We start from the raw sequence: 71,469 nt of genomic DNA on the forward strand, positions 1-71,469 counted from the left end.
GTTTCTGGGACCTCAGTTTGATTATCTTCAAAATGGAGAGAGTGAAGGCTATATCCTTCCTGCCTCAACAGTATTTTATGCCAATCCGTGAGCTCGTTTTAGTAAAATACTTCTTGAAGCTGAGCCTCAAGAAGAAGGCAAAGGATGCAATATTATTTTAAATTATTATTTATTACACTTATATATTTATAAATATTATTTCTAAGATAATTGTAACATTATTATATTTATGGCAATTCTTTGCAATCTCTGAGTATGCCCATGTATCTTCAACAATAATAGACAGTGTTTTCCAGGCTGAGTGAGTTTCAGGTACTAAGGCACTTTGATCCAAGTTGTGCTTTTTCCATTGCTGTGAAGCTCCATATTCTGGTACCTGGGAGTTCTGTAATTACGATAATAAATTTATATTAATTACCTTGTTCGTTTGAACTGATAATTGGCCAAAATCTTTCACTCTTCTGCCTTTGTCATTCTTGTGTCACTTAATTTCACCTGCTCTCAAGTCCTACTAGCTGAAATGGGATGAACCTAACTTTGGCAACCACAGGACAACTGTTATCTCAACTTTCTTTTCTGGAACATAAGCAACGTTTCTTCTAGTTTCTAGAAGTTGTGATCCAATCGTAGTGTTACATTACCATCAACAATGTGAACTGATACATTATTATCAATCATAATTGAATATAATTTAGAAAAAAGTAAATCTAGCACATAATTACATGTTGTCTTAATCATTATTTTACAGCATGGTAATTAGGAACAGGTAATAAAAGTAAATAACTATAAATAGTGTTACAAAACCATACCAAGACTTTATGGTTTTTCTCTCCCCTTTGTTAGCTTGCCAGTATGCATAAAAGGCCTAAGAATGATAATATTCCCAGGTTCATTTAAAGCTCATATTACACACAACACACGTGTTCATATGTCCATACAAACTCACACATTCAGAGCCACATTAAGGACTAATGGATCCTTTTGGAAAGCGTAGATACAAAGTATGTTGAGTTGGAAAAAGTTGAAATCAAGAGAACTTGGAATTAGATGTGGGAAGTAGTGGAGGAGGAGGAGTCCAAGATGACTCCCAGTTTCCTGCTACTGGAGAGTGGGTGAGCGGTGGTGTCTTAATCAGTCATTTTGGTGAAAATATGGAGTTCTAGGATGAAATATAATGAGTACCATTTTAGACACGTAACTTGAGCTACTGGCAGGACACCCAGGTGCAGATGTACAATGGGCAGATGATGATGTGTCTGGAACTCAAGAGAAGTTAGCACTAGATACAGACTTGGAAGACATCAGCAGGTTTTTAGTAGGTAAAATCCTAAAAATGACATCAGAGAGAGAAGAGAAGAATATGATGAACACTGTTAGTTGTCCACCCAATCACCATCTCCCCATCTTCCTTACTGACAGAACCCTGACTTCATTCAGAAGGAAATATGTCTTGAATTGGCTTAGACCAACTGGACTCAAAGAATGAGTCCAATTGGTCTGAACCAATCACGGTCATTCTGTCCTCCCATGACTAAGTTACGTTGAGTGAGTCCTGCCTAATGAGATGTCTGCCGGGGGCAATTTCTGGGAAAGATTTTCTACTCTGATAAAAGAGCCATGTAGAAGAAAGTCTTTTTTTTTCTTCCTTCCTTCCTGCATGAGAAATGTTCTATGAGGATGTAGAGCTTGGAACTGTGCTAACCAACTTGCACTTGGGAAGACACAGTCACACGCTGAGGATGGCAGAATGGAAGGAGAAATAGAATCAGCATCTCTGATGACATTGTTGCACTAAGAATCTACTTACTGCCAGACTTTAAGACCACAAGAAACATTATTGCGATTTTTTTTTTTTTTTGGCTGCGTCGGGTCTTCGTTGCTGCGCGCAGGCTTTCTCTAGTTGTGGCGAGTGGGGGCTACTCTTCATTATGGTGCACGGGCTTCTCATTGCAGTGGCTTCTCTTGTTGCAGAGCACAGGCTCTAGGCAGGCGTGCTTCAGTAGTTGTGGCACACAGGCTTAGTTGCTCCAGGGCATGTGGGATCTTCCCGGACCAGGGTTCGAACCCATGTCCCCTGCACTGGCAGGCGGATTCTAGACCACTGAACCACCAGGGAAGTCCCATTATTGCGGTTTTAAATCAGTTCTATTTGGTTTGCTATTACTTACAGCCAAACTCAGCCTAATTGAGCACCACAGAATACAGACACAGACACAGATAGAGAGCACTGCAGAAAAACAGAGAGAAAAGGAAAAAACCTGTCCTCTTGTTTGTTTCACACTGTTCTGTCTAGTTGCCATTACTTTCCTAGGGTTTCTGTACCCCAAGTCTGGCTAGAGTAAGACTAGGTATCAATATTTTAAGAACTAGAGAAATACAAGACACTGAGCAAGCAATACCAATTCAAGAAATCTTAAAAAGCATCATAGTTGCTCAGTCTTTAATAGTGAATATTGAATCATTCTAGAAGTGGCCTCAAATATTATTCTAACAGGATCAGCTATGCATATCCCCTACTCCCTACTCCCCAGCTGCCTAAGCAGTGAGAAGGTCACCATGATGAGCTTCAACAATCCTAGCACTGAACTTGCTGGAGTCTATGTCTTTAATATGGTCTTATACATCAGTCTCCAAATTGATCAGAGTAGAGCCACATCACCTGTAAGTCCAAGGTATGGAAGGAAAAGGGAAAGGATATTTCCCTAACCCTCCCCCCAATTAAATCATCCCTCTGATGCTTACATATACCTACGCTTGAGCTTTTGGGGGATGATGGAAATAGTTGGGATAACAATAAGTACTGTGTTGGATGTAAAATATGCTTGTGTATCTATACCTATTCCTTGATTGTGTGGTGGTTTCATGACCATATACATTTGTCAAAATTGTCCTCTTGAGTCTTGGCCAATGTTGGCTTGTCAATACCTCTCATAAAACTTGTTACCCAGAAATTAGTATACTATTCAGGATATGGCCAGCCCAGCACAGCTTAGAGTGGGACCTTGTCCTTCCAATTTTAGACACCATGCTGTTTTAAGAAAGTGACATTAGTTTTTTGAAAGCAAGTGACATTGTTGATTCATATAGGGTTTGTAGGCAACAAAGACCTATAGGTTCTCATCCTAAATTCAAAACTTTAAATATATCCCTGTTCAATTTTTTTTTTTGGCCCCAGATCTTTCTAGATTGTTCCAGATTCTGATTTTTTTATACACTGACTCTTCCTCTTAGTTTTGTGACATCTGTAATTTGGTGAGCATGTTTTCATTTTGTACATAGTACATCATAGAGTATAAAAAATACGTTACAAACATTTTTGCAAGAGTGCCTGAACTACAGTGACCAAGGGGAGAGTGGTATGAGCTGAAGCTGTAGAAGTAGGCAAAGGCTAGGCCCTGCAGGAGTTGTAGGACTTTAGCCTCAGAGCAATGGGAAGCCATTCAAGCCACAAGATGGATACTTTGCTAGATGAGTTGAGAATTGTTAAACCTATTTAGCTTTTTTTCCATATTTTGTGTCCTACAAAATAGTTCTTCAAGTATCCAAAGAATTTAGAAAAGGGTGCAGAGTCAGCCCATGTTGCTCCAGAGAACAAGGACCAATGAGCAAGAGGCTTATTTGAGCTCTTTTTTTTTCTTTAATTTTCATAATAATCAGCATTGTCTAAAAACAGGACAAGTAGAGCAGCTCCCTGACCCAAGCAGTATTCCTGCAAAGATGCAATGTACACGTGGGATCTGTAGAATACTCTAGCACTGGGTGGTGGACAAGATGACTTCTCAATCCGCAACCCATTCAATCACTAAGATTCTATAAACACCAAGAGAACTCCTTTCACTTTTCTGAAACTGTACATGAGCCACTTTCTTACTCATTAACCAAAAATATTCTTGCCCAGCTGCTAGATTTAACCATTAGGCAAGGATTCATGGCACTAGACAAAGAGTCCAAGTTTTTCACTTAAGTAATTATCAGTTGTCCTATTTTAAACATATTTGTATACTACTAATGTGTCAAAATATATAAATCCAGAAATCCCAGCATGGCTCCCTCCTGAACACCTTGTTTGGGAACAAAGAGGAGAGCTGCCCCAATGGCTTCATGCCCAGCTGAGCACCCAAATGGTGAAGCAAACCTGGCAAAAATGGGCCCAGACACAGCTCCACCTCTCTATCCACCACCTCTCTGGCACCTAGGGAAGTGGAACCCTAACACACAGAGTGCCAGAAGCATTTCCCAAACCTCTTCATGAAACTGTGGACTAGCCAAAATGGGGAAACTTTTGAAAGAAAACGTTTTAGGACAGAAATAAAAGGAATGAGGTGTGTCTAGGGACTCAGGAGGTCTGGACCTGCCCCCATTGTCCCTTCCTTGGTTACCCAGCTGATAAGGTCTAATCAAAAATATACATCAAAAAGGAGCCATCCCAAAAACAGTACGGCGGTTCCTCAAAAAATTAAAAATAGAGTTACTGTATAATCCAGTAACACCACTTCAAGTTATATACCCAAAGAATTGAAAGCAGAGGCTCAAACAGATAATTGTACACTCATGTTCAAAGCAACATTATTCACCATAGCCAAAATGTAGAAGTAACCCAAATGTCTGTGACAGATGAATGCATGAACAAAATGTAGTATATACATACAATGGAATATTATTCAGCCTTAGAAAGGAAGGAAATTCTGTCATACGCTACAACATGGACGAACCTTGAGGACAATGCTAAGTGAAATAAGTCACTCACCAAAAGACAAATACTGTCTGATTCCTCTTAAATGAGGTTCCAAGAGTAGTCAAAATCATAGACAGAAAGTAGAATGGTGGTTGCCAGGGCCTGGGGGGAGAAGGCAACAGGGAGTTAGTGTTTAATGGGTATAGAGTTTCTGTTTAGGAGGATGAGAAAACTCAGGAGACAGATAATGGTGTTGACCTGAAATAGACTGCCAGATAGTTTCCCAGCAGAGATGGGTTTATTCAGGGTCAGCAGAGAATTGCAATTTGGGATCTGCAACCATGACGAGCCACACTGAAGTCAAGGGAAGGAAAATGCTTTTACAGAGGGGGAGACAGAAGTTGGGAGAGCTGTAATAAACAGAGTCGCTGGCTTTTCATTGGCGAGTCCTTGCCAGGAAGCCGGAGTCTTTCTTCTTATGACTGGGCTCCCTGTGGTCGCAGAATATGAGAACTCCCCCTTCTGATCTCCCTACTCTATTTGAGGTACCTGTTTATTGAGTTTTTACAGTGGTGATGAATGTACAGCTTTGTAAATGTACATAATGACACTGAACTGTACACTTAAAAATGGCTTAAATGGTAAACTTTGTTTTGTATATCTTAGCACAGTGAAAAACATAAAAGGAGCCACACTGCAGTACTAAAAACTAAGATCCTTGGGCTTCCCTGGTGGCGCAGTGGTTGAGAGTCTGCCTGCCGATGCAGGGGACACGGGTTCGTGCCCCGGTCCGGGAGGATCCCACATGCTGCGGAGCGGCTGGGCCTGTGAGCCATGGCCTCTGAGCCTGCGCGTTCGGAGCCTGTGCTCTAAAATGGGAGAAGGCCACAACAGTTAGAGGCCCGCAAAAAAAAAAAAAAAAAAAAAAAACCTAAGATCCTTTAGCTTTAGAGACCCATAACAGGTGGAGATGTACACTCATGTGGAGCCGCCAAATTCATCATTTTGGTTTTATCTTATTTTTATGTGAACCTTAGCATCTAAGGGGGCTGGGGAGGCGTTGTCTGTGGGGCCCGGGTGCTTCCCCATCGCCCATCCCCGCCGCCTTCTGCGTAAATGACAGCACAACAGCCCAGAAACCGCATCCTTAAAAGGGGGGGTTTCTCCTCCCACCCAACCAGCCGCCCTCAGGGCCAACTGCCCGTTCAAGTGTACGTTCTTCCAATCAAAGGGCCCCCTGGGTGATTTGACTGGCAGAGCCAACCACAAAGCGCCTATTTCCTTTTGTCCCGCCCTCCTCCGCTTCCGACTTGTGGGTTTCAAACCCACGGGAGCCAATGAGAGTGGGCGCACGCGCGACGCGCCGGTCTTGACTCCAGGCGCGGCCTTTGAAGAAGAACTGTTGCTGAGGAGTCATGGCGCTGCCGGATCCCTCCGCCGCCGCGGGTGAGTGTGACTTCGAGCCGCTGTGTCTTACGGGCGGGGGCGTCCCTTCGTCCCCGGTGAGAAGTCGGTGCCAGGGGTCGGGGAGGGTGTGCGCGGGGCCATGTGCCTCCCAGGCATCTTCCCAGTGACATCCGCAGCAGCTCTGCAAAAAGCTGTTATTGTTTGGGTAAAGAACCTGAGGCCCCTTGCCCGGGGTGGCTCAGTCAGTAGGAAGCCAGGCGCTCCTGCGGCCCATATTTGGCTGCAGGCGGAGCCCGGGTGTGGCCCTCGAGGCAGCGCCGGCCGCCCGAGTTGTGACAGCTGTCAAGGAGGGTCTCACCCCGACGCGGAGCTCATCTCCTCGCAAGCCCGTGCGCCCTGGTGGAAGCTGATGGGTTAAACGTGCGCGGAGGCTGAGGGTCCCGGGCTCTCTGACCTCTTAGATGTGCCCGGAGCCCTTTGCTGACTTTCAGCATACTCCTGCTCAGGTGCCTGCCACCTGCTCCAAAATGCGTACAGTGTTTTGTTGGTTTCGGTAATAATGCATGTTGACTGTCTCCCGGGACCCGGGCACTGTTCTAGGCACTTTACACAACAGCCCTTCAAGATGGGCATTTCTGCCCCATTTTATAGGCTCAGCAGCAGCAAGGTTTGGTAACTTGGTAGAAGTCACAGAGCTGGGATTCCAGCCCCATCTCTCAGCCTCCAGCAGTCCTCTTGACACAGCTGTCTCCTAGGGATGCATCAGAGCCAGATATGAAAACACAGGTCATAAATACACTACCACGTGGAAAATAGATAGCTTCTGCTCTGTGATGGCCTAGTTGGGTGGGATGGGAGGGCGGTCCAAGAGGGAGGGGATGTGTGTATGCGAATGGCTGATTCACTTGGCTCTGCGGCAGAAGCTAAAACAACATTGTAAGGCAATTATACTCCAAAAACGAAAAACGAAAAACCCCCCAAAACACAGGGCAACTCAGTTTAAATGAGGTTGAGTTGTTTTGCTTTTTTATAGCTTTTTTTTTTTTAAACCATTACTGAATTTTAGCCTTTTCAAACCACCCAGTCCCCTCACCCAGTCTCTGCCTCTGGACTCCCATAGTTCTTTCTTTGACCCTATTTTATGGCACCTAGATTTTGTCTTATATTGTAATTATTACTGTGTTTATTTTATCTCCACTACTAGATTGAAACTTCTTGAAGATGGAAATACTGACTTTTCATTCCCTCACAGATGCCTTGCTTAGAAAGTCACCATATGGATAGATGTTTGCCATGAACCCCCTAATCTGGCCTATTTTGGTCCTTAGTCCCAAAGGAAACCGTGTAAAGGTTTGGGGGCAAAAATCATCATGCCTGTTAGAAGGGATTAATAAAACAAGGCCCGGGCTTGCCAGCTTAGGTGGGCCAGTGACAGAATTCCTTCATGCAAAGCTTGGTGTGTTGGAGCTGAGAACAGTGGCTGTGAGCAAGGGCTTTGAGTTTGGATAAACCTGGTTTCAAATCCTGGCTTAGCCACATGTTATCTGGGTAACTTTGGGCATATCATTTATCCTCTTCAAATTTCGGACTGTAAAATACCTCATAGGATCATAGTGCAGATGAAAGGAAGTAATATAAGTGTGAAGAGCTTTGTATGTGGCATATAAATGATATTGTTGATGTTGATGGTAACTTGGAGGCACATGTGTAGGGCTAGGGACTTTATAGCTTTATGGTCCAAATCCAGAATCATTACAGAAAGGTGTCATCTTTTAGAATATAAATGAACTGGTTAGAATCTCACGCGTTTGTTTGCTCACCTGTTTTGCAGAAGAGCGGCAGAGAAAGCTCCAGGAGTACCTAGCAGCCAAGGGAAAACTGAAGTGCCAAAACACCAAGTGAGTTTCGGTTATGCAAGTTCCGTTGCCCTGGTTGCTAATAGCAACTTCAAGCCTTTTCAACACATAGCACTTTTGTTTGCAGTCTACTCAGACTTGCCTTGGGATCCTATGATTATTCCAAAAGGGCATTTCCAGTCCAGCCGTGACAAAAATGTTGGCAAAGATTTAAGCATTACTACTGTGACAGTCTCCAAAGGCGGGAGAGGAGGGTCTACAATATCACCTGCAATGCTGCAAGCTTTTCCTCTCCCTGCTGCATTTCCTGGGAGAGTGATTCTTGTGAAGGCAGTGTTTGGCCGAGGAGTTGAATGATCCTGGTTCTGGTGCTTCTCTCTAAAGCAGGAGAGCCGGTTCAATCCATCCTCCATAAGCTGCACACCCACATCCTCCAGCCTGACAGTGCTCTTTGGTCTTCCTCTTAGCACTTACTCTTGAGGTAAACAGAATATGACTGCTTCACTTTGATCTTTTGTCAACATCTTGTCATCTAAATGGTGTTATCTCACTTGCCTTAGCATTGATATGTTTTTCTACCCAGCATGTTGCTAAATTTTTATTTGAAAATCAATTTTTACAAAGTTAGCTTTCACCCTTTGTTTTAGTTTCTTTTTACTTTGGGTTTTTACTCGACTCTATTTCCTTGATTAAATAAACCTAATTCATGTAGTCAACATATATTTATTTAATACCTATAATGTATCAGTCACTCTTGCTTCTGAAGGTATGCGGTCCCCGCCTTCCCAGGACTTACATCCAAGATGGGAGAAACAAGCATCAAGTCATGATCAAAGTCCCTGTTAGTCTTGTCAGTTTATGATCTGTGAAGATTGAGTCTAAATTCTCTGCTTTTCTCTTTTTTTGCATTTTATCTCTCACTAACTAGATTTCATATGTGCCTCAGTATTTTTTATTTATATCACTTTCCCCACCTGAAAATTCACTATTTGAAGATACTTAAAAAACAAGCAAGTTTTTTTCTTACTTATAGTTTATTTAATATAAATGAATTTATTTACAAAACAGAAACAGATTCACAGACATAGAAAACAAGCAAGCTTTTTAAAGAAGCATTTAATTATCTTATTTGGCATTGAATCTCTAGTGCCTGGCACATTGCAGTGTTCCCGGAATGATGTTCCAATGAGTAAGACTATGCAGATATGAAGAAAACACGTATTTTATTAATACTGTTAGAATGTTATGTTTATGCATAGGACATCTATGAAAGGATCACAGAAAAAAATGGGCAACAGTGGTTGTGGTCACTGAGGAGTAGAATAATAGGACTAAGGAAGGGATGATAAGGAGACTTTCTATCAATCATAATTTTTGAATTTTTTTACCATATATGGAAATTCTAATGATTTAAAATTCTAACTGTAAAAATTTTTAATCACTGTACTTCCCAAGCCTTGCTGATTCTTCTGTACCAAGAATTAATCTTATTTCATCTTTTATAGGCCTTATCTAAAAGCCAAGAATAATTGCCCGAATCCTCCACCTTCTAAATCTGTAAGTAGAAATTAGTCTTTTAAAAAATATCCGTTTTGGATGATTAGCAATACAAATAACAAACATGTTAACAACCTAAAGAACATCTTTTGCAAAGGTATTTACATAAATATAAGAACAGTTTGGTTTAGTAAGCAATAGTGTCATTTTTTGAAAAGTACAACATACTATAGTTCAGTTTATTAACCAAAACAAATCTTTAAGTGCACTTTGGTCCTCTTAACATTTATTGAATACTTACTATGTGTCTGGCACTTTTCTGACTTGCATTAACTCCTTGAGTCCTTACAACCTTATGAGGTAGGACTATTAGTAGCCCATTTTACAGATGAGGGAACTGAGTCACAGAAGGGTTAAGTTCCCAAGGTCACATGGTTATTAATCTCTTAATAGGTTGATAGGCTGTGAGCCCATGGTCTTAACTACTTTGGTATGCTGCCATGAAGTTAAATAGCTCAGTAGTCATTAAAAGAGAACATCTGTGTTGGATCTTCCAAGGTACGTAACAAGCCTGTGCTTCCCAGTCAGTTCGGTTCAGCTAGACTGTGGATGGAATGATAAAAAGATCCTAACATACTTAAGGTTTAAATGGGAGAAATTATCCTCCTGAAAATGGCCCAAATTCTTCATCTGCAATAAAATAATCAATAAAAACCCCAACTTTAATTTTTAAAACCATAGTTTTATCTAAGTTCAAAAGTGTAATTGAAATAATGTTGCCCAAAGTGTGACATTGGTGCCAGCTTTCATAAATTTTAATGATTCGGTCATTAAATGTACACAGACACACACACATATACATATATACCTATATGCATAGGCATGTATATATCATATGTAGACTATATATGTTATGTATACACATGACATCATTAGACACTGTGGAGGATAGAAAATGCATAGAAAGCAAAAGTGGTGCATGATGATGTGAACAGTTGAGAATTACTGGGCTAGACTTTTTTTTTATATAGATTTATTTATTTATTTTTTTTTTGGCTGTGTTGGGCCTTCATTCCTGCACAGGCTTTCTCTCGTTGCAGAGAATGGGGGTTACTCTTCGTCGTGGTGCGCAGGCTTCTCATCGAGGTGGCTTCTCCTGTTGCAGAGCACGGGCTCTAGGCGCGCAGGCTTCAGTAGTTGTGGCATGTGGGCTCAGTAGTTGTGGCTCACAGGCTTTAGAGCACAGGCTCAGTAGTTGTGGTGCACGGACTTAGTTGCTCTGCAGCATGTGGGATCTTCCCGGACCAGGGAACGAACCCGTGTCCCCTGCATTGGCAGGTGAATTCTTCACCACTGCGCCACCAGGGAAGCCCCTGGGTTAGACTTCTGCTTTAGGAAGATTGAACTGGTATAGCATGCAAGGCTTAAAAACTCTGTTGGAAGGGGCCCTCATTAAGAGCTCCCAGAAGGTTCACTCGAAGCTGAAAATACTGATTTCAGTAAATCATCTCTTAAATGAGGTGATACCTACCCTTTATGGTAGGTATCACAGTAATGAAGATAAAAATGAAGTGGGGAAGGCAATTATGGAACTTGGGAGAAACTCAACGTACTAGGCAAATAACTCATCATTACAATTGTATAAGGCTTCACAATTGATAAAACCATAACCATAGGAGTTAACATTTGAGTACTTATTATTATTATCCAGATACTGGGTGAGACACCTTACATATAATATCTCAATTAATATTCAAAACAACGCTATAAGCAGGGTGGTCATATGATTTAATGTCCAGAGACCTTTGAGAGTAAAAGGAAGTGCTATTAATATGTTGGGCCAACAGGCATAAATCAAAACTATCTTGCAAAAACCAGGACTTTATAGCACCTTTCCTAGATTATAGATATTATTATTATTCCCATTTCACAAATGAGAGGACTGAGGCTCAAGGAGATTGGCCACATTTATACAGCCATAAGGGTCAGACTCAGGACCTGAACGAAGCTTTTCTGGCATACTCTTAGTGTACTGTTACCATGCCTCACTATTTGAAATTAACAGCCTCACCATAACTGTTTCAGGTTTCATTCTGGCACACAAAGGAACACACAAAAGAAGTGTTTCATTTTCTGTTCCTATCAGGAGTTTTAACATATTTGAAAAGATTCCTTGGAGCCATCCTCTTGGATTTATTGAGAAACATAATGTATAATAGTTAAGAAACTGCCTTGGTCCAAATCCTGACTCCTTTGTTTTCTAGCTCAGGGACCTTGGGCAAGTTATTTAACTTCATCTGTGAGATGGGAATAATAGGAGGTTTCTCATAGAGTTGTTTGAAAGGATTGAGTTAATGCAGATTGAAGCACATTTAGAAGTGTCTGCATATTGGGATATATGTTCCTCTGGAGGTGCATAAAGCATCTCCAGCAGGTACACAATTTTTTTCTTTTTTTTTTATTAGTTTCTGCTTTATAACAAAGTGAATCAGTCATACATATACATCTGTTCCCACATCCCTTCCCTCTTGCGTCTCCCTCCCTCCCACTCTCCCTATCCCACCCCTCCAGGCGCTCACAAAGCACCGAGCTGATCTCCCTGTGCTATGTGGTTGCTTCCCACTATCTATCTACCTTACGTTTGGTACTGTATATATGTCCATGCCTCTCTCTCGCTTTGTCACAGCTTACCCTTCCCCCTCCCCATATCCTCAAGTCCATTCTCAAGTAGGTCTGTGTCTTTATTCCTGTTTTACCCCTAGGTTCTTCATGACATTTTTTGTCTTAAATTCCATATATATGTGTTCGCATACAGTATTTGTCTTTCTCTTTCTGACTTACTTCACTCTGTATGACAGACTCTAGGTCTATCCACCTCATTACAAATAGCTCAGTTTTGTGGCACATATATACAATGGAATATTACTCAGCCATAAAAAGAAACGAAACTCAGCAGGTACACATTTTAACAGAACCAACTTCCACATCTTCAACTTCCGTATGTGCTTTTGCCCAAAATTGATTTGCCGTCGAATGTGCTTCAGTCTCTCCTTTCCCACCTCCCTTGACACTCCCTGTCATCCTTCTTCCACTGTTCAGTTCTTTCTCTGCTTGTTTTGCCCTAGGATGGAAATATGTACCTCCACAGTACAAAATCAAGGGACAGTTTGAAATAATGGTGGTGACGTTCAGAAAGCCTTTTGCAGTTCAAGCAGCTTCGAGTTCTTTGCATTCAACATTGTCATGTGGAAGAACATTAAAAATAATTTTTTGCTGAGAGATCACTGTATGACTTTTAGCATATGCCTCTGGATGAGTTCAAAGAATTGACTGTAATTGCTGTAACAAAACATCTTCTATTCCCATCTACTTGATAATGTGAACAAATTTTCTGTGTTTCTATTTAAAAAGCCAAAGGAATAAAACTGATGAAGACCTCTGTCTCATTCTAGCAATAAATAATAGAATGTCTTCCAGTGAATACATGAACTAATTGTGGGGGGAAGCTCCAGCCAACTCACTACGAGATATTTCCATTTCTTTATGAAAATGTATTTTACTTTCTATGTTTAATAATTATTGATCAAAATTGGTAACATTTATCTTCTTTTGCTGAATTATTTATAGTTATGGTAAATACAGAGTAAGGTAAATTTATAGACATATATTTGTTGAGAAGTATGATAGGGTAATGGATTATAAACTTCTAAGCACAAATATCTAGTATAAAAATTTTGTGGTGAACTGGAATGAGAACAGACCAGGAGAAAAAAGAAAGGTATTATATTTTCAGTTGTTAAAGAAGAGTATGTTTCTATAGTTTTTAAATGGGTTATAGTGGGTATCAAATTTCATTTCATCTTGAAATGTCAATATTGACAGTGTGCCTGAAATTACATATTCGTAGCTATTTAAACTAACAATGACAAAATGTTAGCTCTTAACTTTTAAAAGTATAGGAAGGTACTGAGTTTGTCAAAATTATTTTGGGAGTATATGAACAAAAATGCTTGAAAACCACCAATCAGATGAGCTCTACAATCCCTCCCAGCCCTATTACAGCCCTCATGTCTTCGTATCATAATTTTCTGTTAGCACTCCTCAGGGGCATGTGTCATCTTCTCTCATCTGTATCCCCTTGCAGTCTAGCACAGTGCCTAGTACAGATGCAGTAAATCTCTCCTGATTTAAACCCTAGTCATATCCTTTGTGAATTTTCTCCCTTCTCTGGCTCCATATGTACAGAATGAAGTGACCAAATTCAGTTTGTGTCACTTGTTCCTTCTTGTACATTCTGTCTTTGTTTTTTTGTTTCTTTTTTTTTTTAATCAGATCTATCTGATGTGAGTTGTCTGAGGCCAGGAGTCAGAGGCTGAAGTTCTATCCCCAACCCTGCCTCTTAACACCCTGCCTGACCTTGGGCAGCTCACGTTCCCTCTCAGATGAAGGGGCTCAATTTAATGATCTCCAAAATCCCTACCAGCTCGAATGGTGTGTATTTGCCTATTGATTGCAGGCTATTCTGCTAGCCTAATGACTCTTCTAAGCCTAGTTTTTCTCTCAATGAAGTGCTTGAAACTAACTGCACGACCAGTTCTACCACTTACAGTAAGTTAGCAAGGCCAGGCTGATCTAAAATAAAGATATAAAAACTATACAAGAGGGCTTCCCTGGTGGCGCAGTGGTTGAGAGTCTGCCTGCCGATGCAGGGGACGTGGGTTCGTGCCCCGGTCCGGGAAGATCCCACATGCCGCGGAGCGGCTGGGCCCGTGAGCCATGGCCGCTGAGCCTGCGCGTCCAGAGCCTGTGCTTCGCAGCGGGAGAGGCCACAACAGTGAGAGGCCTGCATAACACACACACACACAAAAAAAAAACTGTACAAGAGAGAAAATATTTGCAAATCTTATATATGATAAAGATCTAGTACCCAGGATAAATAAAGCACTCTTACAACTCAACAATAAAAAGACAGCCCAATTTCTAAATGGACAAAGGATCTGAATAGAAATTTCTCCAAAGAAAGTATACAAATGGGAAATAAGGACATGAAAAGATGCTCAACATCAGGGAACTGCAAATAAAAATCACAGTGAGATACCACTTCACACCCACTAGGATGGTTATCATCAAAAAGACAGATAATGTGTGTTGGGGAGCATATGGAGAAATTAGAACCCTTATGCATTACTGGTGGGAATGTAAAATGGTGCAGTACCTTTGGAAAATAGTTTGACAGTTCCTCAGAAGTTAATCATAGAGCTACCATATGACCCAGCAATTCCACTCCTAGATATATACCCAGGAGAGTTGAAAACAGATATACACACACACACACACACACACACAAACACACAAAACTTATAGCAAATATTCATAGCAACATTATTCATAATAGCCAGAAGGTGGAAATGACCCAGATGTCCATCAATTGAATAGATAACCAAAATGTGATATAGCCATAAAATGGAATATTTATTCAGCCATAAAAAGTAGTGACGTGCCTGTGTGGGGACAAGGAATATACGGGAACTCTCTGTACTTCCACTCAAGTTTGCTTTGAACTAAAACTGCTCTAAAAATAAAGTTTATTATTTAAAAAATAGAGTAATGAAGTGCTGATACATGCCACAACACGGTGAATCTCAAAAACATTATGCTAAGTGGAAGAAGCCAGATTCGAAAGGCCACATGTTATATGATTCCATTTATATGAAATGTCCAGAATAGACAAATTTATAGAGACAGAAAATAGATTACTGGTTGCCCAGATCTGTGGGGAGGAGGAAATGGGGAGTGACTTCTAACAAACGTGGGATTTCTTTCTGCAGTGATGAAAATGTTCTGGAATTAATGGCGATGGTTGTACAGTCTCGTGAATATACTAAAACCCACTGAATTGTACGCTTTAAAATGGTGAATGGGGTGCAAATTATATCTCGATTTTTTTTTAATATACAAAAAAGAACAAGTAAGGAATAGCACATAATTGGAAAGTTTATACCAACATCCCTGCCTCTTCAGTAAGCAGTAATGAGCAATAATGGGGAGAGCAGAGGTTAATGTAAATGTTGGGGCTCAAGGAGTAACCCAGCTGTAGCCGCGTGAGCACACCGTCTGTCTCTCTGCCTCCCGCCCCCAGCGCTCCCCTAGAGTACCCATGAGCAACAGTGCACACGCCCAGGCCATCCTAGGGTGGCCATCTCTTCGCCCTTAAGGACAAGTGGCTCTAGTTACAGACGTCCTTTACACGTTCACAAAGCTTACATGGTGATTATTCATCATATTATCAAACCAAAAATAGAGAACGGTAACTCTAGCACTGCCATATCTTTCCCTGGATAGTCTACAAATCTCTGCCAAATTCTCCTTTCTGAGTAACTGCGTTCAATGCAGACGCTCCAGAATCCACAGTGGCCTGTCCCTGTTATTTACCATATTAATTCTAAACACCCCTCCCTAGCTTTAAAAGTTCTCTGCAACCTAGTCCTACCTTTCTTATCCAAAATTAAATCACATGACTGAAATACTTATTTGTTAATAATGTACAATCTAACCTTAAAACCCTTTCCTGACTTCACAAATGTGACTGACTTTCTGCTGAGATGTTAGGTACTTATTCAGAACTGTTCCAGACTATCTCAGGACTCCCAGCATCCACCACATATCCATACCACTGATCTCCAGGATGAGACAAAGTTTCTTGAGTGACACTCTGACCTTTACAAAGGCAGTGTTGTTTTAAGAAAACTAGTGTAGCAACACAAAGTACTAGGAGGAACTTGGGAGGTACCCTAACATAAGTTTATTATGTATGTATCTTTCCAGAGTCCCTAGAAGGACACTTCATTTGGTTATAATGGGCATTCAGCAAGTACTTGTTTGATGGGGCCAAATTTATTTTTTTTAAACAGCAATTTTTATGTGTTCACTGCATCTCTGCTGAATTCTATCAAGCTAAAAGATTCTAATATATTTCTAATAGGAACTCCAGTTATAAAAATCATCTATTAGTGAGTCTTATTTTCTCAGGATTCAGTTTTCTTAAATGAAATTATAAACACAATAACTAGTTTTTAGTGGACTGTTGCTATGAGTTTACTTTTTTTTATATCTTTCTCTGTCTTTTTAGACTATTAGGCCTAAAAAGGATATTACCAGCCATGTTGCTTTGCCTGTCAAAGCTACAAGACCCATCAGCATTAAACATCAGTCCAGACCTGCCAGTATCGCAGGGTCCCAGAGGCCAAAGTTGGAGCCACCAAAACTTCTGGGCAAAAAAAGGCTCACTTCAGAATGTGTTTCTTCTAACCCAAACTGTAAGCCTTCCGGAAGTAGTCAACAACAGCATGAATTTGGATTATCCACTACTGGAGAACTGTCAAGAAAAAACATGGGGTCGCTTAATATACAGGAATTGAAAACTAAAAAGCAGCAGGTAACACAACAAGGAATTGCTAAATGTACAGACTCTGTGGACAATACCCATGTTGAAAATGAATCCTTGGGTAGCTGTCTAAAAGAGATGAATAAAGAGAACTTACCCCAAATCTTACCAGACTCTGAGAGGAAGCCAAATCCTGAATTAGGCACCGTAAGTAAGCCAAAAACTAATCAAACCAAGAGCAGTATGGCTCCTACTAAAGAAGTCTTGGGCAAAAGGTCAGTGAATAGTGCTGTTCTGAAAAAGAGAGTTAATAAACAATTTCTTGAAGAAACACAAATCAGGATTCCACCAGAGAAGTCTCAGCAACTCTCTAGAGGAACAGATCTTGCAAGACCAGGGGGAAAACCCCCAAAAACAGTTTCCTCTCACTTTGTCCAGACACTTAACAGGACTCAGGCATCAAAGAAAACAGTGGTTAAGGACATAAAGAATATAAAGGTTAATAGGGGTAAGTATGAAAGACCAAATGAAACTAAGTTACAGTCATGCACTGTTACTGAACAGAAAGTAAAACATGGCAAACCCAGCACATACCCCAAAGTGCTTCAGAGAGGATGTAACAACAGACATCCAAACACAAAGCAAGATCGTAAACCCACGCAGCCTTGTTGTAGACGTCGGACATCATATGTACTGCAAAAATCAAAAACCATAAGCCAGAGGCCTAATTTGACAGTTGGCAGCTTTAACTCAGTCATTCCAAGCACCCCTAGCATAAGAGCAAATGGAGCCAAAGGGAATAAATGCAACAACAGCTGTCAACAAAATGCACGGACTTTGGACTCCAAGTTGAAAAGGGCTCTTCCCCAGAACTGTTTTCTAAACAAGACAGCTCCCAGAACTCAAGCTGGTGGCACAACCATAAATGGAAGAGGACTCCCAAATGGGGCCCAAACTAATCCAAATAAGAAGACCACAGCAGAGGATCGAAGGTACTTTATTTTAATTCCAAAATTTTGCAAATTAAGATGACTAGGCAAATTGGCAATCAGGAGTGCTAAAGTCAGGAGATGGGTCATAAATAATGGCTCCTGAGTAATTTTTAGCTGTAACTCTGCAAAAAAGACAAAGCAAATATGAAGACTTGCTAGAGCTGGGTGGTACATACATGTGTTCAAATTGTTCTCTGTAATTTTCTGTATGCTTGAAATAATTTATTTTTTTAAAAAGAAATTGAAACAGAATAGTTGAATAAGAAGTAGAGGTTGCAGAGGTAGACCATTCATGCAAGAAGTGCCCTGCAGGGACTGAACAGCAACAGAAGAGGCAGGGTAGGAGGAGCCAGAGTAGTGAACTTACACCGCTAGGAAGTGCGGAAATGGTAGTCCCTTGTCAAGCCAACTAGTGTGAAATCCAAAAAGTTATCAGAGAGGAAGGAGCAGGAAACTTCTCTGAGTCTGAGCAGGCCAAGTTTTGGAAAGTACGCTAAGGCAGAGAGAAGTAATCAGTTCACATACAGAGTTCACGTTAGAAGTCAGGATCTCAGGCTGCTGGGAGTTAACATTAACATGTGTGATGCTTGAAACTGAGCCAAAGGATTTCATACACTTTCTGAACAGGACCAGACATATTCTCATGATGTGGTGAACCTCCCAGGAGAAGCACCTCTGTACACATGATTAGAAACTAAGGAGAATAATAAGGAGAATAAGGAGCAGAAAATAAGGAGATTCCTGGCAAGGGCAAAAGCAACGTGTAAAATTAGATGGTAGCTAAAAGGTATAGCAGAGTGAAGTGAGGGCAGGATTTATTCTCTGAATACAGACCTGAACACCACTGACAAGCTCTCTGTCCTCCTGAAGAGACAGAAAATAAACAACTTAATTCAGGGTGATGCGATTGAGAGAGGGAGGCTGGGATGACTTTAGATAGAAAGGTCAGGGGAGGTACTTTCAGCAGTGACATCTGGACTGGGAAAAGAACAGTGACAGGAAGAAGGAGGAGTCTTCTGAGCAAAAAGAAAACTGAATGCAAAGACCTTGAGCTGGTGAATGAGGAGGCCAGGGTCCCTACCCTGGAGCTTGCAGTGTAGACCAGATAACAGACGATGGATCCTAAGACAGATTACAGTTGGGCCAAGTTTGATGACAAAAAAAAGGAGGAGTCTATGGAGAAGGATAGATCACTCTCTCATTCCTCGAGTGTTCCTTTAGCACCTATACTGGGAGATACAGTGGTGAGCACACAGTCATAGTCTACTATTATGGAACGTTTTTTCTGGTGTATATATGGAAAGTACTAGAATAATAAAGCCAGGTCCTAGGAATACGTTAGCTTTAGAAAAGGCAAGTTCCCTCTTCATTTATGATTAGAAGCAAGGCTAAGGAGATAAGAAGAATGCCGGGAACATAGGGGAAACACGTGCCAGATGACTCAGCTTCTATCATGAAGCCGGTGAACATAAAGGGGAAGTAGTTAGGGCTAATATAAGCACTGTATAGACTGTGCTGAGAAATCAAGGGAGAAACAAGAGAGTTAACAGTTACTGATTTTCTCAGGGGCTTCCCTGGTGGTGCAATGGTTAAGAATCCGCCTGCCAGTGCAGGGGACACGGGTTCAAGTCCTGGTCTGGGAAGATCCCACATGCCGTGGAGCAACTAAGCCCGTGCGCCACAACTACTGAGCCTGCACTCTAGAGCCCGCGAGCCACAACTACTGAGCCCATGTGCCATGACTACTGAAGCCTGCACGCCTAGAGCCCCTGCTCCGCAACAAAAGAAGCCACCGCAATGAGAAGCACGCGCACTGCAATGGAGAGTAGCCCCCGCCCGATGCAACTAGAGAAAGCCCATGTGCAGCAGCGAAGACCCAATGCAGCCAAAAATAAATAATTTTTTAAAAAATAGGTACTGATTTTCTGGAAAAAGCAAAGCTATAAGGACAGCAAAGCGATCAGTGACTGCTGGGCGCTGGCATGGGTGGCAAGGTTGACCACCGAGGAACACAGGGGCATTTTTGAGGGTGTTATATCTCGATTGTAGTCACAGTCACATTATTTCATGCATTTGTCAAAACTCACAGAACTGTGTACCAAAAAGGTGAGTTTTACTGTAATTAAACACTTCTTGCATTCTAGTGGAAAAGATAGAAAATCAACATGTTGATTAAGACAGAATAATTACAGAAAATTACCTCTTCAAGGAGTTATCATTTGAGCAGAGGACTGAAGACAGACAATACAAGACCCTGAGGGAGGAATGAGCTTGGGTCAAGTAACAGAAAAAATGCCAGAGCTCCTGGAAAGCAGTGAGTGGGGGGGAGAGTGGTGTGACATGAGATTGGAGAACTAAGCAGGAACCAACCTGCACTGCACCTCCAGCCACAGAGAACATTTTGAATTTTATTCCAAGAGCCATGGAAAGTTCCTGGCCCTGACTGGTTTACGTTATAAAGATCACTAGCTGCTGTGCACAGGATGAATTTGAAAAGGGTTAGAGTGGAAGGAAGGAGATGAGTTAGGAGGCTGCTGCAGCATTTCAGGCAGAAGGTGACAGTGATCTGGACAAGAATGGCGGTAGTGGAGATAGAATCAATACTGATTATATGATGATGTGTTGGATGTGGGGAAAAGAAAGGACTACTCAAGACAACTCCTCGTCTTAGGCCCTAGCAACTGGGTAGATTGGGGCACTGTTTACCAATGTAGGGAAGGCTGTTTGGGAAAAGATTTGGAGATGAAAATCAAGAGCTTTGTTTTGAACACTATTAAATGTTAAATGCCTGCCAGACATCAAATAAAAGATATCAGTTAGGCACTGGAGTTTACAAAGTTTGGGACTCTAGAGAGTGATCTGGGCTGAAGTGTACGTTTGTGAGTCATAAACATGTAGTTGTAATTTAAAGAAACTGAAGAGCCTACATTCAGACGCTTGGGCCTCCATGTCTTGGTGCCTCCTTCAACAGTAGTCTATGGACTGCCTAGGAGCAGGAGTGGAGAGTGAACAGTGTGGGGAGAGCAAGGATTAGGACTTGGCACCATCAGAGACAAGCTACTTAAGAAAAGAGCCCTGAAATTATTGATCTTGTTGGGGGAAGAGGGGGTCATGTGTGGTAGGAGAGGGCTAAGGACCTGGGCAAAGTGGGTCACTTTGAGTGGCCAAGACCCTACTGAGGGCAGAATACAGGTTTGGTGAGTCTGGTTGAGTGGCAGATACAAAGCTTATGATAAGAGAAATGGAGTGCTGAGTTAATGATCTCAGAGATGGAGGGATGTCTTAGGACAGCAATTGTCAGGAGTAGCATACAGGTAAAAGTTTTCAGAGAAAACTATTGAAGAATAATCAGGAAGTTAAGGAGTTTGAAGACTGAGATGCTAACCACCTGTTGTATCCGACTAATCTGTCTGGCATCTGCCTTCTGAAGGGTGGGGGCAACCAGTGCTTCCAATACCAATTGGTAAATTATTTTTAAAACATTCTCCTGACTTTCTTGTTGAAAGTGTTCATTGATAATCTATGCATGTCATACTTTAGAAGCTTAACCATGTACCAAAAAAGACCCCTAAAACCATCCCCCTCTTTAATTGTATAACAGGAGACAGTTGGAAGAATGGCAGAAATCTAAGGGGAGGATCTATAAACGGCCTCCTATGGAACTTAAAACAAAAAGAAAAATAATAGAGGAAATGAATATTTCATTCTGGAAGAGTATGGAAAAAGAAGAGGAAGAAAAGAAAGCACAACTTGAACTATCCAGTAAAATTAACAACACTCTGACAGAATGTCTGCAGCTCATTGAAGGGGTGAGTGAGAACAATAAGCTCCCAAAGCTTTGCTGAATCATAGAGTTTTTTAAACATTTTTGTTAAATATAGTGTAGGGGAGATAACCTCTGTCTAAGCAGAAATTTAACTCCTCCTTTTAATAGAGAGGAAGGATAGTACTAATAATAAACATGTACTTAAATAATGACTCTTGTATGCCAGGTACTGTTCTAAGCACTTTACTTATATTATTTCATACAATTACATAATGACTATTATGATATTCACTTTACAAATGAAGCTGAGGCACAGAGAAGTTGGGAAATTAACCCAAGTAGTCTGGCTCCAGAGGGATTCAAAAGGAACTCTTGCCTTCTTCATGTATTGAGGTCCAAAGAGTAAACATTTGACATTTAGATATGAAGCTAAAGTCAAAAGGCAAGCCCTCATGTAGAATTAGATTATCCTAAAGTCTCTAGGTAGCTATGAATGGCATCTAAATTGTATCTTGGATTTTGCAGATAAGGATAAAGTAAATGGTAAGCAAAGGGTATGATCCTTAGGATATTCCTTGAAGGAAAAATATATTAATAAAAAATAGCTGGATAGACTTCTATACTAAGGTCCTTGCCTGAAGCAAACTCAGTTCTGTTGTTTGACTGGTAGTATTGTATATCAGCAAAAAAAAGGAAACCTTCAAATTAGGTCTACTCTGGGCAGTTTTTTCATTAGATTCAGTTAAACATTAACTACTTCTCTTTTGTGGAATTAAACTTCAGTTCTTTGTTCTTCCTCTTGTTTTCATTGCATTAAAAACATACCTGAATACATTTTTATTATTAAAAGCATTTCAAATAATACAGGTAAATTACTCCCAGCACTTGCACAGGCACACGCGCACACACACAAGGTACACACCCCAGGCTTCTCCCTGGAGGTGACCACTACTGCCCATTATCCTTCCAGACAATTTTTATGCATTTACTTAACAGTATAAGTATGTAGAGAAATGAAGTATATGGTTTTGTGAGTTGCAATTATTTCAGATTTTTATGTGTGTTCTTTGGTTGTCTTTTCTTGTGTTTTCTTAGTATCAGTATGCTGGCTTTGTCAAATGAGTTGGGTATTTTCCTTTTTTCCTGTGCCCTGAAAATACTTTATTTACAATTGAGATTCATTAGAATTATTTTGTTCTTTGAAGGTTTGATAAGAACTTACCTATAAAATCATCTGGACTTTGGGGGATTTTTTAGAAAACTAGAAATAGAAAAAAATTTTCTATTTTTTCAAATTTTTCCATGGTCATTGGTCTCTTTAGGTTTTGTATTTCTTGAGCCAATTTTAGTAATTCTGTGCCTTTTATTTAAATCAGACTTGCTAAAGATTTCTCTATTCATCTTTTTAAAAGGCCATCTTTGGGGTTTTATTTTTTTCTCTTGCATCAGTGTCTGCATCTATTTTTATGTTTATTTTTCTTTTTCTAGCTTTTTTCGTTGAAAGCTTAGAGCATTTATGTCAGTCTTATTTTATTGAAAATATTTTCAGTGCTATCAGTTTGCCTCTGAATTTAGCTTTGATCACATCCTTCATGTTTGACTCAGTAATGTTTTGTGTCAGTGAGAGTCAAATCAGAAACACAGAAACACAAGGTATCTCAATAGAAAGAATGTAATATGAAGGTTGGTTTCACAGTGTCTTATGTGAGTTTCCTTGAAGCAGACCCTTCAAGGAAGAAAGGGGAACAAAGAGAGGTTGGGGATATCCGAACCTAGCAGCTAGGAGAGACAAACCCTGATGGAAGTGGGACTCCAACTCTAGGGAGGGCATACTACTAGCAATGCTGGTGCCACCGGAGCTGGAGGAGGGGCCCTGCAGGGCTGGGATTCAGACCTTGAGAAAACGATGCTAGCTACCCGGTTGGTGCTTTTGCCTCTGAAGGAGCACAGTGAAGCAGAGTCTGTGAATGCCAGGGAAAAAAGGTAGAGGCTAGAACCAACTGCTGCTGCCAGAGTGAAGGACCATTGCTGGGGTGATGAAAGCAAATGGGAAAGAGGCAGTCCCCTCTCTTCTCCAGCCTTGCAACCTCCCTCTAGTGCCCCATACTGGCCGAGCCCGTCAGAGAACTGCTGTCAGGGCAGAAAGTGATGTACAGAATTCTGCACAACAAAGCAGAGGATAAAAGGTGCGTTGAGAGCTAAGAGATCCTAGCCTAATCACTGACATGTTCTCGTTTTCGCTTCTAGTTTGAGATTTCCATTTTGAGTTCTCCTTTAATCCAAAAATTATCTTAGAAGAGTACCTTTTAACTCCCAGATATGTAGTTGGTTTTGTTGTTGGGTTTTGGGGGGTTCTTTTTTTGTATTTTCTGGGTGTCAATTTTTAATTATACTGCATTATGGTTGGTGAATGTTGACATTTTCTTTCTGGTCTTAATGTCTGATCAGTCTTGGTGAATGTTCCAAAAGTGTTTGAAAAGGATATGTATTCTCTGTTGAACAGAAAATTCTACGTGGGTATCCAATTGCTCTCTGAAAGAAATATGCCAGAGTCTGTCACTGGCACTGTGATTTGTGACTAATAATTTCATTTTGTATTTCTGTCAACATTTACTTTCTGTTTTTCAAAGTTATGTTGTTAGGTACTAAAGATTCATGACTTGCTTTGATATTTCTTTTGTCTGATATTAATCTTGCCACACCTGCTTTGTTGTTCTTAGAATTTGTCTAGTAAATTTTTTTCTATCCCTTTATTTATAAAGGTATGTCTCATGAATACATACAATTTAATTTCTCTGACCAAATCTGGAACTCCCTGCTTTTAAAAAAGTGCATTTAGCCCATATACATCTATTGTAACAATTACTCATATGTTTAACTTTATCTCTCCCACTTTATTTTGTAATTCAATTTACATGAATTATTTTTTGGTTTATTTTCCCTCATCTCTTTATCCAGTTTTTCTTTATTTCGTAACAAAAGCATATAAATTGAAATCACAAAAGAAAGTGGTAAGTGTGAGTTCAAACATGGTATGCAAGTTATATATTCTTCTCATGGTTACTTTTCTTTCAAGTCTTCCACTTGAATTCTAAAGTTTGTTCACTAGTAAATTTATGTTTTTGAATGGTAAACTTTCTGAGTTGTTATGCTTGTAAAAATGTCATTATTTCACCCTCCTGCTGGATTCATAGTTTGGCTGGGGGAAATTTCTAAATCCACATGGTCTTCCCTGGAAAATTTGAAGTTACTCTTTCATTTTCTTTCTTACATCTGGAATTGTTGATTTATTAAAGTCTCATGTCAATCTAATTCTCATTCTTGTATAGGTAATCCTTTTTTTCCCCTTTCTGGAAAGATTTAAGATTTTCCTTTTATCCCTTTTTTTTTTTTTTTTTTCAATTGGCCATACCATGCAGCTTGCAGGCCCTTAGTTCCCCGACCAGGGATCGAACCCACGCCCCCTGCAGTGGAAGCATGGAGTCCTAACCACTGGACCACCAGGGAATTCCCTCCTTGGTTTTCTAAGTATGGGTCTTTTTTCATCCATCTTGCTTAGCTCTCTGAGGACCTTGCAGTCTGAACACTTGTTTCTTTGTTCAGTCCTTGGGAATTTTCTTCTACAGCTGCTTTGAGTGTATGTTCTGCTTTGTTCTTTCTCTACTTTTTCTTCTAGAAATTCTATTACTTGGATATTGGAATTCTTGAGTAATAGATGTATCCTCCAGAACTCTTAACTTTTCTTTTATACTCTTCATTTCTTTGTTCTGTTGCACTGGGTTCTGGAAGAATTCCACAGCCAAATTTTCAGCTCACTGCTTTATTCTTCAGCAGTGTCCATGCCACTGTTCTGCCTTTCTATTGATTCTTTTTCATAGCATTCATTCTAGTTTCATGATGGTAATATTCTCTTATCACTCTGAAGATACTGACTACAGGTTTGTTTGTTTTTTTAACATCTTTATTGGCATATAATTGCTTTACGGTGGTGTGTTAGTTTCTGCTTTATAGCAAAGTGAATCAGCTATACATATACGTATATCCCCATATCTCCTCCCTCTTGCGTCTCCCTCCCACCCTCCCTGTCCCACCCTCACCCTTAGGTGGTCACAAAGCACTGAGCTGATCTCCCTGTGCTATGCGGCTGCTTCCCACTAGCTATCTATTTTACACTTGGTAGTATATACAAGTCCATGCCACTCTCTCACTTTGTCCCAGCTTACCCTCCCCCTCCCCGTGTCGTCAAGTCCATTCTCTACTTTTGCGTCTTTATTCCTGTCCTGACTACAGTACTCTTAAAATGTATTTCTCTTTGCTCCCTCAGCTGTTTGCTCCAGTGTTCATTCTTCTGGTTCTTGAGTTTTATGCCTCTTTCATGTAGTGTTGGTTTTCTCAAACATTAGTGATTCTTTTTTTTTTTGCGGTACGTGGGCTTCTCACTGTTGTGGCCTCTCCCGTTGTGGGGCACAGGCTCCAGATGCTCAGGCTCAGTGGCCATGGCTCACGGGCCCAGCTGCTCCACGGCATGAGGGATCTTCCTGGACCAGGGCACGAACCCGCGTCCCCTGCATTGGCAGGCGGACTCTCAACCACTGCGCCACCAGGGAAGCCCATTAGTGATTCTTGACTGTGAACTTACCCTTGTGTCTTTCCCGTCTCAGGAGAAGCAGGAGGTGCTGCTTGGCTGAGTGTGCCAGTGCCTGGGTTTCTGGGCATGGTAGCTCTTCATATTCCTCCTGGTCCATGTCACTGCGCTGCTCTTGGTACAAGGCAGAAGGGAACCAAACCAGTGAAGCCATTTTCAAGTTCCTTTTTGTGGGATTTAACCCTCTTTATCTTTATATACACCTGTGTGGATCCCCAGCACACACACATATACACCCATGACCCTTGCATACCTTTGCCATCCTTCATTGTTCTGTTAGGGTCAAGCGGAAATTCTGGTCACCATTCAGTGTTCACATTATTTTGAATGTGTAAGCAATACATGAATGGCTGATTACTCCAGGGTTTGGTTTGGTTTGGTTTTGGTTTTGCATAAAAATGTAGAACATATTTCTTACTTTCAACTATGATAAATATTTTTCTATTTGGTCTCTTAATTTAAAATTTAATGATCAGTGTCAAAATTCATCAAAACATGCTATTTAAATGGGTGCATTTTGTATAAATTACTTCAATAAAATTGAATTTTTTTTTAAATTCAAAAAAATATTGATCAGACTGACTTCTGCATACCTTCTATGATAAATATGAGGAGAGAATAACAGCAAGACAGTAATAATTACCTCTGGGTATTTTTCTTTTTTCCAGGGTGTACATTCTAATGAAATATTTGCCATTTTGTCCAGTATTCCTGAGGCTGAAAAATTTGCTAAATTCTGGATCTGCAAAGCAAAGTTGTTGGCAAGTAAAGGCACCTTTGATGTTATTGGGCTGTATGAAGAGGCCATTAGAAATGGGGCCAGAGTAAGTAACTACCTGGAGTGGGTGACTTCTTAACACGTCTCTTTCATATGACTTCTCTGTTGTTTGCAAAATGGCGGTTATGTCATGTAATGTTGAAGCTTCTAATTCACTTCATAAAGTTTATGCAAAATATGAAGTACAATATGTCCTTTGTGAACATTTTAATTAAAATATTTATTTTTGGGGCTTCCCTGGTGGCGCAGTGGTTGAGAGTCCGCCTGCCAATGCAGGGGACGTGGGTTCGTGCCCCGGCCCGGGAAGATCCCACATGCCGCGGAGCGGCTGGGCCATGAGCCATGGCCACTGAGCCTGCGCGTCTGGAGCCTGTGCTCCGCAATGGGAGAGCCCACAACAGTGAGAGGCCCATGTACCGCAAAAAAAAAAAAAAAAAAAATTTATTTTGTAGAATATAGTGTTACATGTAAACCAATAGAATCACTTTCTTGTCAAGCGAATATGTCTCACTTTACACTCATTGTAGAAATAAGCACTTGTGCAAAGTAATAGCATAGAAAATTATAATGTAACGTCAATAGCCAATACTAAGAAAGTCATACCTCACCTAAAGAACCTAAAAATATAGTAAACCCAACACATCAATGTCCATAAATCAATAATTCAGGGCTATTTTATGAAGTAACTTTTAATCCTAAACCCTAGTAAAACCACTGTCTATATATAATTTTTTTAATAAATTTATTTGTTTTTATTTTTGGCTGTGTTGGCTCTTCGTTGCTGCACGCAGGCTTTTCCGTAGTTGCGGTGAGCAGGGGCTTCTCATTGTGGTGGCTTCTCTTGCGGAGCACAGGCTCTAGGCGTGCGGGCTTCAGTAGTTGCGGTTCGCAGACTCTAGAGCACAGGCTCTAGAGCGCAGGCTCAGCAGTTGTGGTGCGCGGGCTTAGTTGCTCCGTGGCATGTGGGATCTTCCCGGGCCAGGGCTTGAACCCGTGTCCCCTGCATTGGCAGGTGGATTCTTAACCACTGCAGCACCCGGGAAGCCCTATATATAATTTTTTTAACAAAGACTGCATTAAATAGTTTCATAACTCTTTTCCCTATATCACTTTCCATGTCATCATATATTCTGCCATACCTTTTCCATGATTGTTCAGAATCAGACTTGTACATGGACATAGTTTAAATAAATAATTTGATAAGGTCTGTTCCATAAGGCCTCTGTTTCCCTCCCCTCCCATTTCCCACTTCTCACTTCCCAGAGCAAACTGAGTATTTTGTTACCTTGATAGTTTCAGATAACATGCTTATATTACTATTTCTTGATTTTTCTCTCTTTAGACGTGATTTGTAGACATCCAACTATACAGGATGAGGATCTAACCTTCTTTCTCACACACACCCACACAGATCCCCAACACACACACATAGACACCCCATCACCCCTGCAGACCTTTACTGTCCTCCATATTTCCATTAGAGTCATATGGAAATTCTGGTCACTATTCAGTGTTCATATTGTTATGACTATGTGAGAAATATGCATTGAGCCATGTGGTATACACTGTGACTACTTTGCCTTTCAAGTATGGTTTTATAATTTTCCTGAAATTATTTTCTTGTTTTCCCTTTGCTTAGTTTTCTGAGTATTTATTATATAATTAATTCCCATACTCTTCTATAATTATCTAAATTTCTCCATACTTTCAAAACATTAGATATTCTATTGATTTCTTTTTCTCAGAGACTTTTCTCCCAGACCCTTCTTGATCTGTTCCAGGCTCGACAGGTTGTTCTTTACCCCTGTCTTTATTGGCTGTCATTCTGGGATCTCCTTTCACCCAAACCCTCAGATTCCCATTTCTTCCTGCATTGCCTGATTCATCTCCAATACTTTTCTTCTCTCACCATTTTTTTTTTTTTTTGGTGGGTAGGGGGTTGTTCTCTATTGTTCATGAAATGCTTTACTCAGATGCCAGTGAAACTGGGCTGTTTCAATATACGAGGTGGATTTTAAAAAGCTTGTTAAAAACTCTGGACACAGATGAGGCTTTACCGTAGGGTGATTTGGCTGAGTCAGTTGACTGAAGAACCCTCAGTATCAGTGTCTTCAGGTCTTCCTTCTAAGACTGGTTATATTCTCTGAAGAAGCCTCATCCAGTCTTCTTCCCAGGAACTAGAAACCAGGCTACCAGGTGTTATGGAGCAGGAGAGAGCTGGGTGTCTCAACCTTCAGCGTGGAAACTTTCATTTATCCCTTTTTTCAGTAGGCACTCCCACCCTCAATCTTGCATGATATCCCCCAGAGACTTGGAGGATACATGCCCAGTGTCCTGTATGGATGAAGGTAGAAGGGGCACAGTCACCAGGCTGCATGGAGTTTAGGGATGCAGGGTGGATTTGGAGGTCTGACTGTATTTATTTATTTACTTGCTTACTTCCCGAGCCATGCTTGTTTGCGGGATCTTAGTTCCCCAGCCAGGGATTGAACCAGGGCCGTGGCAGTGAAAGTGCCGAGTCCTAACCACTGGACCGCCAGGGAATTCCCAGGTCTGACTGCTTTTTTTTTTTTTTTTTTGCTGTACGCGGGCCTCTCACTATTGTGGCCTCTCCCGTTGCAGAGCACAGGCTCCGGACGCGCAGGCTCAGCGGCCATGGCTCGTGGGCCCAGCCGCTCCGCGGCATGTGGGATCTTTCTGGACCGGGGCACGAACCCGTGTCCCCTGCATCGGCAGGTGGACTCTCAACCACTGCGCCACCAGGGAAGCCCCTGACTGCTTTTTGACAGATGCTCAAGAGCCCTCCTGATTTTGACCCCTCCATCTATTCCTCAGTCTTTCAGAGGCTCTGCGGTTGAATCAGGTTCTTTCTTAGCCACACTGCCACCTTAGAATTTGGCTCTTTCAAGTTGGTCATACTGCTTACCTCTTCCTTCTACATTCGAGCTTCCAAAATCTTGTTGCTGTTTCTTCTATTCCCTGTGGTTATTGCCTCCTTTTTAATCCCTTTATTATAATTTCAGTAGAGTTTCTAGAGTGATTAGAAATAAATGTGTAAAAAAAAAGAAAAGAAATGTGTACTCAGTGTGTCGTCTTTAGCTAGAAGCCTGTGAAAATATAAAATACACTTGATGAGTGTTTTATATAATTAAGAACTCTTGCAATATATTCTGTACATTTATTCCCATTTCTTAAGTTTACAGCCTTTTAGATTTTGTAAAAATGTATAGGTAGCTTTGCTTTTATGCTCTGTTGTCAGTTTGTATCTGTTATTTACTTGATACAGAGTCCCAGGTCAGGAAGACCAGGCTCCAAATATTATGTTCCTATGAGAATCATACAGTTCATTTATGATGTTCTGCTTCATGGCCTGGTTAACATGCTTTAAAAAGGATGGCTATCTCAGATAATTTTATCAGAAAATTACTCTTCTATAATAGTTTTTTTTGTTTGTTTTGTTTTTTATGTTATTTTACCAAATAAAAGAAGAAAGAAAGGAAAGGCTGGGGGGAAATTGCCCAGAATGCTAACTAAAGGTTATATTTAGATGATAGGATTATGGGTGGCTTTCCTTTTCAAATTTGACCTATTGTTCAGTTTTCTGTAATAAGATATATGACTTTTGGGCTTCCCTGGTGGCACAGTGGTTAAGAATCCGCCTGCCAATGCAGGGGACACGGTTCGAGCCCTGGTCCGGGAAGATCCCACATGCTGTGGAGCAACGAAGCCCGTGTGCCACAATTGCTGAGCCTGCGCTCTAGAGCCTGTGTGCCACAACTACTGAAGCCCGTGCACCTAGAGCCCGTGCTCCGCAACAAGAGAAGCCACCGCAATGAGAAGCCCACACACCGCAACGAAGAGTAGCCCCTGCTTGCCACAACTAGAGAAAGCCCGCGCACAGCAACAAAGACCCAATGCAGCCAAAAATAAATAAATAAAATTTAAAAGATTTATGACTTTTATAATAAAAACAAAAATTCAGTTAAGACAACACTAAAAATATATGCCAAATTTTCTGTATGGCTCGCTTTACATCTTTGGATCAGAATCTTTATGTGGGAACACATCTTCAGTGGGGATTATATGTCAATAAGAAAATTGATTTAGAGAAATTTTATTATTGACAACTTTCCATAAATACATCTCTTCATTAAAGTCAGGCATGCCAAAAACAAGATGGCGGCGGCCACGTGAGCAAACCGCCCACCCCACCCAGGTCTCCGCTGTCACTGCCACCACCCACGCGGCTAGCCCCTCCCGGCATTCCTTGCGCTCGCATATAGCGCACCAGCCTCGCACCAACCAAAAAGTGTCACCTCGGAGCACGGGACCCACCCGCCCCGGAGAAGCCCAAGTCTACGTGTCAGAAGCCGGCACTCCTCCCACTCGCACACCTCGCTCTCGCCCAGCGTGGCACACGTCAGTGGGGCGAGGAGCGGTCGCTCCGCAAGATGCACGCTGCTTACCTGGCAATTAAGTAAAAAGGCCGAAGAGACAGCTACCGCCAAGAAGCCGAGAGACTGGGAAGGGCACCGCGTGGGAAGACTCCTGCTAAAGCCCTCCTGGAGCCAGTTTCTCGAATTCCCCACCAGTAGACCGTCTGAGGTGCCTTCTGCAGAAGAGGATGCTTCAGTCTACAGAAGGAGTAAATCCCAATCCAACAGAACGATTGTTTGCTGTCATTCAGAGTTGCTGAACGCTTGATCCACAGAAAGGACGTCCACAATACATCAATGCACTTATCCAAAGCAAAGAGTGTCTGAGCCCACTCCCCACAGTTTGTTCTTGTTCAGCCTTCTGAGTGTGTGAACTACCTTTGCAATGAATGGATTTGACAGACTTTTCGTTTCTGAACTTGCCATCAAGAAAGAATGGGTTAGTTTGCCCTCAGAGACTCTAAATATGTCATCCATAGAATGGACTTGTCCAGCCTGCTAAGGGTCAGCACCCCAAACACAGACTAGTTTTAACTTTTGTTGGAGTACAGTATGGTATGCATCTACAAAATGGACTTGTCCAGGTTTTGCCATATCCAGACTTCTATGCCCAGGATGGACGTGAAGAGATACCACATTGTCCACATACGTACTAGTCTTAGCCCTCTGAGAACGTGAGCCCCCATGCAAAAATAAGAGGTACCTATTTACCTCTCAGAGTGTCAGAGGTCTGATCATATTTCACAGTTTGTGACACATCGTCATGGTTGTTCTATGCAAAGCCTCTCATTTTATTTATTCTTTTATTCCTGTACCCAACTATCATTCTTTTCCTCCCACAGTTAACTTTATTGAGTTTACTGTGTATCTCTTGGTGTGATTTCATACAAAATCTGCAATTTTGTGTAAAAAAAAAAAAAGTCAAGCATGCCAGCATTTAACCAACATTTTCTCTGTTCCTTTATTTTTCCCATAAAGCTAAAACTGAAACCTTTTAAATGTTATTTATAGTTAGACAAGAGATAAAAAGGGAAATGTTTTTGTTATTAAAAGCCTATTTGATGTTGAACAACATCATAAGTTCCTTAGATCACTTTTTTCCATGAATGTTTTTAATACTGTTCATGTATTTTCTTCCTTCCAGCCAATACAAGAGTTGCGGGAAGTTGTCCTTAATATTTTGCAAGACCCAGACAGAACCACAAAAGGTACTGCTATTTTGTATTTAAATTCATTCCCTCCAGCCACTCAAGTAGAAGTCATTGAGGAACACATATCAGGTAAAAAAAGAATTGTAACTGTTAAGTCCCCAGAAATGCCTCTTGCTTCTTGGTTTCCATGGCCTGCCCTTTCGGCCTTCATCATCAGCTGATTCATTTCTATTCTATTATTACAAGTAAATATACTGCTCAACACCAAACAAAGGTTTCCACCAGAGCAGCCTAGACTAGGGTGTCTTGCTTCCCTGGAGAGAAGGTGAGAGAAGGCAAGTGACTCGTTTTTGTTTTTGTTTTTTGCGGTACGCAGGCCTCTCACTGTTGTGGCCTCTCCCGTTGCGGAGCACAGGCTCCGGACGCGCAGGCTCAACGGCCATGGCTCACGGGCCCAGCCGCTCCACGGCATGTGGGATCTTCCCAGACCGGGGCACGAACCCGTGTCCCCTGCATCGGCAGGCGGACCCTCAACCACTGCGCCACCAGGGAAGCCCGGCAAGTGACTCTTTACCAGAAGAGACTGAGGCAAATGGGAGAGGTGCTTTGCTTTAAGTTACATGTTTCATCATAACAAGCCCACCAACACATATACATCCAAATTCATGTTATACCTTTAAATCATACCCATCTCAGGAATCATTTCACTTAATTCACCATTACTGTCATTGGCCAGAACCTTTAGAGAACTCTTCTGTGAAAACTGTGCCAAATACAGTGAGTGGCACATTAATTATAATATTTGTTATATGAATGGAAAAAAGAAAAGCTACCTTGAGAAAATAAAATGGATTATTTTTATAATCTTAGAAGGTGACAAATCTTTTAACTTTAAGTGTAGGTTTAGGGAATTCCCTGGCGGTCCAGTGGGTAAGACTCCGCGCTCTCACTGCCGAGGGCCTGAGTTCAATCCCTGGTCGGGGGACTAAGATCCCATGCGTGCCATGCAGCCAAAAAAAACAAACAAACAAAGGGGTAGATTAACCTTTGGGGAACAATCAAGTCATGAGGAATTACAGCCAACTAACCCATTACTTTTGGGAATAAGGTTGTAGAGTACCTATACTCAGTGGTGCTCTTGCTGAGAATGATGCTACAGTTCAGTTATTTGTTTATAATGTGTGGCAGTGTTCTTCAAAGGGATAAAAAGAGGAGACAGGAGGGCTTCCCTGGTGGCGCAGTGGTTGGGGGTCCACCTGCCGATGCAGGGGACACGGGTTCGCGCCCCGGTCTGGGAAGATTCCACATGCCGCAGAGCGGCTGGGCCCGTGAGCCATGGCCGCTGAGCCTGCGCGTCCGGAGCCTGTGCTCCGCAACGGGAGAGGCCGCAGCAGTGAGAGGCCCGCGTACTGCAAAAAAAAAAAAAAAAAAGAGTTAAAAAAAAAGAGGAGACAGGAATCCATGCCTTTCCCACGTCTTGGCCCCTGTTGGCCTCTCTTGGGGTCTCAGCCTCCAGCCACAGTATCTGTCTGTCTCAGCCTGATATCCTTCCCTTGATTTTGCTTGTTATGGTTGGGCTATCATGCAAATTGTGTCAACACAAGACATTTTTTCACCTGCTGTCCAAGATGATAGCCATATGGTCACACCTGGGTAGGGAGGGATCAGAAGGTCAAGTGATGAGTCAGGAAAATTGATCCAAGGTGTGATGTAAGGGTAAGAAGAGGCCAATGATTAGTCACTAAGGGAGCTCCCTGGAGAGCGAATAAGAGATTGGGCATGTGTTCAGCATGTTGAAAGGGTAGCAGGGATCCATTGTCACAGGCCCCAAGGCTGCCTGGAGGGCTGGTTAGGAGGATGGCCTGATGAAGCAGGGTGTTATTACAGGGCTTAGCAGGGAAAACTAGTTGTAAGTCCCACTCCAAATCAATTACTCTTTACTGAGTATACGGAATCCATAAGGATCACTGAGAAATCATTGTAGATAACTGCTGTTTCACTTGATTGATTTTTTAGCTTCAGTATTAAATTGCTAAATCTTTTCTTTTTGACCTTGTATACACAGGAATTACCTCTGACTCTTTAGCTGCTGAAACTAATATAACATCAGTAGAAATGCTGGCCAAGAAGATGGAGTCTGGGACGTCTTGCCTTTCTCCCAAAGAGGGGGAACAGGTTTCAGCAACACCCCAAATAACCAAGTCAGAACAGGATAATCATCCTGGTATCAAATTACAGATCGCCCCGATCCCTAGGTAAGCAAACTCTAAAGCAGGCTTGTGTTCACAGGTCTAATTCAAGTCCAGTTCTCAATTCCTCCTCCACAGATCCAGGATACCATCAGGATTAGTGATGCCTTCTGCCTCCTACGAGGACCAGGTGGTCTAATCCATCTGTGGTGTTAAGGGAAGGAGCTAAGGGAAGGGGAGGGTTGGAACCAGTGCCAGGAAGATCTGTGTCCTTTCTCAGTACACACGCCAACGCCCCCTCACACCACCCCCAAGGAGACCTGACCTGCAATGCGGAAGGAGCTGCCAGAGTCAGGATGGCTGCTGGAGTGGAGTGGGGACCCCTCCCTCCTGGCATTGGTCCTCCCACTTCACCCTCATTTGTGCTGCACTTGCAGATCCCACCCACCTTTCCAGCCAGTCCTGGGGGGCAGGAGCAGGGGTGCTGCACAAACTGCCAAGCACGGCAACCTCTGGAGCTGTGGGAAGGAAGGAGCTGTGAATAGCCCTGTAAGAACAGGGAGGCGGTCAGGCACGTACTAGTGAGAGACTGCGCATAGTATCACAAGTGTTCGGTTTTGAGACAAGTGTAAGTTTAAGAATCCCTAGTAATTTAAGGAACTGTGTCAGGGTATCGAAGTCATTTTCTAAAACATTAGTATAATATCAGTCTCTCTGTTCGTGCTCTTAAAAGGAAAATTCCAAACAAAAGCACCAAGACCACAGTTCTGTATCTTCGTTCTCTCGAAAGCACAGCTGGGCCTCTTCCAGTCTAAACTCCTGTCTCGGACCTGACATTTCCCCCACTGTAGTCAGCTCGTGGGTGGATGAAGGCAGGCAGGCAGCTGACGTGAAGACCACCTCTTATTGTCTCCAGAATTGATGACAAGCATTTTCAGCAGACTGGCCACGAGTTTTGTGAGGCTAATGTAATCAGTGGTTTTGTGATGTGTGACCAGGATTCGCTGCGTGGAAAGGTCTCTGCAGCTTACCCTCCAGGCTGCCTGTGATTAGAATGCATTCAGGTTTACCCGGAAGATGCCTGATTTGTTCCAGTTTCAACTTGTGGTTTGGTCCACCATCTTAAAAGATGTTTTTTGAATAATTTACTGTCAAAGCTAGAAAGAATCTTAGAATTCATTAGTCCAGCCTCATTTGGTGTTAGGCCCAGTTTCCTCAAAACGTGTCAGCCCTTTGAAAGTTTATGGCATAAACAAACACCAACTGCCAAGTAGCTGACTTCAAATAAAACCACACTTAACACTTCATTCAATTAAATCCCTATGACTTAGGGATTTAAATCATAAAATCAGACACCATCTGAGAGCAGATGGACACCACCCAGTTCATTCTGACAATGAGGGCAAGTCCATCTTAGGACGAGAGCTGCTCTAGACATGCCTCTTGTGTTTTATTAGGGAATAAGAAAAAAATAAAGACTAACAAGTAGAATTTTGAAAGAAGTTAGAAGGTTTTGAATGCATCTCTTGCTGTCTCTCAGAATAAACGGAATGCCGGAAGTGCAAGACATGAAGCTTATCACTCCTGTACGGCGTTCGGCCAGGATCGAGCGAGCAGTGTCCCGCTACCCGGAAATGCTGCAGGAACATGACCTAGTGGTGGCTTCTCTCAACGAACTGTTAGAAGTGGAAGAGACGGAGTGTTTTATATTCCGCAGAAATGAGGCTTTGCTGGTAACATTAGGGTTTCAAGTCCTTGAGTCGTAATTTCTTGATTTTTTTTTTAAAAATGAGAGACATTTCAGCCTCCACAAGACAAGAAATGCACTTACCTAGGTGGCCTGGGAGAAACTGTGTAATAGAGGGGCATCGTGGATGCAGACTGCGGGCCTCAGGGCTTGGAAAGTAATCCCCTGGGCTTACTCTCAGATTTTACACCCCCATGGGAAAGTTTGCTTATTTAAGACTGTAGTTTGCCACAGCTTTACAGCATACATAAATTTCAAACTTTGAAAATTAACTTACCCCACAAGTAGGGTAAAAATTTGAATTTTATTGACCTACCTTAATCCCAACATAGTTTTTTTTTGTATCGGGGGTCAATTCCACAATATGATAGACTTTCGTTCCTGCGTCCACCTTAGCAGAGAGGGCAAGTCCTTCCAGCATGGAAGATCTGAGCATAGAAACTAGCCTCCCCCGCTAGGTGGGACGTGACAGGCCATCTGGTCAAATCCTCCCATTTTGCAGCTGAGTTTATGCTGGCTGTGCCTTTCGCTCAGAGATCACAGATGACCTTTCTGTGGGATCTTTGACTTCCGTCACAGATCCTTGGAGATGAGAGGTAATTCACATCCCTTCTGGGCCTGGCCTCCTTAATGATACACAATCCTGAACTGGGGTGGTCATCTAGCTTTTTATATTCAAACCTAATTGTGCATTTGTTATTGAGAAATGCTTCAAATAAAAACTAAAGGGAGCAGCAGACAGGGGTGGGGAAAGGACCCTTGCCTCTTCAATTCTTTGCTCTGCTAAGGGACACCTGGCCTGAGAAGACGTCTGAGCCCCAGAGACTATCATAGTTCGCCTTTCCCTCCTCCTGGGCAACTGCTTGTGGAAATGTAAAATCAGAACCGTTGTGTAAATATAATGTATAGGAAAACCTAGTCAACGTATTTTAGATTTTGGTTTTCTTAACATTTATGTATCATCTAAAAAACAATTAACTTTTGTTCATTGCTGCTTATTCATTTATCATATTTATTACAGAAAACAGTGATGGTGGCTTGGCCTAGAGAATTAGGGGTTTGTCTGGGGAACACCAATAGGCTATCCCAAGAGGCCTCACAGGGAACACCCATTACCCTGGAGAACTCACCTTGAGGTGGATTTTTCCACTGTGAGGGAAGCAGATCCATCTCTCTAAGTCTGATTTATAAAAACGAGGTTCATCAAACTGAGGTATAAAACCATAATGCTAATAGACGAACTCTTGATGAGAAATAGATTGCCACCACAACCAAAATGCAGGAGTCCACACAGCTAGGCGTTCCCTTCCCTTTAGACAGACTCACTTTCCCTCTAAAGCCAAATAATGCCCGAGGGGTTGCTTAGAAGTCCTGGAAGCTGAAAATGGGACTTGGGGAAATCAGCTATTCAAAATCACAAGACAAAAAGAGTCTGAGGCCTTGCCTCAGACCTCAGGCACTCCGTCTCACATCCATGGACCAGTCCTCCGATTGGGCCTGCACGGCCGTCCTCTGTGCATTACCTGCTCTTTGGCTTCACATGGTTCATCCTTGCCACCTGATGCCCATCCTCCCGCCCAGACTGGGAATCAGCTGTCTATGGTGATTTTACGTCTCTCTCTCCTCAGAACATCGTCTTGGTATTACAGCTCAGTTCTCAAAAGAACACCTTGGCTATTGCCAGTTCCCAGCAGGACGTCTCACAGTACCACCCTGGGTACTAACAATGTAGGCTGAACCACTGGCATAGTTTTCAAACTGACAAATTGGAGGTTTTAAACAGCTTGATTGGACTAAGTAGCATCTTCAGCATATAAAAGGATGTGGAAGTGATGGGGATGGTAATAGCACCTACAGAAAACGGCGCCGTGATTCTGGAGCTCTTTGTAGATTCTTAGTAACCCTCTTGTTTAGTAAATAGCTATTCCTATAGATACCTGGAGCAGGAGGGAGGGAGAGAGGGAAGGTAAGAAGCAGGCCCTTCATTACTTGGGAGGAAGATTCATAGGGATTTGCAGGGGAGATACGGGCCTCGGCAGAAATTAAGTCTAACGTTCAGCTTCTTAGACGGGGGGGGGAGTGTAAAGGGAGTGTTAAAGGAAGATAAATAAGGATGGTTCTATACTGGCATCCGGGAGCAGAATGACCATGAACCAGAAGACGAGAGGAGCAGGCACGACAGTTCGCATTTATTGCTGTTAACTAGGTACAGGTACTCATGCTCTAAAAGACATCTGTCGTGCCCGCTTGGGATGTAGCCCTTCTTCTAATAAGAGTGCCCTCATTTCCTTAGGACCACCTCTTTCCCGCTCACAATCTGTCGCTTTAACAGGAACGGACTCCACCCACATGAGCACGTGACCCAGGCTAGGCCAACCAGAGCCCAGTATCCTGGCCAGCGGCATTGATTGGACGATGGGGTTATTTCTCGCTCAAAACCAGCGAGACTCGTTTCCCAGACTTCTGTTGGGAGAGAGACCCCTTTCCTGGTAGAGTTGCTGAAAAGATAGGATGGAAATCTGTAAACCTTCTTATAACCATGGAGAAAAAAACCCTCCTGGAGCATGGCACCAACACAGCATAAGCCTGAGAGCTGGAGAGAGTAAGCTTACATCCAGTGACATCATTTGATCCCTGGCTAAAGCCTGGAGCTGGCCAAGCCCTGTACCTTTCAGTGATATGAGACAATTGATCCCCTTATTCTTAAGCCAGTTTCCTTTAGGTTTCCGTCAGTTGCTAGGGAAAAATCCTGACCAGTGCACATATATTCAGTAGTAGAGGAAACTCCTATTTCATGCTTGCTCTGGCCGCCTTCCAGGCATATCGTCTCACTACATTCTCACAGTAGCCCTATGGCATAGGTATGGAAACAGAAAGTGAGATAGTAAATGACAGGCAGGACTGAAGTTTCAAACTCAGAGCGGCCTGGCTCCAAGTCCAGAGCTTTTAACTCCTATCTCTAAAGTATGGAAATGAGGACTAGGATGGTGATAAGGAAGGAGCGAATCTGAGAGAGAAATTCTTGAACTGTTCCCAACTTAGCAAATAAGAATCACCGTGATAGCCAAAGTGCTGTCATTTATCCTGCAGATGAGGTGACCGATCCCATTTTTACCGCAAGAGCACTACCCCAGGGATGGTGCTTCTCTTCATTTCTGCCTGCTCAGGACTGGGTGCCGGAATTCGGATACCGATTCAGCCGGTATACCTAGTCACAACTAGAAATGCATCTCTCGCCCCTCAGCAACCCTGGTGAAACAGCCAGTGCTCAGCTGTGCCAGGCCCACACCACATCTGTCTCGGGGCTCTGCCATCCCCAGGGTACAGCCTCATCCATGTGGACAAGCATGGCTCTCAACCAGTTTCACATGGCAGCCAGTGGGAACGGGGAAGAGAGGAAGTGGAAGGCACACCCTCTCCTTTTAAGGTCACAACCTGGAAGTTGGATGCATTATTTCTGCTTAGGAGGGGAGGGACCACAACTGGGTCACGCGTCCCCACTCATCTTCAAAGAAGGTTGGGAAATGTCTTCTGGGTGGCCACATGCCCAAGTAAAAATTCTTCCAGAAACGGGATATGACTATCGGTGTCTACCACAGTCTTAGGAGTAATGGAGTACATCTCTAAGGTGCAGATAAATGAGGACAGAGGTGACAACAGGATTAAGAAAATATAAACTGCATCAAAGGAACAACCCCCAGCTAGAAATATCCCCCACCCTACCCTGCTTCAGATGAGCTCTTAAGAGTTGAGGAGGTTCTAATCCAAAGTTGTAGAGCCCTTCCCCACTTCCTCTCGTCTCATGATAGGTCTTGAGCCCCACCCTTTCCCCTGCAGTTCTACAAGCTGACCCAGAGTAATAAATCAGGTTACATGGTTCACTCAGTAAAACATACAGGACACTGGAAGCCAGAGATACAATGACCCAAACGACCTGTCACCAAGGAGCAAAGAATCACAAGTGTCAAAGTGTGATGATCCTGGGCTTCCCTGGTGGCGCAGTGGTTGAGGGTACACCTGCCGATGCAGGGGACACGGGTTCGTGCCCCGGTCCGGGAGGATCCCACATGCCACGGAGCGGCCGGGCCCGTGAGCCATGGCCGCTGAGCCTGCGCGTCCGGAGCCTGTGCTCCACAACGGGAGAGGTCACAGCAGTGAGAGGCCCATGTACAGCAAAAAAAAAAAAAGTGTGATGATCCTGAGAAAGAGGTCCCTGGGAGAGGGACTAAGAGAAGGAACTGATCCAGTCAGGGAGGTGGGGAGGCCCCCCGAGATGTGAGGGGGGAGCAGAGATGGGGGTGCTTCAGGCAGAAGGAAAGACACGGGAAGGGCCCTTTGGCCACCTCTTCCTTTTGCAGGTCTCTCTCCCCTCCCTGTCCCTTCCCCCCTTCCCCTCTCCCTCTCCCTCACTCTCTTCCTCACACCCCTTAGGGGTCTGCTGCCAGGCCCATTACCCCCAGGCTCTTCTGCATTCTCTCCACCCTGGGAGGGAATTCTAAGGGTTCGGTTTTGTAGCATTACAAAATACTTTTTGTAATACTACTGTATTTCAGCACCTTTCCAGAAAAGCAAGGGCCCTAGGGTCTGAGCAGTTTTCCCGGTAAAATACTATCCTCTACCCCTTGAATAAAAATCTAGTGTTTAAAGACAAAAGGCCAGGCATACCCAGTTCTTGCCTGGAGAACCTACCCCTGCAGGACTTTGAGACCCAAAAGTCAACCCAGGAAGAAGAGTGAAAGGCCTGGAAGCTTCTGAAATGCACAGAGATTAAAAAAAAAAAAAAAAAAAAAAAAAAAAAAGACCGTGAACTCTCTGAGCACGCAGCCTGTTGTCCCTTATTTATCCTCAGATGTTCCAAATGTTTCCCTTGTTTATCCACAGAAAATAAAACTAGTGAGCTGTGCCACAGACCAATTCCTTCAAGAGTTTGTTTTGTCATTTCAAACATGTAAATATATTCCTTCTAAGCCTCCAATATTAATGCCAGACGATACACTAACAGGAAACGTGAACTCAAATCAGTCACAGAACAAGAAAGGCCAGGGCTTAACACCACGGAGGAGCTCCGACTAAAATAAAGAATCAAGTCTTTAAATCACGAGTAGGACTTACAGTTTTTAATGCATGTATACATCAAGTTCAAAGATGTCTGGGCATCTCGCTGTCTTTCATAGTGACCTGGAAAGAACAGTTAATGAGGTCATCTATAGCCGATTAGGTATTATTGTTACTAGTAATGGAATCAAAAGTGCACAGAAATATTATTTTTATTTATTTTTTGATGTGGACCATTTTTTTTAAGTCTTTATTGAATTTGTTACACTATTGCTACTATTTTATGTTTTGGTTTTTTGGCTGCAAGGCATGTGGGATCTTAGCTCCCCGACCAGGGATCGAACCCACACCCCTTGCATTGGAAGTGCAGAGTCTTAACCACTGGACCACCAGGGAAGTCCCGGAAATAATATTTTTAAAAAGAAATGGATAGAAATAAAATTGGATGTGAAATGATACACTCAGGGGAACTGGCCAAAATAATTCCACTTGTTACACACAAATGGCCCAGAGGCCAGGGAGGGTTGCCTTCCAGGATGAGAGCAAGACACCTTCCTCCTACCTAAAAGAAGTGCTCTTGGGCTCCAAATCTGTTACATTTAGGAGATTTCAATATGGTTGCTTTTTCTCTCTTCCATATTTTTCCTGTTATCTGAAAAATATTTCAAGTGGAAGATGACCGCGATGCCGGCCTGTGTCCTGGATTCAGTCTGCCTCCATGCAGCCCTCCTGGTCCTTGCCTCTCTCTTTGCCCTCAGCCTTATAAGAAACAAAGAAAGCTGGTTATGGAACTTTCCCAGGTTCACACAGTGACTCCCAACCAGGGGTAGAAAATGTGTCAAAATGCCATAGTCTGGGCTGGGATGGAGATGAAGGGATAGAGAAACCAACACATCCCCAGAGAACGCGCAGTTGCAGATGGGAGTGGGCCTAGCCCTTTGGTGGGCTGGGAGGGAAAAATAGTTGCAAAGCACTGATTAAAGTATTGAAGTGCTTGAATTTTGAGCTTCTGGGCAGGAGTAAAAGTGGCTTACAATTCAGTTTCTACCTTGTCGGGCATGCTGGAGGTGCTTGGTTAAAAAAAACAGTGGAAGAATGCACACTGAGCCCAAAGCCACCAATCTAAGGGGAACCAATGAGACAGGCATTTTGAAAATCAAGGCCCAGGAACGCCAGGGTAGAAACAGGAACGCTCCTGCAGGGCTTGGGGCTACAGAACCAGGCTAGGAGCTGAGCCTGCCCCTCAGGAAAACTGGAGTCTGCACTCAAAGGGCAGTCAGGCAGCACAAAGTAAGAGAGGGGTCAAAGCAGAAGCCCCTACACATTGTGTCCATAAAAGCTGCCTGGAGAGGAAGCCTGGCCAGGGAGAGCCAGCATTCTGCAACCTCTCCCAGGGCGGAGACGGATCTGTCAGAGAACTGAGCCAGAACTGGTGTGGAGAGATGCAGGGCCCCAGTACAGTCAGCTGACCCTGCTGAGCAGAACCTGTGAGTTTGGGCTGACAGCCAGTGGTTCTCGGCCCCCTTGGACCCAATGCCTCATTTTAAATCCAAATATTTTCTAACACAACATTGTAAATCAACTGTACTTCAATTTTTTAAAAATACATAAAACAAATATTTTCATTTCTTCTTTTCTATCCTGAATTGAAGTTCATAGATAATATGATTGTCTCTATAATCTTAAAAATCAATATAATACCCTAACTATAACATAGGAGAAATGAAAAGCAATGTATAATAAAATAATATGTATTTCTATGTAAATACTCAGGAATGATTGCACTTGGAAGGCAAAAGAGCTCCTGCAAATCTCCCAAATGCCCGCTGGGGTTGATACTGCTCCATTGGGACCCCTGCTCTAGCCCCGGGGTAGCCCCTAAGTCGCTGAGCTCCTGGGCCAGCCAGGTGGCTCCTCCCACTTCTCAGCAACTCACCCTCTGGCTGCAGGAGAGGAGGTGGGCGGCGGGACCCAGACTGGCCCATTCTGGTTCTGCTGCTGACTCATGGGGCATCTGTAGGGACCAATGCAACAGGAGGTGGAGAAGCTCCGTCAGTGGTGAGGCCTTCCTGGAGTCCCCAGTTATGCATAGACACCGCCCCCGGCTCCATCCTCTGCCCCCAGCTGCCAGCTTCCTGCCCAGTGATGTCACAGAAAAAGGAGCCCAGGAGGGTCAGCTGGAGAAGGAAGGTTCTGGCAGATGGACTTCACTTCCTCAAAAATCCCAGGCAGCACAGCGGGGTAAAGGTCAGGTTTCTTTTAACTGTTTCACCTGGGTGCTCGGGATGCTTTTTCTTCACCTGTCTGGTATCTACTTTAGCAACAATGTCTAAGAGCACTATAACTATGCCTCGGACACCCAGCTTTGCCAACAGGAAATCTCCAGCCCTGCTCATCTAAAAGCCCAGAGAAGGGCTTCCCTGGTGGCGCAGTGGTTGAGAGTCCGCCTGCCGATGCAGGGTACATGGGTTCGTGCCCCGGTCCGGGAAGATCCCACATGCCGTGCAGCGGCTGGGCCCGTGAGCCATGGCCGCTGAGCCTGCGCGTCCGGAGCCTGTGCTCCGCAATGGGAGAGGCCACAACGGTGAGAGGCCCGCGTAACACACACACACAAAGAAATAAAGAAGATAAAATAAAGTTATTAAAATAAAAAATAATTAAGAAAAAAAATTTAAAAAATAAAAAAAAATAAAAGCCCAGAGAAGGGATGAAGCTGCACGGTGAGAGCTCAGTTCCCCCAGCATGTGGCAGGGTGATGCAGGGGGCAGAGCTTGTCCCCTGAGTTCAGCAGCCCTGGGTTCAAATGCTGACTCTGCAGTCTGTCTACCAGTGTGACAGCAAGTTACTTAGGTTCTCTGCACGTAAAATTCACCAGTGGTAAAATGGGAAGAAAACCTACTTTGCTGAGTTAAGCATTCAGCAGAATCGATTTTAAAAAACAAACACCCAGCCCAGAAACAAAATAGTTTTTCCTCCTCTCAAATCTCAGGAAGGGAGCTGAGAGTGACAAGAAAAGCAGGGCTCAGGGAGCCCCAGAGAACTAGTTTCAAGTCCAGATCCTTGAGTGCAGATGGCACACCATCTACGACGGAAATAATGACCGCCTGTTGGGAGAGGGACGGGTGTCCTCCGGGGAGCTTTGCACTGGTCAGTCCCACGGTCCCCATGAACTCCATGGCGTCTTCACCGCCTCCACTTCCCAGCTCTTGCCCCAGAAGCGTCTCCAGGGCTTCCAGAGGAAAACCAGCTGGAGCATTTACTGTATGGACTGATGTTTGGTCCACTTCCTCTGTGATCACTGTATGTGTACTGAGGGTAGGGAGACCATAGCCTTCCTCCTTCAAACCAGTATCATATGTACTAGCGAGATAATGTGGTCTCAGTTTAAAGCAGGAGGGCAGGAGGAAAACTTCCCAGCAGAGGCATCGTATCTATACAACAGCAACCCCTCTAGAGCTTTTTTTTTTTTTTAAACCGTGTGGACAGTTATCTGCAAGGGTTTGACCCCCTTGTGCCTAGAGGAGGGAGCGTGGGTCTGGTGACCTCAAAAGCTCTTGGCAGGGCTGGGGACCAGTGGATCCTTCTGGGACGGAGGGTCAGGGATGCCAGGGGGGGTTCTGCAGGGACCCACCAGCTCCGGGGCCGCCCGGTACAGAGAGCTGAGCGGGAGGAACAGGAAGTCGAGGCAGGTGGCCGTGTAGAGGTCAGCGTAGCGCATCAGCCGGCTGGAGAAGAGCGTCTGGCGGAAGCCGCAGCGGAACAGGCTGCCCATCGCGCTGGAGCACTGGTCCAGCTCCTGGGTGACTCGCTGGCAGAGATCCCATCCCCGCCCACCCCACCCCTCCCCCCAACCCCTGCAGCCCACGACGGGGAAGGGGCCGCCCTGTTGCCCGGCCAGCCGGGGTCTTTGGGAAGTGGGACAGCTCCCCGCTTTGCCACGGACCCCACTTCCCGCTTCACAGTTAGTTTCCTGCCTGGCCCTGGAGAGCGACCACCCTGCACTAAATTCTCAGCATCACTTACCTTGTGATGCCTCCTCAGAGGGCTTTGCAGGAGGCCCACTCGCCCAGTCCCCACTCCGGCCCCCCCAACAGGCCCCCCCACCGCATCACAGGCCCTTCTTTTAGAGTCTAGAAAACTGGTCCAGACGTTACTCCCAGAGTGACTGAGCAGCACATGCTAGTTCCCCTCTCTGTGCCTCAGTTTCCCCGTGAGTAAAATAAGGGTGACGATCCTTGCCCAGCCCACCTCGCAGGGCTGTGGGAGGATCAAATACCCTCAGCAACGATCCTTCACTATCGGTCCCAGCTGGGCCTGGGAAGGCCAAGTGGCCTGAATCCCCTTGATGTGGCCTGTGGGACTCTCCCAGCTTTGGTGACTGGTCAAGTAATACCACAAGGGAACATGTCCTGTCCACCGGCCCTAGATCCCGTCTTCTCAGGCCCCTTGTCTGGCTGACCCCAGACGCTAGCCGGGTGAAGTCGGTCACATGAGGACCCAACCCAGGAGGCCGGCACTTCTCAAGGTTAACGGTGGGGATTGAGGAACTGGCTAAGCCCCACCCATCACCCTGCAGGTCCTTTTAAGAGCGTACTGCTGTCATTCGGAATACGGCCAGCAGGGGGCGCTGGCTGACAAGGCCAGGTGGCGCTCCTGGAGACTGGGGGAGTCGTAATTGGGCTCTGGGGTCTGGGACGGAGTGGATCCGGTCAGGCTGCCCGGAGGCACAAGCCCTACCTTCAGCCCCGCTGGGCCCATCCCCTCCTCCCTCGGCACCCCGCTCTTACCCGAATCTCCCTCTTGGTGGAGCTGATGAGTGGCAGCCCAGAACGGCTGCCATCCATGTGCCTGGTGCAAAAATGACCACATGACCCAGGAAGAGAGGAGCCGGCCCCCCAGGCTCCAGGCACAACCTCCCCAGATCGAGCTGGGGACACCCTACGGGCACCCAGTGGGGGGTACTGGGCTGGGTGTGTGCCCGTGAGTGAGATGGTAAGCATCCTCAGTCCAGGCTGGTGGGTCAGCAGGAAGGACCTAGAGGTCACAGTGTGAGTGTCCCTAAGGGGGTCAGAGGGGTCCCAAAGTCCAGTTTACTAGGGAAGCCCACCCTGAAACAGATCGTGATTTCCTGACCACTCTGGCGAGGACCCCGCTGCCAGGCCTGGACGTGGACCATTACCCTCCATCCTGCTCGCCTTCCCGGGCAGGGGTCACAGGTCAGGGCTCTCACTGGTACAGGCCCGCCAGTTGCATGTCCAGCCTCTTCAGCTCCTCCATTCGCTCTGAAAAGTGGACAGGGGACAGGGGGCTTGACAGCCCTGCCCACCTTTGTCCCAGGCCTAGCTCAGCTAGTTGAGGTGAGGGTGGAAAGGTCACTGGGGTCTAGGCTCCCCCTGCTGAGCGTATAACATCCTTCACCCTTTCCTTACATCGAGGGAGACTCTGCCCAAGGCAGAGCAGGGACGGTTGAGGGAGCTGACAGGGAGTCAGGTGACCCGCCAAGGTCACAAGGCAATGACTCAAACCCAGCCCTTAGGACAAGCCCGGATTGTTTGGGTTCATAGCAACTCCTGACCCCAAGGATACAAGTCATTCCCGGCTGGGAGAGTGGACTTCCCTCTCACTAAGATTCCTCAGGGTGGGTAGGGAGGGTAGGTTCCGTGAGGAAGGAAACCTCGGGCTACAGAAACACCGCAGGACTCTAGAATCAGGAGACAGGATTTGAGTCTCAACTTTAGCCCTTCTGGTTGTGTGACTTTGGGCAAGCCGCTTAACCTCTCTGGGTCTCTGTTTCCTCGTGTATAAAATAGATCTGCTCTCACAAAACACAGAGAGGACGGTATTATCACGGTCACTACCAACCCCCCGCAGGAGAGAGGGGAAGATGTGACCATGGTGCCCCCTGCTGGCCCCCCACAGCTCACCCTGCTCTCAGGCCCAGATGTCCAGCTCCCAGGACAGCTCAGGAACCACCAGGCAAGTCCGCCAGCCCTGCCGCTTCTTGGACTTGAGGATGTCCCCAAAGATGTGGTCCCCGACGTACAGGATGTCTTTCCCCCGCACCCCAAGCAGCTCACACGCTGCATCCGACGACCCTGCCCGACCATGGGAGGACAGGCCCACTCACAGCCCTTCCTGTCCTGGTGGGCAGCCTGAGGACATGGGCTCCTAGCTGAGAGGTGGCGCCTGTGGAGGGACAGGGCGGGGAGCTGGTATCTCCAGAGTAGACGGCACAGTGCTGATGGGGCCCCGTGCTGGTGCCCACGCGGAGCTTGCCCGTGTCCTAGAGGGGGCAGACGGGTGCCCTGGCCAGAGAGGGCAGGGGGTTGGGATTGGCAGGGGTAACCGTGGGGGGTGGAAAGAAGGAGGCAGAGGGCCCTGGAGGGCTCCCCTGCTTCCCTGCTTCCGGGGACAGACAGACAGCAGAGCAGCAGCTGCCAAGGGCAGGTCAAGCCTGAGAGGCGGGCTCCCTCCCCACAGCGTGGGCCACGGGTCAAGGTGGACGGGCCTCGGCCCCTGCATTACCATCTTGAGCTGTCTCAGCACCGTTCCCTCCGCAAAGAAGCAGGGCTTCTGTGTGTCCACCACGATCAGGTCAAAGTAGGACCTCCAGGGCCTGCGGGGGGGGCAGGTGCAGACACACGCGCTCAGCCTGGGAATCTGACCCGCCGCGGCTCACAGGTCCTCAGCTAGGTCCTCGCCAGCCCCTGCCCCGCCATACCCGGCCAGATGCCCGCCCAGGCTCCGCCATGCCCTGGCCCTCAGCAGGAGTGAGACGTCCCGGGGCTCAGGACCCTGGCAGTCTGGCCAGCCAGCCACGCTGGCACGGAGGGCTCACGAGCTATAGCAGCAGAGGCCAGCGCTGGATGTCGCGTGCACCATGTCAGCCTCCAGAGCCCCTCACAGCACAGAGTCAGAGACCCAGGGGCACGGGACAAGAGCACAGTCCCCGAGCTGGAGACCCGCTCACCCACTTGCCTGAGGGTCCCCGCAGGGTGTGTCACCCGCCCCCCCCAGGCCTGCTACAACCTCTTTTCACCCCCTTCCTCACCCACTTCCACCCCCTCCAGCCCCCTCCAGCCCCATCCAGCCCCATCCACCCCCATCCACCCCCATCCAGCCCCATCCAGCCCCATCCAGCCCCTCCAGCCCCATCCAGCCCCATCCACCCCCATCCACCCCCATCCACCCCCATCCACCCCCATCAGCCCTCACCAGGCAGGTTGAAGAGCGTGATGAGGATGTGGAACCGCTGCAGGTCATCCCTCTGAATGAACTTACTGGGGTAGAAGCTCCAGATCTCCGCCCTAGGGAAGGGGTGGGCTGGGTGCCGTGATGCCCCTCCCCAGCGCCTCCCAGAGGCCCGGACAGGCCCCGCCACTCTTTCCCGCCTCTACCCATCCTTCTCTCCCTCCTTATCCAGCTGGCATTGCCGAGCCCCTGCGGTGTGCCTGAGTCACCCCCCGCCACTGTCTTTCCTCCAGCATCCTTGCCCACCACCCCGTTCCTTACTCCGGGAGGAAGGAGAAGCCATGGGTGCCCAGCAGCACATTCCTGCGGGCGTCCACCTTCAGCAGGTTTCCACAGAGCGTGTCAAACACCAGCCCCCTGGGAGAGGGCACAGAGGTTGTGGATGAGGCACCAGGGCCAGTGGCTGGGCCCAGCCTCCCGCCCCGCGGGCTCCCGCACCTGGTGGGGAAGGCAGGGTCATAGGTGCAGTGCAGGCTCTTGTGTGGGTACCCGACGCACACCAGGCGCTCCGGCAGCAACTCGAAGGCCAGCGTCTCAGTAGTTGCGGCGTGCGGGCTCTAGGGCGTGGGGGCTTCAGTAGTTGCAGCGCTCAGGCTTAGTTGCTCCGTGGCATGTGGGATCTTCCCGGACCAGGACACTGGGATCAGGCCCCCAGACTCCAAGACCCAGGGCCTCGCGTGTGTCTGGGCACATGTGTGTGAGTGCGTGTGCGAGCGTGTGCAGGGCTCCGTCTCAATGTGGGAGTGTGCTGGGGGCATCCCCATGAGCGAGGATGCGCCGTTGTCTCTTTCCTGAGCTGATTCAAATACAGGTTTTTGAGTGGACATATTTTTTATGGGTTTTTAAAATTGTTTTATTTGGGGAAAGTGCGTCTTACAAAAGGGCAGCTGCAAAATAGAGACCTCTGCAACAATTATTTGTTTTTGCTTAACGTGAAAGAATGAGTGGTATCCAAGGAATCAAAGCAGTAGATGGACAAATCAGGGGCATCTCCAAGTTATTTTCAGGAAATAGAGCAACAAAACGCAAAGCTATAATTTCCGATCAAGGAATTCTTCTAACAATTTAACTTTAGCTTATCTCGTGGCTTACCACCCCTCCGTCCCCTTTTAGTGGAAAAGCATGACTGACTATTGCAAACCAATCACTCCACTACAGGAAACACCTTAGAACATAGTTTTGAATCACATCTGTCTAGCTGCAAAGCTCAGGGATGGAATGAGGCATATGCCCACAAAAACAAACACAAAAACCCGACAACAAAAACCCCTCAATTGAGGACAAAGTTTTGTCAAAAAGTGCCTGGCCTGGGAAGTCTAAGAGATCATAAAACATTAAATACAACTGGAACTGAGACCCAGTTTGTGTTAAATCATGAGATAACCAGATAGTTTGAACTTCTACGGCTAGGCCCATTTGTCTATTTATATAGACAGAGCTAGCCCTGCTCTATTAACAGCTACCAATGTACTGCTTTGTCCTTTAAGATCTATTTTGAGTGGACATATGTTTTTTTTCTTCCTTAAATATTTATGTATTTATTTGGCTGTGCCGGTCTTAGTTGTGGCACGCAGGATCCTCGTTGTCGCGTGTGGGATCTTCAACTGTGGCATGCAAGAGCTTTAGTTGCAGCATGTGGGATCTAGTTCCCCGACCAGGGATCGAACCCAGCCCCGCTGCATTGGAAGCACGGAGTGCTAGCCACTGGACCATGAGGGAAGTCTAGACACTCTTATTTTTAAAGCACACAAGTCTTCTGCCTTTGTAACCCCAATGTTTGCTTCACTCTGGGTTCTCTGCTACATTCTAGGTGGTTGAGGTCTTTGGGTGCATAAGCCCTAGAAGTGGAGGTGGCATAACACAGATGAATTCTTCTTCCTTGATCGTTACTACTTTCTCTCTCAGAGAAGGGAGGGGATGCCAGAGACTGTCCTGGCTTTCTCCTCCTTCAAAGGAGGAGATGGGGGCCCAGGGTGGCTGCCAGCGGGGTCAGTGGTGTCTGAAGTGTTTGAGGGAGACGGGAGCTGCTGGGCCTCACTGCTAGCGGGCAGGTGGCTGGGGAAGGGACCCCTGTCTCCCCACTCCTGGCAGTGATGGCCTGTGTGGACAGGGGAGAGCCTGGGGCGCCCAGAGGGGAGACACAGGCCCTGGAGCAGGACTGGCACCAGCGGTGAGATGGGCATTTGGGATGGAGGTCGGGGGATCTTACAAACACTCCATTTCCTGACATATTCCACACACCACGGCAGCCCATACACAGGGATGGTGACACTCAGAACACAGGCAAGCCCCTGCACTCACAAGGGGACATCCTTCTGTAGGTGGGCAGTGACCTGTCAGAGGGAAACCTGACAGTGTACACTTGGCAGGGAAGGCGGTGCTCTCCGCCCACGCACGCCGATGGGGTGACATGTGCTGCCCACCTCTGACAAACGCATACTGTCTGAATTTGGGCACAGTGACCCCACTCAGGAAAGAGACAACGGTGCATCCTCGCTCACGGGGATGCCCCCAGCACACTCCCACGTCAAGACGGAGTCCTGCACGTGCTCACAAACACGCTCACACGCATGTGCCCAGACACACGCGAGGCCCTGGGTCTTGGAGTCTGGGGGGCTGATCCCAGTGTCCTGGTCCGGGAAGATCCCACATGCCACGGAGCAACTAAGCGTGAGCACCGCAACTACTGAAGCCCGCACGCCGCAACTACTAAGGCCACGTGCTACAACTACTGAAGCCTGTGTGCCTAGAGCCCGTGCTCCACAACAAGAGAAGCGACCACAATGAGAAGCCCACGCACTGCGAAGCCCGCACACTGCAACGAAGAGTAGTAGCCCCCACTCGCCGCAACGAGAGAAAGCCCGTGCGCAGCAACAAAGACCCAACGCGGCCCAAAAATAAATATAATTAATTAATTAATTTTAAAAATAAAAATAATAAAACTGTCTAATAAAGAAAGAAAGAACTTAAGATTCTTGCTTTACACACAATTCTAACACACTTGGTTATCAATCTTCCCAGCCCAAGGCCATTTAAAGAAGTAATTGCTAGAAGCATACCAGGAGCTGTAAGTGACAGATGACTAGAATCTCAGAATCAGAAAAAAAAAAGTACAAAAGTGAGGATCAAAAAACAGAGCAATTGGGACCATTTACTGTAGAGCTGGAAATAGTCCCTAAGGGTCCACAGTTGCTGGTTTTGCAACAAAGCACAACAACTTCCATTCAGAGTTTTGACCTGGATCATCCAGAAAGACTTATAGGATGTGGCATGTCCTCTTTTAAAAAGGAAGACCAGTTTATGATACATTTTAGAAAATTTTCTCTACAAAATGGCCAAACTTAATGAAGTTAGGCACTTTTTTTTTTTTTGCGGTACGTGGGCCTCTCACTGCTGTGGCCTCTCCCGTTGCGGAGCACAGGCTCCGGACGCGCAGGCTCAGCGGCCATGGCTCACGGGCCCAGCCGCTCCGCGGCATATGGGATCTTCCCGTACCGGGGCACGAACCCATGTCCCCTGCATCGGCAGACGGACTCCCAACCACTGCACCACCAGGGAAGCCCATAGGCACTTTTGAAGGGATAAAAATTATCTGGAGGAAAAAATGTATTTCAGTGAAATAGATCCTTCCTTGGTAATTCCAGATGAGCAACTGTTAGGATGGTGAGGCAAGAGTATGAAGGCTGCAGGAGGTACATTACCTCATTGGATGGATAGTTGGATGGATGGATCGGTGGATGGATGGATGGATCGGTGGATGGATGGATGGGTGGATGGATGGATGGACGGATGGATGGGTGGATGGATGGATCGACGGATGGATGGATGGATGGACGGATGGAAGGACAGTTGGATGGACAGACCGATGGGCTATATATGGTAGCCTTTATTAAGGGTATCAGAGGAGAATCAAGCTTCAGAAACCAGCAGGATTTCCCGAGTCCCTTTCACCCATTCTGTGCTCTCTGCTCATCTCAGGGAGACCTTTTTAAAAGTGCATAGTTCCTCTCTGGGTCAGAAACAGAAGGAGGAATACCCGGTTATGGGAAGTCACCAGAAGTTTCCTCAGCCCTCCCACTGGGTGTTAACATGGTGAGTGTGCAAAAATGTATCCTGCTTTTCCCATAGCTGAACTCGGGGGTCTATCCCAAGATTTTCTTCCACCTGAGGATAAGGAAGTCACCCAGTGATGTTCACATACACTCCGTTACATCAGTGGTTTCTCAGGACACCTGTCCAGGTAACTCCCCACCCTCTCCTGGGCTTGGCTGAACAGCGTGGGGTTTATACTCAGCCACGCTGGTAGCTGGGAGCTCGTAGTTGCCCGTCACTTCTTGGTGGGGTCTCATGTGACTTGCACTGGCACAGCTGGGGAACCAGTACATCCCCACACTGCTGTGTGCTAAGGTGGCCACATCCCCATTGGATCTTCAACTGGCCAGTCTGTAGTGCCAGTCCAGGATGTGGCCACCTGTCCAGACCGCAGTGCCCCTTGGCTGACTGCAGGTCCAGCTGGGGAGGACCACAGGGCCCTCTCGGCCTGGCCCCTGGGCCACTGGCACCCTTGTGGGACTTGGTACATTTCAGAGCCCCTTCCAGAAGAGGAGATTTGTTACAGTAACAACAAGTGAATCCTTGCATTACTTTGACTGTGTGCCAGGCCTCGGTAACAACCCTACGGGGTAGGCCTTCCATTACTCTGAATTTACCGATGGCAAAACTGAAGCACCAAAGTCCTAAGCATCTCGCCCACCATTACAAAGAAAAATGGCGGAGCGGACTTGAGCCCAGAGCCCAGGCGCCAGCATCTGTGCTGTCAACCGCTGGGAGAAGCCGCCCCTGCCCAGGAGCCCTCCCAAGACCCCTGGACTTTTCAACAGCATGAAAGACAAAGAAAGGCCAAGGGAATGTTCCAGATTAATGGCGGAGGCTAAAGAGACATGACAACTGAATGCGGTATCTGCTCTCAGATATTGAATCAGGGAAGAGGATTTAACCCAAGGACATCATTAGGTCAACAAATAAGACTAGACGACCGACAGCAGCTAAAAGTACTGGCTCAATGTCAATCTGTAAAGTTGATACCGTAAGAAAAATCTCTATTCTTGGAAAATACTGAAGTATTTAGGGTAAAAGTGTAACTTACCTTCAAATGGTTCAGGGAAAAAATTATGCATATAGAGACATCCGTGTGTGTGTGTGTGTGTGTGTGTGTGTGTACGTGCTTGGGGAGACAAATGATAAAGCAAATGGAGTAAAATGTTAACAATTGGGAAATCTTGGCAAAAGGTATAAAGATGTGCTTTGAACTATGTCTTATTTTTGCAACTTTTCATAAACTTGGAATTATTTCCAAATTTAAAAAATATTTTTTTAAAATAAGGAGTCCCATGGCCCCCATGTTACCACCAGGAACAGTCACTTTGGCTCCCACTTTCTTCTGAGCTCCCAGCTGGACGCCTTCCATCCACCCAGGGGCAGAGTGGAAACAGGACCACTCAGCCCTCATGCCTGTTGATTCTCACACCCAGGCTGTGCCTGTTTAGAAAGTGTCCAGGCCCAGCACGTGATGGCTTTGTTCCCCGTGGCTGCCTGACCCTCAGAGAGGTGGCCAGATCCTAGGTGCCCGGGCTGTTGGGTGCACCTGTAGCCCCTCACACTTCACCTCCACCTTCAGTCGGAGGCATTATTCCAGCTCACACAGCTGGTGCACAGCTGGCCCACAGCATTGAGGACCTGGAGGGGCCTTTCATTCCCCTGAGCTTGGAGAAACTCTCTCGAGACCACCAGAAACTTCCTGGAGATGGGGCTTCCTCACACAGGGGTGGCTGTACAGGGCGACTGAGGCGGGGACCAGAGCAGTACATCAGGAAGGCTTTTTGGATTTTTTTGGACAGGAAAGTGGGATTTATCGGTGGGTGTAAGGAGGGGGCGGCGCCAAGGCTCTCAGGAGTGCAGGGCCCGCCATGTGTCCAGGGGCCACGACTAGGGGTGTATTTGATCCCACACGCATCCGGGATGAGCCGCTTTTCTGCCACCATGTTTTCAAATTCATCCGCATTAAACTTAGTAAATCCCCACTTCTTGGAGATACAGATTTTCTGGCGGCCAGGGAACTTGAACTTGGCCCTGCCAAGGGCCTCAGTCACATGTTCCTTGTTCTGCAGCTTGGTGTGGATGGACATTATGACTTGGCCAACGTGGACCCTGGCCACCGTGGACCCTGGCCACCGTGCCCTGTGGGTTTCCAAAGGCACCTCGCCTACCTGTCCGGAGCCTCTCAGCTCCAGCCCAGGGCAACATCTTGTTGACACGGATGATGTGGAAGGGGTGGGGCTGCACTCAGATGTGAAAACTATCTTTGCCACAGCTTTTCATGACATACGCGTTGGCACAAATACGGGAAAAGCCTCCGGGGCTTCGGAGGAGAGCTGCTCATCCCCATGTGACACCACGTGGCCACAGAGTGGGAGCCCAACCACTTTTGCCTTCTTCCATTCCAGGTCAGAGATGCAGATCTTGGGCTTCAAGTGGCGCAGTGGTTGAGAGTCCGCCTGCTGATGAAGGGGACACGAGTTCGTGCCCCGGTCTGGGAGGATCCCACGTGCCGCGGAGCGGCTGGGCCTGTGAGCCATGGCCGCTGAGCCTGCGTGTCCGGAGCCTGTGCTCCGCAACGGGAGAGGCCACAGCAGTGAGAGGCCCGCATACCACAAAAAAAAAAAAAAAAAGATCCGGATCTTAGCATCAGGGACACCTCGGCAGAAGCGAGACTTTGGGTACAGTCTGTTCTCACCATACTGGTAACACCGGGAGGGGTGGCAGCCCACAGTGACACCAGGATCTTCTTCAGTGACGCGCCAAAGGGAAAGAGCCATCAGGAAGGCCTTTTAACAGAGGGGCGTCCTGGATGAGATCTTCAGGAAATGTAGGATTTGTGTTAGTTTAGAGGAGAAAGGGTTTTCACGTAGCTGGCAGCGGGCCCAGTGCTGAGGGGCTGGAAGGAAACTGACCCACAGGAACAGCAGAAGCTGGGAGCTGCCTCCAGGGCAGTGGCCGTGGGAGCCCGTCCCGGCTGGAGGGTTCCTCCCCTCCGATGTGGCCACACAGCCAAAGGGCACGTCACACAGCCAAAGAGCACGTCCCGGGGTGAATGGGGAGGGACGGTGACTGGAGGGTAGACTCCACTTACTGGAAGGGTCTGGGGCTGACATAGGGCCCACATACAATTCCGCCCCAATCCTGCCCCACCCAGGGCAAAGGCCGGCCCCCTGAATGGGTGGGGCAGCGTGGAAGGAGAGATCTGGGGTGAGACGTTAGGAAACTTCCAAGAACCTGTCTCTCCTGCCATTAGAATAAAGGAAGTCGCTGGGAGTCTGTGGTGTGTGCGTGCATATGTGAGTGTGAGTGAGTGTGGGTGTGCGTGTGTGTGCGCTGACGGCCCACACGGCCGACCTGACCGTCCTGCAAGTGCACAGGATGGGGGCAGGGAGGCCGGGGCCAAGGCTCCCCCGTGGGACATCAATGCAACACTTTGGGGCTCCACTTTCAGGTAAAATGGGCCCCTGAGGGAGTGAGGTGAGGTCTCATTTACACCTAAGCTGGGAAACCGGGGGCCTCCCTAGCTCAGCAGCTGTGCAGCCCTGCAGACCTTGGGTCCCCAGGGAATCTGAGGATGGCAGGAGGCAGAGGAAGCCTGAAGCACGGGAGACAGTGCCATCCTGTCCCTGAACTGTGTAGCTCAGTGGGGAAGGTGCACGATGGCCCCGAGCCAGGTCTGGGACAGGATGGAAGGGCATCCGAGACCTGCCAGACCTGCCTGAGGCCTGGCCAGAGGCCTTAAGAGCCACTGCCAGGGACAGGTCCCTCCTCCCGCCCCCGACAGAGACCCACACCTGCCCTTGCTGTGACCTGGAGAATCCGGAGGGGGCTAGGCAGGATGAGCACAGGCCAGAGCAGAGGGTCCCGGGGCAAAGGGAAGCTGCGAGGGAGTCAGAATGGGGCGTATTTCAGTATTATGTGCAGTATTTTCCTGCACATAAATCGATCTAGTCAGACACCACGCATCCCTTCAGTATGCGCTTCATGCCCAGCTTATGCTAGAAGCTGGGTTTAAAACTATGAGGAAGTGTTACCTGCCCTTAAGTAGCTGACAGTCCAAGAAAGGAGACAGACAACATGCATTAGTGGGAAACAGTGAAAAGAGAAAGCTGTGCCCTTAGAACCCGGGGAGGTCAGGGAAGGCTTCCTGGAGGAGGAATCAGCCACACAAGGGCTGCCCCCAACGGCACTGAGCGGCAGCCTGGCGAGCCTGTGGGAGTCACAGACATGCTTGGTTGCAGTGGGGAGTTGGGGTGTCAGCTGGGGTGCACTGTGGCCGGCCTTCCAGGCCACACTGACAGGCGGGGACTTTCTCTTGGAGGTGATGAAAGTGAAGGAATGTAAGAGAAGAGTGACCCTCCCGTGTGCCCAGGGGTGGATCTCCGTGGCTCAGGGTGGAGGAGGACACGTGAGAGGGCTCGGCCGGGCGGCAGAGGCCAGGCCGGCGCCTGGTGCAGTGATGGGGCAAGGGATGCTAAGCACCTGAACCCACACTCCACGGGAGTGATGCTGACAAAGAGGAGGTGGGGGAAACACTAGGAAATAAACCAGGTCAGCTCACAGACGGATGAGCCATGAGGGTGAGGAGAGGAAGCACATAAGGACTGGAGCCCGTTGGTCTGTGCTGAAGGCACAGGGGTGGCCCGGCTCCTGGGGCGGGGGTGGGAAGCAGAGGAGGGCGATAGAGTTGGGATCCGGACACAGACGGTGTGATGGAGGAGACTGAGAGGCCCCCTGGGAAACAGGCCTCGAGATTCATGAGCTATTGGGGTGAGCTGGGTGAGAAGGGGTGACAGAGCCTGAGAGGCTGTACCGGACTCAAGTGCGACCACTGATTCCAGGCTAGGACGGTGACGATGTTGTCAGGACAGGAGTGAATTAACCCAGAGCGCTGGGCGCCGCGGTGGGCGGCAGGAACAAAGCTCCTACTAGAACATTCCATCACAGACCTGGGCCTTTGGGAGCAGAATCTAGAAGCGGGACAACAGGAGAGGCTGTATTTCACCAAAAACAGGCCTCTGTAGAGACAGGGACTGTTCTTGGCCTCAGCACTGCTGCAGTGAAAACCCCGTCAACCAGACAGCATGGCAGCCCAACCCCTGTGCTGGCTGCGCAGGCTGAGAACTAGCAGGGCCAGGGCGGTGGTCCCCTCGCTGGCGACCTTGGAGGCTCAGGGGCTCCCAGGGATGGCTCTTCGTGTGCAGGTGTGGCTTCCTTCGTGTGCCTTCCTGGTGAAACCACAGGTGACCGACCCCATATCAAGTCTGAGGCCTCAGGAGGGGGCCCCTCAAAGGCTGCAGCTGTGGACCCTCCAAACCCCATGAGGGAGGCACCTCGCAGGTGCCCCATGGAGCCTGGAGGCTGAACTCCAGCAGGACAGGAGGTCTGTGCCCAGCAGACTCACCAACGCTCTTAGAGTCCCAGTCAGTGCTTCTGAAACATTAACGTGCACGTGAATCACCCGGGAGTCCGGTTACAAGGCAGCTTCTAACTCAGCAGGTCTGGGGAGGGGCCCTGGAGTCTGAATTGCTAACGAGTGCCCAGATCATCACTGGCGCAATGCCGGTCTCACCGCATCTCAGTGACAGCAGTGACAGCCAGCACGTTTGAATGACCTGGGGAGCTTTAAGACCTCTGATGAATGGGAAGCAGGCGGGCAAGGGCAGGTGGGCACGTTCAAGCCAAGGAGGGCCACAGCCGGGGCTGAGTGACAGCCTGGTGGGGGGACCCCTCCCTCCCTGAGAGTCTCGTGGAACTGGTCCAGGGTGGGCCCCGGACATCGGGCATTGTTTCTCCCCAGGTGAGTCTAATGTCCAGCAAAGTTTCAGGACCTTGGCTTTCAAAAGTCATTTGAGGGACTTCCCTGGTGGTCCAGTGGTTAGGATTCTGCGCTTCCACTGCAGGAGGCACGGGTTCGATCCCTGCTCAGGGAACTAAGATCCCGTAAGCCGCGCGGTGCAGCCAGAATAAATTTAAAAATAAATAAATAGCCTCTGTTTAAAAATATAAAGTAAAATAAAAAGTCATTTGACAAATCCAGCCAACACTAGACGTTATGGGTGCAGTAGGAAGCTGAGGCCGCCCTACCCCAGGCCTTGGGAATCTCATCCCTCTGGATCCAGCATCTGTACAGAACTGACTGTGTCCTAAATTCATTTTCTCATTTGATTCTCACCTCAGCCCTGTGATATAAATATTATTACTCTTATTATCATCCTTTTTCTAGAGAAGGAAACGAAGGCTGAGCTGGGTGAAGGACTTTCTCTAGAAACCTTGGTCACTCCCTGGGGCCTTCACCTGTCCTGTCACTGCCCCTCCGCCTAAAGGTTGGCCACCACCACGGACAACACCACCACCGTCTTTGTAGGAAGATTCAGGAGGGAAAATTCACTTCCTGCCATTTTCTCTGCAGTCTGCCCTTGGGTATCAGTCACCACCCCATTCCGGTTTGTGGGGCAAAGGAGGGAGACAAGTCACCTCCCTTCTGGGGCCATTGGTCCCTCTTACACTTGGTCCATTAGCCAGATGCAGGGCAGGGTTAAGAACAGAAATGCCCAGCAATTGCCAGGAGCTCAGCTCAGGGTAGAAATGAGCAGAGGGCAGGAGGGAGGGATCACATCCTGATGTTTTGTCATCAGGTAAATCCTCTCCAAGCCTGGCCGGGCTCCATATCTGCTATTGAATCAGGTAGGACTTGTAGAGAGGATGGGACCTGGGCTTGTCCCATGGGCCATGTTCCTAGAATGAGCACCCCCTCCTGCACACAGTGTTTGTGTCATCAACCACTCTCCCAAGGAGATGAGGCTTCCCTTCAGAAAACCACTTGGTACGTACAGATCTGGTCATGAAAATGTCCATTTCGTTCGAACCATCCCGTTCCAAGAATCTGTCCTTAAAGAATATAGAAAATAGAAAAAGCTAAATGCAAGAAGAGGACTCATGAAAAAACAGAGGCCCGGGCTTCCCTGGTGGTGCAGTGGTTGAGAATCTGCCTGCCAATGCAGGGGACATGGGTTCGAGCCCTGGTCTGGGAAGATCCCACATGCCGCGGAGCAGCTAGCCCCGTGAGCCACAATTACTGAGCCTGCGCGTCTGGAGCCTGTGCTCCGCAACAAGAGAGGCCGCGATAGTGAGAGGCCCGTGCACCGTGATGAGGAGTGACCCCCACTTGCCGCAACTAGAGGAAGCCCTCACACAGAAACGAAGACCCAACACAGCCATAAATAAATAAATAAATAAATAAATAAATAAATAAAAAACAGAGGCCCTTTTAATGTCCAACTAGAGGAGAGTGAATCTGTTATTTTTAAACGATTACACAAACTTTGCTAATTGTGGTTAAGAAGATGAACTCAGAAACTGTGAAAATGCTTTTCCCACATGGGGGGAAAAAGCAGAACCCAAAATTGTATTTGCACAGGCATGTCGACCATTTACAAAATGCATACACAAAGGACGGAAAAAATAACTCAAGTGAACAGTGACTTATTGTGCATATGAATCACCCAGGGGTCTGGGTAAAATGCAGGGCTGTATTTAACTTCTTATCTTCAGTATCTACATTTTCTGACATGTGGTTAAATAATGAAGATTCAAGTACATAAAATGACATATAAACTTCAAAAAATGTTTAAGCTATATACACAGTGGAATACTACTCAGTCATAAAAAAGAATGAAATAATGCCATTTGCAGCAACATGGATGGACCTAGAGATTATCATACTAAGTGAAGTAAGCCAGAAAGAGAGAGACAAATACCATATGATATCACTCATATGTGGAACCTAAAATATGACGCAAATGAACTTATCTGTGAGACAAAAACAGACTCACAGACATAGAGAACAGATTTGTGGTTGCCAGGGGGGAGGGGGAGGGGGGTTAGACTGGGAGTTTGGGATTAGCAGACACAAACTATTACATACAGAATGGATAAACAGCAAGGTCCAACTGTATAGCACAGGGAACTATATTCAATATCCTGTGATAAACCATAATGGAAAAGAATATGAAAAAGAATGTGTATGTGTATATGTATATATATATATATATGTATATATATATATGTATATATATATGTATATATATATATAACTGACTCACTTTGATGTATGGCAGAAATTAACACAACATTGTAAATCAACTATACTTCAATAAAATAAATTTTAAAAAAGAAATGCTTATGCTAACTGAAAACAGCAGAACACAAAATGATACATACGTTGATTCATTTTTTTTTTTGAGTAAAACTTTTTTTTTTTTTTTGCATTTCATGAGCACTGCCCTGCTGAGCCAGGCACAGGGCACTGAGGGATGAGCCCATCGGTGCTGATTGTACCATCCCTCACCTCTACCCCCACCTCACAAGCTGATACCTCACAGGGTGTCCTGAGCACAGCAGGGCGCTGCCCGTGATGTCCAGAGGCAGCCAGCCAGAGGGACAGGAGAGCACATCTGCTGGGGGGGTGAGCGCAGCTCCAGGAGAAGGTGAGGCCCACCAGCCTCTTTTGAAAAGTGAAAGGAGCTCCCCGGAGACCACATGAGGAATTCCTGGCAGAGCAACTGCAGGCGTGAAAGGGAGAAGGGGTGTAATGAACACACAACTGTTCCTGGGGCCCAAAGGGAGTGGGGGAGGGGAGAAGGCGAGATTACAAAGGCTCCTGTGTCCTAATAAAGAGCTTGACCTTGACCCAGCAGGTGTGGGGAGCCCTAGTAGCATTTTGAGCAGGATGAGGACGTGATCCACCTGGTGTTAAAGCTGCCTCTGGTGTCAGTGCAGGGAAGGTTCGGCCGGCTAGGACAACGGGAGCTACCAGCCATGGCCCAGGAAGGAGCTGTGAGCGCCTGAATTCGTGGGGAAGGGAGAGGGGAGGGACAGCCAGAGAGTTATTAGGTTATTCAGGACCTGGAAACTGATTAACTGGAGGGGATCCCGGAGATGAACGAGGCTGAGATAATGAGAAGCCAGAGGAGTATGTGGCCACCAACCCAGAGACACAGGAAAGGCAGGGGCTCATTGGGAGAGCAAAGGCCTCATCCACGAGCTGGAGAGAGAGTTCCAGCTCCACCGACGTTAACTTGAAACCCTGGGGGCCAGATATATTTCAGAATTCAATATTTTCTAAGTTTAAGAAGGTAACACATGATTTACTGTATATATGCACGATCACACCTTGGGTGGTGTCTAGGGCAACAGCCCATAATCAAATCCATTGACATTCGTGCAGGCAACCCATGAATATTCATTCACACGAAGTGGGTCCACAAAGACAATAAACAACCTCGTGTCAGAGACAATCAAGGCTGCCACCAAATAAGTTTGGAATCCTTTGGGTCTGAGGACCTGGGATTGAGGAGAGGGATGGTGCATCAGCATCCGTGGTAGCTGAAGACCCAGTGGCAGGAGGGCCCCTCGGAGAGACGGGAGCAGAAGAGAGCTGAGAACAGAGGCCTGGGAACAACCATGTAGAGACAGAGGCAGGAGAGGATCCAACAAAAGAGGCTGAGAGGGAGCTGCCAGGTTTGCAGGGGAGAAGTAGAAGGAAGAGTTGTCCCTGCAACCCAGGGAGGAAAGAGAGAGCTGTGAGCAGGGACACCACTGCAGAAAAGCCAAGGTCAGAAACGGCCCAAGGTCACAGGAGACCTGGACCCGTGGGGCATCAGTGGCAAAAGGGGACAGCAGTCGCGTGGGGGCAGAGGGCAGGGAGGTGGGAGCAGCGTGTGAAGCCCTGTCCTTGCAGGAGCCTTGGCCAAAAAAAGCAATGAGACTGGGCCACAGAGCCAGACTGACCTCGGGCCTGCAGGACCAAGGGTCTCCATAAATGACAGAGAGGGCAAAGGATGGAAATCAGGTTAAAAGACATAACGTGTGTCCACAAAAAGACTTGTATAAGAATGTTCGTGGCATCTTTATTCACAATAATCCCAAACTGGAAACAATCCAAATGCCCATCAGGACCAGAAAGGATAAATATATGGCATCCTATCCATCCAATGGGGTAAGGAAGAGAATAAACTGTACTACCCACGATAACATGGGGGAATCTCACAGACATAATATCGAGCATAAGAACTCATGTACTGGGACTTCCCTTGTGGCGCAGTGGTTAAGAATCCGCCTGCCAGCACAGGGGACACGGGTTCGAGCCCTGGTCCGGGATGATCCCGCATGCCGCAGAGCAACTAAGCCCATGCGCCACAACTACTGAGCCCACGTGCCACAGCTACCAATGCCCGTGCACCTAGAGCCCGTGCTCCACAACAAGAGAAGCCACTGCAGTGAGAAGCCCGCGCACCGCAACGATGAGTAGCCCCCGTTTGCTGCAACTGGAGAAAGCCCGTGCACAGCAACGAAGACCTAATGAAGCCAAAAATAAAGAAATCAATTTATTTTTAATAATATATAGGGCTTCCCTGGTGGCGCAGTGGTTGAGAGTCCGCCTGCCGATGCAGGGGACATGGGTTCGTGCCCCAGTCCGGGACGATCCCACGTGCCGCGGAGCGGCTGGGCCCGTGAGCCATGGCCGCTGAGCCTGCATGTCTGGAGCCTGTGCTCCGCGACGGGAGAGGCCACAGGAGTGAGAGGCCCGCGTACCGCAAAAAATAAATAAATATTGTTTAAAAATCTCTTTATTATATGTACATTAGACCTCAAGGAAAAAAATTAAGGATGAGGGATTTGAAGATTGCAGATGGGGAGCAGCCTGGGAGAGGACCAGGCCCTGTGGTGCAGGGGAGAAGCAGATCCCAGGGAGGCTGATGGAGTCTGGGAGGGGAGGGAACCCATGCCCCATGGACAGGAAAGTCATTCAATTGTGAATGATTGTGAAACAGTGAAGAAAAACTATTTTGCAAAGTGGATGGTGCTGTGCCAATTTATTCGCAGGCCCTGTTCCAATGAGGCGGTCGGTCCCAGCCGCCCTTTCCCTGTCTGTCCCCAGGTCTGGTCCCCAAATCCACTGTAGCATCTGCTGGAAAACACTGTGGACACCCACCTGCCCACACACCGCACACACTTACAAGGGCCAAACCTGGAAAAAGGCTTAGTGGCACCACAGGAACGGAGTGGCCCTGGCTGGCCCACTGACACCTGAGGCCCTGGTTAGGGTCAGCCTGGTCATACTGGTCTCCATTTCCTTTGGATTGAGCTCTTCCTTAGGAGACTTCTGGCTCTCACACACGAGATATTCCCCCATCCGCTCACCAGCCTCTCCAGGGCCTCCATGTATGTGACACGGGACAGACCTGGAAGGCCACAGGGGACAGTGAACAATGGCTGCCGGGCACAGCAGCTGTCCTCACCAAGGTTACAACCAACCCCAAACGGGTGGAATGCTTCCTTCATGAGTCTTCGTTTTCTCTTGAATAAAACTGCTAGGTCTCAATTAATTTTTAAGGGAGAGAGGCATCAGGGTGACAGTTCATAAATTTCTCAAATTCAGACTAAGCTAAAGGCAGGCAGCAGTCTGGCGCCTGCCTGTGAGGCTCCCAGCTCAGACAGGGTACGTCCCAGGGGTTCGGGGCAGCACAAGCTAAGCCCTGTGCAAAGATTCTAGGTCGGCAGGAGAGTGACCTAATTAAACACACAGGCTTATTCTTAGACAAGGAGCCCCAATTAAGGCCCCTGGGCAGCCACAGTGCAAAGGCACAGCTCTAGAAGTAACCAGAATAATTATTTTTAAACAGCAGTTACTTACTTCTGATTATTAAAGTGGCACATATTCATCATAGCACGTTTAGAAAATACAGACGTTACAGACAAGAAAATGCTACCCAGAGATAACCACTGTTTTTGCTTATTTCCTCATGGTGTTTTTTTTTGTACATATTTACATGTTTGACTTTCGGGGAAATGTTTATTCACGTAACGTAAGTGAAAAAAGATACAAAATTATAAGCAGTGTGATCCCAAATTTGTTAGGGTTGTCATAAGGATATAGTTCTGTATCCTGTTTCTTTCACTCAGTATTAAAACACAAACATCTCCTCCACCTCATTAAATATTCAGCTATTTGATTTTTAATGACTGCACAGTGTCCATCATATAGGATAACGTATACATTCTTCCATTGTGATGGGCATTTACATTGTTTCCAATTTTTAAAATAACTTTACAGTGGACCTCCCTGTATAGCTCTGACTTTTTTTCTTGGGCTAGATTTCCAGAAGTAAACATTATTTAGGACTCTTATTATACATGACCAAACAGCTTTCTGAACATTGGAAGTGATTGACACTGCTATGAGCAATGTATGAGATATCATAGTGCCCATGGCATATCTTAATTCCTGTAATAACAACCAGAACTCCTTTACCTACTGGTGGTAGATCCAGATCCAACCCAGAGGCAGTGTTAGCAGATACCAGTTCCTCAGAGCCACCTGGACTTTGTAACAAAGCACAGCCCCAGCATGAGTCAGCTTTCAGGAGGCGAGGCTGCTATAACAAACAACCCTTCAACGAGGAAGCTTTCTCTCTCACCCACTTTACTCATAAGATGTGGATCAGCTGTGGCTTTACTCCAAATGCCTTCTTGTTCTGGGACCCAGGCTGAAGGAACAAGCCCCGTCTCCATTCCCATGGCCAGGGACAAAGAAACAGAGCAGACGCCCACCCTGGCTTTTAAGGCTTTGACGTCGACGTGGCAGGCGTCACTCCCACTCACTTCCGTTGGCCCAGGGAGGTGATGTGGCCAGTCCAGTGCCAGTGAGGGGAAGAAGTACATTCCTCCCACAGGGAGGCACCACTGGTCACACCCAGGTGTGCAGAGCCCTCTACGGAGTGGACAGAAAATAACTGGGAGCAAGAATACCACCGACCACAGCTCTGAGCCCTCAGAAACAGTGCTCAGTGTACGTTATCACATCCTGGGACTGAGCACGACAGCAGGAATGTTTGGCAACCAGAATCCCTTTCATAATGGAAACTCCCGTGCCCCAGAGGGCCTCCCGCTGACAGATGAAGGAGGTCACCCAGGTTTGCCTTTTGTGCAAATACAAGAAAATATTGCTATATATGTGTTTGCCTCTGTGTATGTATGTACATGTATTTATAAGTAGCTCCATTTAAAATAGTAAAGATACATTGGGGCTTCCCTGGTGGCGCAGTGGTTGAGAGTCCGCCTGCCGATGCAGGGGACACGGGTTCGTGCCCCGGCCCGGGAGGATCCCACATGCTGCGGAGCGGCTGGGCCCGTGAGCCATGGTCGCTGAGCCTGTGCGTCCGGAGCCTGTGCTCCGCAACGGGAGAGGCCACAACAGTGAGAGGCCCGCGTACCGCAAAAATAAATAAATAAACAAATAAATAAATAAACAAAAGAGTAAAGATATATTCTTATATTTTCAAAAGTTAAAAGAAAAGCCTTATGTATAACAGGCTACTATTTGTTAAAAGGGGGAGAATATTTACACATAATACATATAATTTATGCTTATATATGCATAAAACATTTCCCAAAAATCAATAAGCAGCTGGTAACAGTGGTTATTTCAGGAAAGTGAACTAAAGGACTGAGGGCAGAGAGGGGAGGTTTTTCACCGTACACTTTTTGACAGTTTGAATTTTTTTCCTTGTGTTTATATTGCTTCCCCGCCTCCAAATTTTTTTAACTAAAAAATTTTTAAATGGTCCTTTTTCAATCTGCTCTTACCCATGTTACACAGTCTCTCTGTCTGTTCTTCCTTCATTGCTGTCACACTGGGACATGCCCGGATTCCCATGCCTTGTGCCTTAAAAAGCAGAGTTTCCAGAAAGCACTGGAAAACCCAGGAAGAGCAAATAGCATCAGACACCACCCCCACATATGGCTGTGCAGGCCATGCTCTGTTATGGCCGGCAGGTAAGCCCCTCAGAGTAAGGTGAGACCGAAGGACAGGGATAATTCTCTTGCAGGAGTCAGGAGTCTTGCCCCCGTGAGGAAGGTGGAGAGATGGGGAGAAAAGGAGACAAAAGGAAAGCAGTAACGTGTGCAAAGGAAGCTAGTGGTGCCCCCGAGACAGGACACTCTAAAGACAGGGCTGCCTGCTGTGCCACCGGCTGCCCAGACCCCTGCTCCATCCTCCTTACATCCCCATGTCTGCTCCAAATCTTCAGAAAAGCCTCCCAGGGCTTCTCTGGTGGCGCAGTGGTTAAGAATCCGCCTGCCAATGCAGGGGACATGGGTTCGAGCCCTGGTTCAGGAAGATCCCACATGCCGCAGAGCAGCTAAGCCCATGCACCACAACTACTGAGCCTGCGCTCTAGAGCCCGCAAGCCACAACTACTGAAGCCCGTGCGCCTAGAGCCCGTGCTCCGCAACAAGAGAAGCCACTGTAGGGAGAAGCCCTCGCACTGCAACAAAGAGTAGCCCCCGCTCACCACAACTAGAGAAAGCCCACGTGCAGCAACCAAGACCCAACATAGCCAAAAATAAAATAAATTAAATAAAAATAAATTTTAAAAAAACACTGATGAAAGAAATCAAAGATGACACAAACAGATGGAGAAATATACCTATACCATGTTCTTGGATTGGAAGAATCAATATTGTGAAAATGACTATGCTACCCAAAGCAATCTACAGATTCAGTGCAATCCCTATCAAACTACCAAGTGGCATTCTTCACAGAATTAGAACAAAAAAATATTACAGTTTGTATGGAAACACAAAAGACCCTGAATAGCCAAAGCAATCTTGAGAAAGAAAAATGAAGTTGGAGGAATCAGGCTCCCAGACTTCAAACTATACTACAAAGCTGCAGTAATCAAGACAGTATGGTGCTGGCACATAAACAGAAATATAGATCAGTGGTACAGGATAGAATGCCCAGCGATAAACCCACACACATATGGGCACCTAATTCACAACAAAGGAGGCAAGAACGTACAATGGAGAAAAGACACCCTCTTCAATAAGTGGTGCTGGGAAAACTGGACAGCTACATGTAAAAGAATGAAATTAGAACGTTACTTAATACCATACACAAAAATAAACCCAAGTGGATTAAAGACTTAAATGTAAGACCAGACACTATAAAACTTTTAGAGGAAAACATAGGAAAAACACTGTTTGCCATAAATCACAGCAAGATCTTTTTTGACCTACCTCCTAGAGTAACAGAAATAAAAAGAAAAATAAACAAATGGGACTTAATTAAACTTAAAGCTTTTGCACAGCAAAGGAAACAAGACAAAGACAACCCTCAGAGTGGGAGAAAATATTTGCAAAAGAAACAATAGACAAAGGATTAATCTCCAAAATATCCAAACAGCTCATGGAGCTCAATATCAAAAAACAAACAATCCGGTTAAAAAATGGACAGAAGACCTAAATAGACATTTCACCAAGGAAGACATATAGATGGCCAAGAGGCACATGAAAAGATGCTCAGCGTCACTAATTACTAGAGAAGTGGAAATCAAAACTACAATGAGGTATCACCTCACGCCAGTCAGAATGGCCATTATCAAAAAAGCTAGAAACAATAAATGCTGGAAAGGGTGTGGTGAAAAGGGAACCCTCCTACACTGTTGGTGGGAATGTAAATTAATACAACCACTATGGAAAACAGTATGGAGGTTCCTTAAAAAACTAAAAATCCCACTGCTGGGCATATACCCTGAGAAAACCATAATTCAAAAAGAGACATGCGGGCTTCCCTGGTGGCGCAGTGGTTGAGAGTCCGCCTGCCGATGCAGGGGACGCGGGTTCATGCCCCGGTCCGGGAAAATCCCACGTGCCGCTGAGCGGCTGGGCCCGTGAGCCATGGCCGCTGAGCCTGCGGGTCCGGAGCCTGTGCTCCGCAGCAGTGACAGGCCCGCGTACTGCAAAAAAAAAAAAAAAAAAAAAAAAAAAAAAAAAACTGCAGATACCAATTTTCACCTATTAGATTGCCAAAACTCCAACAAGATAATGCATGCAGTGAGGCTGTGGAGAAAGAGGAACTTTCACACATTCTTCGTGATAGTGCAGACTGGTACAGCCCCTTCAGGAAGGCAATTTGGCAGCATCTACAAAATTAAGAGAAATCCTTTGACCCATCAGCTCCTCATGACCCTTCAGAATGACTTGTACACATCCAAAATGACCACATGGACAAGGACACGGACCACACTGCAACACTGTTTATAATAGTAAAAATAAATAGGATATACTCATCAACAGAGGGCTGGTTACGTAAATAAGGTCCCTCCATAATGGAATATCATATACATATATATATATATATATATATATACACAACCATGAAAAAGAATGAGGAAGCTCTCCATCTACTAATAAGGAAAGATCTCCAATGTATTGCAGAACAAATAATGCACTACATTTGTGTAAGAAGAGAGTGAAAAGAATCCATATTTGTTTGCTTGTATTTTCATAAAGAAACACTGGAAGAATATATAAGAAACTAAAAACAAGGTTTCAGAGGACAGGGAAGGTGGTAGAAACCAGAGGTGGAGAATAAGGAAAAGAGACAGACTTTTCACAGGACACCAGCTCATATTTTTGGATTGTGAGCCATAAAATTAAATTAAAAACTACAGGGCAATTTTCATATAAAGAAAGTGCAATTATAACCAAAAACAAAATCATACCCTGAACCCAGCAGTCATTCTTTAGAATGAAAGACATATTTTTAACTTTATGTTGACAAGACAAAAAGCATACATAAGACCCAAACATTTCAAGATAACTTATTCCTAGAGTAATAACATGATGTGAATTAAAGCAAAAAGATGAATATAGTCAATAGTTGGATGCCAGAGAACCAGCTGGACCAACAAACTATGAGAAACTGTAATATACATTTTATTTTCATTCCTGTCATGTTACTATGGAAAAAGTAAAGTGTTTGCTTGTCTGTTTGTTACGTGGAAGGAGCGGGGCGGAGAGGGAGAAAGGGAAGGGAAGGAACTGAGGAAGGGCAAATGGAGGACCAATGAGTCTACGGATAGGAATGTAAATTGGCGCACCCTTTTTGCAGGGCAATTCTGCAATATCTATAAACACTTTTAACACACATGTCCTTTGACCCAGAATTCCCTTTTCTGGGCATTTACATAACAGATATATTCCCACAGCTATGTAAAAGATAATTAATGCGGCATATAAAGATTTTTAATGCAGCATAGTTTATAGAGCAAAAAAAAAAATTCACCAATAGAAAACTGGTTAAATTATGAGGTGCCCTAAAATGCAACCCTCTACAGAATGAGGTAGGTGTGTCTATACCAAAACAAAAAGATGGCTGCGATATTAGCAAGTGAAAAAACAAGTTGCAGCATAGTGAACACCATAATCCTATTTGTGTAAAGATAAAATATGATTAAGGACAAGCATATCTATAAAAATTGTCTGGGAGGATCCACTGACATCTGCCAATAATGGGTCACTCAGAGGAGTGAGACCGAGAATGGGGAAAAGGGGAAGAGATGGGGAAGACCGATTGGAAAACATTCGTCTTTTGAACAGGTTATGTTTACCATGTGCATTTATTACTTTGTTTTCATTATGGTAAAATGGTAAAATATACATAATATAAAATTTCCACTTTAACCTTTTTTTTTTTTTTTTTTTTTGCAGTACGCGGGCCTCTCACTGTTGTGGCCTCTCCCGTTGCGGAGCACAGGCTCCGGACGCGCAGGCTCAGCGGCCGTGGCTCACGGGCCCCGCCACTCCGCGGCATGTAGGATCCTCCCCGACCGGGGCACGAACCCGCACCCCCTGCATCGGCAGGCGGACTCTCAACCACTGCGCCACCAGGGAAGCCCCACTTTAACCATTTTTAAGTGTACAGTTCAATGGCATAAAGTACATTCACAGTGCTGTGCAATTATCATGACCATCCATCTCCAGAACGTTTCATCTTCCCAAACTGAAACTCTGTACCCATTAAACAATAACTCCTCATCGCCTCTGTGCCCCAGCCCCTGGTAACCACTATTCAATTTGCTGTCTTTATAAATGTGCCTATTCTAGGTACCACATAAAAACGGAAACATACAATATTTGTCCTTTTGTGTCTGGCTTGTTTCATTCAAAATTTTTTCAAGGTTCATCCATGTGGTAGCGTGTGTCAGAATTCTACCTCCTTTTTTTTTTTTTTTTTTTTTTTTGGCCATGCTGTGTGGAATGCAGGATCTTGTTTCCCGGACCAGGGATCGAACCCGTGCCCCCTGCAGTGTAAGCGCGAATCCCTAACCACTGGACCGCCAGGGAATTCCCTATCCCTTCTTTTTATACTGTAAAACTTTATTCATATGACTATGCCTGAGGACATTGTTATAACACTTTTTTTACTAAAGTATAGTAGATCTATAATATTATATTAGTTTCAGGTGTACAGTATAGTGAGTCAATATTTTTATAGATTATGCTCCATTTAAAGTTATTATAAAACATTGGCTATATTCCTTGTGCTACACATTACTACCTTGTACCTTATTTATGTTATACATAATAGTTTGTACCTCTTAATTCCCTACCCTTATTTTGCCCCTACTCCACCCTTCTCTACCTACTGGTATCTGCTAGTTGGTTCTCTATACCTGTGACTCGGTTTCTGT

The 71,469-nt window shown here is 45.9% G+C and overlaps 3 protein-coding genes and 1 pseudogene across 6 annotated transcripts in view; 2 read left to right on the forward strand and 2 right to left on the reverse strand.

Moving 5' to 3' along the window:
- The window catches only part of IL1A (interleukin 1 alpha), an 11,865-nt gene extending 11,476 nt beyond the window's left edge, over window positions 1-389 (forward strand). For all 3 annotated transcript variants that reach the window (XM_081254024.1, XM_081254027.1, XM_081254026.1), the window contains one exon: window positions 1-389. This exon is cut by the window's left edge and continues 651 nt beyond it. The gene's annotated coding sequence lies outside the window, so the exon portion shown is untranslated.
- Window positions 390-6,015: 5,626 nt separating this feature from the next.
- Window positions 6,016-37,506, forward strand: CKAP2L (cytoskeleton associated protein 2 like). The gene is made up of 9 exons (XM_081254865.1): window positions 6,016-6,121; window positions 7,914-7,980; window positions 9,444-9,495; window positions 16,565-17,811; window positions 21,413-21,620; window positions 26,891-27,046; window positions 32,581-32,644; window positions 34,653-34,842; window positions 36,317-37,506. Exons 1-9 carry the CDS (start codon window positions 6,091-6,093, stop codon window positions 36,540-36,542), a joined length of 2,241 nt encoding a protein of 746 aa, XP_081110991.1. The 5' UTR covers window positions 6,016-6,090; the 3' UTR covers window positions 36,543-37,506.
- A 4,634-nt stretch (window positions 37,507-42,140) lies between these two features.
- Window positions 42,141-53,214, reverse strand: NT5DC4 (5'-nucleotidase domain containing 4; the record flags this gene model as incomplete). Its single annotated transcript, XM_081254596.1, has 16 exons — window positions 42,141-42,230; window positions 43,515-43,592; window positions 45,210-45,483; window positions 46,191-46,267; window positions 46,366-46,426; window positions 46,809-46,860; window positions 47,354-47,390; window positions 47,516-47,673; window positions 47,795-47,861; window positions 48,104-48,194; window positions 48,258-48,381; window positions 48,794-48,885; window positions 49,091-49,186; window positions 49,268-49,386; window positions 50,758-50,927; window positions 53,082-53,214. 16 exons carry the CDS (start codon window positions 53,212-53,214, stop codon window positions 42,141-42,143), a joined length of 1,719 nt encoding a protein of 572 aa, XP_081110722.1.
- A 1,561-nt stretch (window positions 53,215-54,775) lies between these two features.
- Window positions 54,776-55,704, reverse strand: LOC308628049 (large ribosomal subunit protein uL16-like; annotated as a pseudogene). Its single transcript has 2 exons — window positions 55,567-55,704; window positions 54,776-55,347 (listed from the first exon to the last, which is right to left on the reverse strand). The product of its transcript is annotated as a large ribosomal subunit protein uL16-like (transcript).
- Between the last annotated feature and the right edge of the window lie 15,765 nt (window positions 55,705-71,469).

The sequence above is a fragment of the Mesoplodon bidens genome, assembly GCF_964165515.1.
Source record: "Mesoplodon bidens genome assembly, chromosome: 14".
In the NCBI taxonomy this organism is placed as follows: Eukaryota; Metazoa; Chordata; class Mammalia; order Artiodactyla; family Ziphiidae; genus Mesoplodon; species Mesoplodon bidens.

Coding starts and splice junctions, on each gene's coding strand:
- CKAP2L (XM_081254865.1), top strand. CDS start 6,091: ATGGCGCTGCCGGATCCCTCCGCCGCCGCGG. Junction 32,645..34,652: donor CCCAGACAGAACCACAAAAG/GTACTGCTATTT, acceptor TTGTATACACAG/GAATTACCTCTGACTCTTTA. Junction 34,843..36,316: donor CAGATCGCCCCGATCCCTAG/GTAAGCAAACTC, acceptor GCTGTCTCTCAG/AATAAACGGAATGCCGGAAG.